Below are 72,089 nucleotides of genomic sequence, written 5' to 3' on the forward strand. Positions count from 1 at the left end.
TGCTCTCCAATTACTTTCCAAATTAAGGGTTTGTCACCTCTCTCCGCTGCAATATGAATAAAAGCTTTAAAAGGAAAAAGAACATAGCAGATTAGGAGACTTCAGGCAAATTCATACCACCAAAGAGAAATCATAACAAGGAAATTAGTAATATTTGTAGCTGGAGATGTAGGTAAAAGTCAGATCACAAGAAGTCAAAAGTCAGATCATGAAGAGATGTATCATGTAGGAAAGTTGGACATTATCCTATTGGTAATGATCCCCTTTAAGGAGCATTAAGCTGAAGAGCTACATGTTACATGTGGGTGATCCCAATGGCAGTGTGGAGAATAGATTGGTTTAAAGACCATCTCAAACCAGGTCAGAGGTGATGAGTGATAAGTGTTAAGAGTAATAAGAGATAAATAAGGTAGTGGTAGCTGGAATAGAGCATAGGGAACAAATTCAAGAAATATTTAGGAGAAAAAAATGGACAGGATTACATAATTGAATGTGAAAGATAAGAAAGGGAGAAGATAAAAATAAGGGTTTTAGCTTAGGTGACTACCTAGGTGATTGCCTCCAGGTGACATAGAGGATACAGAAAGTGGCCACAGATATAAGTTCAGTTCAGGAATACTGAAGTTTAAGTGACTTTTGGACAGGTAGGAGGATATATATACACGCAGCAATTAGATAGGCAAGTTTAAATTTCATTAGACATATTTGGGGTATAAGATATAAATTTGGCGATCAACAAAGTTTAGGAGGAAATTGCAATGGATTAGTCAGGAAGAATATGCAAAGTGGAAAGAGTCTCCACAACATTTCTGAGGGACTGTGGAGGAGGAAGAGAAGTCTGCAAAGAGTAGCTACATTATAAGGAGCACGTGGGATTTTACAAGCCAAGAGAGTAGTTTACAAGACAGTGTCAGTTGAAACAAAGGTGCAGAGTAACAAAACACCAAAAATACCACTTTAGTTTGGTAATTACTTGGTCATTGGTGACCTTATGAGAACAATTTCAATGGAGTGGCTGTGATGGAAACCAGATGCGAAAGAATACAAAGTAAATGGGAGGTCAGGAAATCAGGGCAGTGAGTAGAGACTTCTTTGAAAACTTTTATGCAATTCTACACCAAGTATTACAGATCAAGGAGATTAAGGAGACATGTAAAGAGTCTAATTAACCAACTTGTGTTATCTCCAAAGGGAAAACATTTTATTTGCCTGTGAATGGCCCTTGTACTGGCACTGCATAGAAAGGGAGATCAAAATGAAACCAAACCAAAAGCAGCATGTTTTGAACAATGAAAAACAAAACTCTGTTCTGAGCGATGGATATAAAGAGATGCAAGATGCACTTTGTGGTCCCCGAGGCTCATCATAATGTATAGGAATAACACCCAAAAAAATCAAGAATTAAGTGATCAGAGAGCAGCTGAGAGTCAGAGCTTAAACATGAATTAGGCACCAGTGAATGTTAACCACTTTGTTCATGCAACCTAACTATTCCCACTTATCTCTCTGTTGGAGGAGGTCATCAAGAGGGTGTGACACCGGTTGAACCTCGAACTGGACCTGAACGATCAAAGGCTCCTTACTCCTTCCCCTGTACTTAGAATGTACGACTGGCCCACTGTCCCCATGCTAGGAGCCACTTAAGGACGCAGCCTTGAGAGAATGATGTGTTGAGGCCACCTGAATTGGACAGTGACTGAACCCTGTTAATGGTCTCCATATAAACTATTACAGTTCTGGTGGGTAGGTGCAGAGATCTACTCACCTCATGATTGTCCCAGACAAGCCTCGAACTTCAGTTCCCTTGCTTATTAAAACTACCTCCTACCCATCTGGAGTGGCTTACCTCTTTCTTCAGTCTCTCTTGCCCTCCGTGTAGGGAGCCAGTGTCGGATTTCACCCAGGAAGCTCAGGTAGTGAGCCAACACTCTCCCCGTGAAAACCTGTCCCTCAACAACTAAACCTCCAGACACATTCCCTTTCAGTCCCTAAACTACCAGGTAGAGTCTATACCATAACCCCTGGCTCCAGGGCTTTGAGGTCTCCCAGCTAAAGCCACTTAGCACTCCTCCAAGACCAGCTCATTCCCATTGCTGGGAACGTAAAGAACCTGAGGACAATAGGATTGCAGGTAGGTGATGAGGCTGCTCACCTGCTCTGACCTTATGCTCACATTTCACTATGTTGATTTCTATCTCCAGTAGATTATTTTTATTAAAAGTAAACTTCTGGTGGCCTATATGGGAAAAGAATCTTAAAAAGAGTGGATATATGTATATGTATGGCTGATTCACTTTGCTGTACACCTGAAACTAACACATTATAAATCAACTATACCCCAATAAAAATTAATTTAAAAAAATAAACCTTTATTATATAGCAAGTATCTGTATGCAGAGTAGAAAGTTAAAGATAACAGATACCACAGTAAGAAGATTAGATGACTTTATTCCTACAGTCAGGGATAACCACTAATACCTTACTGTAAGTTCTTCCACATTTTTTTAATTCACAAATATAAATATATGCATGTTTACTGAGACAAGATCAAGCTGTAATGTTATTTTTCCCATAGATGATTAACTCTTTAAGAGACCAAATTTTACAATTCTATCGCGGGACTGTCTGGCTTGGTATCTGACTTAGAATAAGACCCACATGAAAGAAATTTAAAAGTGGGTTCTGTTTCTTGAAATTTACTGAAAAGATTTGCACCTCAAGAGCCATCTACGAAGTCCAAGACTCATGGGTCCCTCTTGACTAAAGAATTAATGCTCACTATGCAGACCTGTATCAAGATAATGTGATTGAGTTCAAACAAAAAAGAGAGATGGGTGATGGTCGAAGTTGGGAGCAGGAGTTGGAGTAGCCATGAGTGTGCTCTTGCATCCTTTCCTGTAGATAAAATGACCACACCAAGAATGTCCACAAGCATGGGGGCATGGGTGATATGGCCTAGCTGACCTTGAAGCCGATACCTAGCTTCAAGACCTTGCATATGTCAGAGATTCAAATTCTCTTCTGCTTCAAGAAGAATATGGAATTATATCTCTTTCCATAAATCAAAACAATATGCATTGTAATCGTTCCATAAATCAAGAGATCAGTAGTGTGCATCCTTACTTTCCTAATGCTCAGTGATCCTTATCCTTTCTGCAGAGATATCTGTGCCTAAAAAGGTCTTCAGAAGAAGAATCTATACATTATATGGAAAAGTAAAAGTACAAGAAAGTTTTAGATTCTATTACTGCTCAACATCACTAATTATTAAAGAAATGCAAATCAAAACTACAATGAGGGCTTCCCTGGTGGCGCAGTGGTTGAGAGTCTGCCTGCCGATGCAGGGGACACGGGTTTGTGCCCTGGTCCGGGAAGATCCCACATGCCGCGGAGTGGCTGGGCCCGTGAGCCATGGCCGCTGAGCCTGCACGTCCAGAGGATGTGCTCTGCAATGGGAGAGGTCACAACAGTGAGAGGCCCACGTACCGAAAAAAAAAAAAAAACCTACAATGAGATATCATCTCACACCAGTTCAATGGCCATCATCAAAAAGTCTGCAAATAATGAATACTAGAGAGGGTGTGGAGAAAAGGGAACTCTCCTACACCACTGGTGGGAATGTAAATTGGTGCAGCCACTATGGAGAACAGTATGGAGGTTCCTTAAAAAGCTAAAAATAGATTTATCATATGATCCAGCAATCCCACTCCTGGGCATATATCCAGAAAAAATGGAAACTCTAACTTGAAAAGATACATGCACCCCAATGTTCACAGCAGCACAATTTACGTAAATCCACTGTGGTCACAATGTTTCCATAATAAGGAAAACTCTCTTTAAATTAAGAAACTATCATAGCAACACTGTTTCCAATAGTCAAGACATGGAAGCAACCTAAATGTTTATTGACATATGAATGGAAAAGAAGATGTGGTATATATATATACAATGGACTATTACTCAGCCATTAAAAAAAATAATAATGCCATTTGCAGCAACATGGGTGGACCTAGAGATTATCATAGTAAGTGAAGTAAGTCAGACAGAGAAAGACAAATATCATATATCACTTATATGAGGTATCTTAAAAAATGATACAAATGAGATTATTTACAAAACAGAAATAGACTTGCAGACATTGAAAACAAACTTATGGTTACCAAAGGGGAAAGGAGGGGAGAGGGATAAATTAGGAGTTTGGGATTAACAAATGCACACTACTATATATAAAAGATAGATAATCAACAAGGACTTACTGTATAGCACAAGAACTGTATTCAATATCTTGTAATAACCTATAATGCAAAAGAATCTGAAAAAGAATATATAAATATATGTATAACTGAAAAAACGATAATATATTATTTAACTTCTCTGTGCCTCAGTTTTTTACCTAAAAAGCAGAAATAATAAAAGCACCTACCTCATAGAGTTGTGGTAAAAATTAGTTGAGCATATGAAATACTGAAATATGTTTCATGCACAAAGATATTTCTCTGAAGAAGATATACAAATGCCATCAAGCATATGAAAATATTCTCAACATCACTAATCATCAGAAAAATGCAAATCAAAATCACAATGAGATATCAGCTCATACCTGTCAGGATGACTATTATGAAAAAAGAAGGATTATAAATGGTGGCAATAATGTGGAGAAACTGGAACCCTTGTTCACTGTTGGTGGGAATGTCAAATGGTGCAGCCATTATGGAAAGTAATATGGAGGGTCCTAAAAAAATTAAAAATAGAATTACTGTATGATTCATCAATTTCACTTTGAGGTACATATCCAAAAGAATTGAAAACAGGATTTGCACACATACGGTTATTAAAGCATTATTCACAAAAAGCAAAAGGTAGAAGAACCTAAATGTCCATCAATGGATGAATGAAGAAAACATAGTGTATGCCTGCAATGGGTTATTATTCAACCTTAAAAAAGAAGGAAATCCTGTCATACGCTATGTGGACAAACCTGGAGGACATTATGCTAAGTGAAATAAGCCAGTCACAGAAGGACAAATACTGCATGATTCCACTTACATGAGGTATTTAAAGTAATCAAACTTGTAGAAACAGAAAGCAGAAGGTGTACCAGGGACTGGGGGGAGGGGGCAGATAAGGAGTAGCTGTGTGGTGGGTGTAGAGTTTCAGTCATGCAGGATGGTGGGCAGGGTGGCGCCCAGGGATCTGTTACACAACAATGTGCATATGGTTGACAGTATTGATCTGTACTCTTGGAAATTGTTGGAAAGGTGGATTTTATGCTTTTTTCAGCCACACTAAAAATAAATGGAAGAAATAAACTCTGTGGCAGAGATTGACACTTGATTATATCTAAATCCCCAGAGCCTAGCCTGAGATTTGGCAAAGAGTAAGGGTTTAAAAAATTGTTTCTCAGAGGAGGAAAGCCTGAATGAATGCAAGAGTGAACTTGAGATTAAATTTTTAAAGGCATTCAGCTACTGAATATTCACTGGGGACCCTTGCCTCTCTCACCCTTGGGCTTGGTGTCTGTAGTGGTGATTGGAAGATTAATGGTCACCAGGGAATATCCTTGAGATGGTCAAAAAGATTCAAAAGTGTCATTTTCACATAAGGAGCTCTTTGAGAAAAGTAGAGAATTCCAGGTTCACTGAATGCCCTTTTCTTCTAAGAAACTTTCTCTAAATTGTCCTACTTTCTGAGCCGTTATTGTCAGTAATTTTGCTTCTTCAATTCTTCATTTTTATTATCTTGGACTTCTGAAAAGTGATGTTTCCCTACACTAGGACAAGTTCCCCTCCTATTACATATTTAAGCTTAATTCTTAAGTTAAGAATTATAGGACTGGGAGATTGGGGTTGACATATATACACCAAATATGCATAAAATAGATAACTAATAAGAACCTGCTATATAAAAATAAAATAAAATTTTATAAAATATTTTTTAAAAAGAATTATAAAGTCTGCATATAGGTCACGCCTCTCATGTACTGCAGAAGCTAGAAGGATCTGAAGCAAAGGTGATCAGACGCTGAGTCATGCAAAGCTGGCCTCCTCAATGCAGGAAAACCTCCCCAGCAAGTTCACCCAGTGTTCCTGGACCAAGGGCTCAGGGGGCTGCCCTCTTTTAAACCCATTCTAAGGAGAGCAAAAGGCAAAATATATTCATTCATTCAAAGACCTCGGCATTAGGCACTCGAGTGCTAGGACAGGATTCTCGCCCTAAATCTATCTAAGGTCTGGTCAGAGAGACAGACAAGAAAATCAGTGATTAATCCCAGAGGGATAAGTACAGGAGGGTAGATACAGGCTCTGAGATAACAGGAGAATTACCACTGTCTTAGCTAAAGATGGCTGAGAATAGCTCAGTTAATTCTTTCAATAACAGAACTAATTTTTAAAAGATTAACAGGGTTAGCCACTGACAGGGCTGGAGGTTGGGTGGGGACCAGGGAAGGAAGCAAGTGTACTATAGAGGGAGGCAGCAGCTTGCTTATATCATTTATGCTCTAGGAGGATTGATACGGCTAGAGACAAGTGTCAAGATGGAGAGTGGCGGGAGATAGAAAGCAAGGGACTAATGCAAAACTCAGGTGCTCAAGTGCTTTCTGATATATTTGAACTTTATCTCGAAGATTAGTGGAAATGGAGTCGTGAAGAGATGGACTCTTCAGAAAGACAACTTAGTAAGAGTGTGCAGCATGGATTAGAGAGAAGGAGATAGAAATGGGGAGCCTAGTTACATGGCTATTGTTACTCTTCAGGAGAGACGTTATTAAATTCTGAACTCTGGAGGAGGTGGTAGGAATGAAAAAGATAGAAAAGATTCAGAAGTCTTTCATCAAGGAGATTGTAAAAGACATCATTTAAGATTATCCTGGTGAGATATTATCCTGTTAATATCTGGTGCAGGATTTTTATCATAATGGTTTATAGAAAAGTCAAGTCCCTGATATTATACATAAACTTGTGGATGTATTTAGGTAAATTTTTTGCTACGAAAAGTCTCTTTAATTTTCATCAGACTCTCAAACAGCCAATAGGTTAAAAGTTAAATTATTAAGCTAAGTACTGACAGTGGCCCACTGTACTACTAGGAAGAACCAAAGCTCTTAATTTCACAGCATATGTTGACAAGACATAGCCCACAAGGCCAGGCTAGAAAAGCAAGTTGGTTTTTTAATGACATTTATCACCTTGGATTTTATGCAAGGCTACTCTTGCACTTCAGAATTCTTTATTGCTCTGAACTACACAGAATTTTGTCAGGTAACAGGGCAACAATCTCTTACATTCTCAAAAATCTTTTTTAAAATTAAAATCCACGACTTTCCTGCAAAACTTGAGTGAAACTTAGTCCATCTAAGGAGCCCAGAAGGGGCAGCTCAGTTACATATGGCCGTACACCCACCTAGAGAATATTTGGGGCACCTTTTCTATAAGCGTTCACACATTTATCTATGTATCCTTGTAGTTTAAGAAATGGAAGCAAAGATGAATAAGATATAGTCTTTGTTACAAAATTATCAGTCACTTAATTTAATAAATGGACTCCATAATAGTCATCCAAAGCAGGCAGTAATAAACTTTGTTATGGGATCAAGGAGTGGGAATATGGCCAAAGAGAGATGCCAGAGCAGCATCTCAAATACAGTGTAGGAGTTTGCCAGGCTGCAGGAGCATACGAGGCCAACTGCAGGAGCGCTATCCCAAACTTAAGGTGTTACCTTTGGCTTTATTTTGACCACGTCATATAAGTTTGTGTCTTTTTAATTGTAGGTCATGAAATCACTTTAGGGGGAAATATGTGGATATGCCACAGTACGTTTATCCCTTCACATATTGGTGGACATTAGGATGGTGTCCACTTTTTGTCTATTACAGATAAAGCTGCTATGAATAGTTAGGTACAAGTTTTGAATGGTTGTATGAATTTCTCTCAGGTAAATGCATAGGTATGGAATGGCTGAGTGTATGTTTACTTTTAAAAAAACTGCCAACCTGTTTTCCAAAATGGTTGTATCATTTTGTATTCCCACCAACATTGTATGAGAGTTCAAGTTGTTCCGTATCCACCTCAACACTTGGTATTGTCAATCTTTTTAATTTTTAGATATTTTAATCAAAGTGTACTTATAATTCCTTATGGTTTTAATCTGCATTTCCCTAATGAGTAAAGTTGAGCATTTTTAAGTGTTTATTATATATATATATATATATACACATCTCAGAGAATTTATATATATACATATATATACTACAGAATAGATGTATATATTTATCATATATATAACATGTACACATATTCTATAGCAAAATGTTCAAATCTTTTTCTTTTTGTTTATCAAATCCTCCTGTTTATCAGGATGTTGATACTCATTAATAAGCAGTTATGTGTTCTTTGTATATTCTAAATAAGAGTCTTTGTTCCATTCTGTGGTTTACCTTTTTATTTTCTTAACAGTGTCTTTTGAGAAGAAAACGTTTTAAATGTTGATGAAATCTAATTTGTGTGTGTGTGTGTGTGTGTGCGCACGCGCGTGTGTGTGTGAGCGTATGTGTATGTAAGTGCGTAGGTTCTTTAGAGGTGAGTGGGAATGAGGCAGGTTAGATAATCCCTTCCCCAACTCAGGAGAGAAGGTTGCGAAATAGAAGGTAATAATGTATGATTCCATATAAGTATAAGGAAGAGAACTAAAAAAGCATGAATTATAGCCCAAATTGTCCCTGTGCAATAGTGTAATAGAATATGAAATTGTGCTGCTATATAGGGGAGAGGGACGTGGGACAAAATTATAGCTATCTTAAGAATAGTGATAATTGGCATTTATGTACATTTATATGTATATATATATACATATATATTCCCTTGAAACTACTCTTCTGAGAAAATCAATCATTTTCAACAAATTATGTCTGTATAAGTTGGCAAGTAGAAATACTACCAAAAGTGCAAATCAAGGAACCAGAAAAGTCTAGGTTAAAAATCTAGGCCTCCCTGTGACCTTGAGAATTTTATTTCATATCTGATTGATTACAAAATGGTGAACTGAGCAATTGAAATGGAGTCTATAACAAAAAGTATTTCTTAGAAGTTTTTTGTTTTATTGAGGTATAACTGACATATGACATTATATTAGTTTCAGGTGTACAATATAATGATCCGATGTTTGTATATATTGTGAAATAATCACCACAATAAGTCTAGTTAATATCTGTCACCATACATTAGGGCTTTTTTTAAAACATCTATGGATGCATACTTCCCCAGTCAAAATTCTGCAACGATTTTTTTTAGAAATTGAAAAGTTGATTCTAAAATTTACATAAAAATACAAAAGACTCGAAAAGCCAAACAACCTTAAAAAAATTTTGAGGGCTTCCCTGGTGGTGCAGTGGTTGAGAATCTGCCTGTTAATGCAGGAGACACGGGTTCGAGCCCTGGTCTGGGAACATCCCACATGCCGCAGAGCAATTAGGCCCGTGAGCCACAACTACTGAGCCTGCGCGTCTGGAGCCTGTACTCCGCAACAAGAGAGGCCAAGACAGTGAGAGGCCCACGCACCGCGACGAAGAGTGGTCCCCGCTTGCCACAACTAGAGAAAGCCCTTGCACAGAAACGAAGACCCAACACAGCCAAAAATAAAAATAAATAAATTAAAAGAAGGCTCAACATTAAAAAAACATTTTTGATGAACTTAATACTACTAGATTCTAAGACATACATATAAACCTACAGTAATCAAGTCAACGTTATATTTGAGTATAAAGACAGACAAATAAATCAATGGAACAGAATAGAGGGTTTAGAAATAGATTGATATGTAGAGAGTCAATTGTTTTTGGTAATGCAATTCAATGACAGTAGAACAATTGGGTAAACAAATGAAGAGAAAAATGATTTTCTGCCACTATCTCAAATAATGAAATTAACAATATAATAATTTGAGATGAATTGTAGATATAAATATAAAAGTTAAAACTTTAAAGCTTTAGGGACTTCCCTGGCGGTCCAGTGGTTAAGACTCTGCACTTCCAATGCAGGGGGGTACAGGTTCGGTCCCTGGTCAGGGAACTAAGATCCCACATGCCACACGGTGCTATTGTACAATACAATAGCCATTAACCACATGTGACCATATATAATTAAATTCAACTGCTTAAGATTAAGTGAAATTTAAAGTTTGATTTCTCAGCCACAGCAGCCATATTTCAAATGCTTAACAACCAAGGTAGCTAAAGGTTATGATATTGGAAAAGGCAAATAGAAGTTCTAATGGAAAGTGTTATTCTAGAAGACAATATAGGAGAATGTCTTCACAAGCAGGAAAAGATTTCTTAAATAGGGCACAGAAGTTGCCAACAAAAAAACTTAAACGTCGATAAATTGGACTTTCTCAAAACTTAATCACACATTCATTAAAAGACACTGTCAAGAAAATGAGTAGACAAAACACAGACTGGAAGTATTCACAACATATATATATGAAAAAGTGTTCTGTGGCTTCCCTGGTGGTGCAGTGGTTGAGAGTCCGCCTGTCAATGCAGGGGACACGGGTTCGTGCCCCAGTCCGGGAAGATCCCACATGCCGCGTAGCGGCTGGGCCCGTGAGGCATGGCCGCTGAGCCTGCGCGTCCGGAGACTGTGCTCCGCAACGGGAGAGGCCACAACAGTGAGAGGCCCGTGTACCGCAAAAAAAAAAAAAAAAAAGTGTTCTGTATGCAGGATATGTAAAGAACCCCTACAATTTTATTTTTAAAAGAGCAAACAAAAAGCCAATTAAATGGAGCAAAAAATTGAACAAAAATTGTAAATCAACAGACGACTCACAAAGGAAAGCATGCAGATGACCAATAAGTACTCAAAAAAGTACTCAATATCATTGGTCATCAGAAAAATGCAAATGAAAACCACAAAGACATCACTAGACACCTGTAATTGCGGCTAAATTTAAAAGGAATGGCACACTTGATACTGATGAGGATGTGAAGCATTCAGAAGCCTCAAATATTGCCATTGAGAATGTAACATAGTACAGTCATTTTGGAAAACTGTTTGGCAGTATCTTATGAAGTTAAACATGTAGTATAACATTTCTATGGCTTGGCAACTGCACTTGGGTGAAAGAGAAACCAAAGCACATTTCCACACAAATATCAGCACACAAATGCCACTTAGCAACTTTATTAATGTTAACCTCAAACTTGAAACAACCCAAATGTCCTTCATCAGAAGAGTAAATCATCAAATTTTGGTAGATCCATACAATGAAATACTACTCAGCAATTAAATGGGGCAAACTGCTCACACACAGAACAGCATAGATGAATCTCAAAACTTTTTGCTAAGATTAAAAAAAGGACTTCTAAAAAATAAACACTATATGAATTCACTTAGATGGAGTTCTAGAAGAGGTAAAACTAATCTATGCCTCTGGAAGGAGGTCATTTACTGGAAAGGAGCATGAGCGAATTTTCTGGAACAAGGGAAAAGTTGTATATCTTGTTTGAGGTGATGAGTTCATGGGTAGAGGCATTTGTCAAAAATCCCCGAACTACACTTATCATATGTGCCTATCACTGTATGTATATTATCCCTTGATTAAAAATAAAAAGTCTGGAGGGATTAAAGGAATTCTTGTATAAATGTGTAAATGTGTGTAGATGTGTATAAAGGTATATTCTAAATGTGCCTTTCCTCTCAGTATCTGCAGTGACTCCAGCTCTAGATATGAGTGCCCTCTGCTCACCCAAACCAAAGTGCCCTCAGAAGATATTCCTTATGGAATAGCCCATTATCAAGTACCAGTGCAGAAATAGAGCCTTTACCTCTTGTGGTCTCCAAAGCCTCAGGTAACAGAGCTCAGCCTCGTTCTTCATCCCTCTGCCTTTTGGTTTATTGATCATAACTCATCACAAAGAGTCTGACAAACTCAATATGTCATGGACAACCAGAGCTTTTCTTATTCCATCAGCAGCTGACTCAACTATTAGTCATCTCCGAGATCAAAAATCTATTTTCTCATTCTAGGCTTGTAAACCTGAGCCCAGACCTCTGCAGACATCTTAAAGCCTGCTGTCAATTGATTTTTTTTCTTTTATATTCTGTAAATCTAACAATACATAAATAATAATGTTCAAACATCCACTTTGCATTTGCTTTATTTATCACATTTTTAGGCACATCTTTTGGTTTTCAAGTGACCTGAATATGCTCAAACATATATTGACATCAAGTAGGTTGCCATGGGAACTGAATGCAGCTGCACAAAGAGGTTTACAGGCAGGTAATTTAAAAAGCCCTGGAGCAAAGAATGAGTGCTTGATAGTGTCCTAGAACACCCCAGGGCATATCAAAATTAAATAAAGCACTAAGTCTTGAAGTAAGGGGTGGTTATTATATAGTAAACAGTAGCTGAAAGAAAAAAGCATTTTCCCCTAAATATCTGGTTTTCAGAATATGCATTATGTTATTAACTTATTTGATGGGAAAAATCAGGTCTGGGTTCTCTATATTTACTCACTAGATCAAAAAACATAATAGTTTGAAAATCTTTGAATATATGCTTTATTGATAATATTAGTGTCCTCAAAAATGGATCAATAGTGAACATAGAGAGAGAACCACAGACTCAGAATTAAAAGAATTCTTAAAAGCAACTCACAGTTTAGGCTCCAGTGACCTCTTAATTCTGCGGAAGGGCCAAATCATGTATATTGTTAACAGCCCCAGTTTGGAGACCACTGATATTGTCATTCGCCCTAAAAAGCACAAGGCATCCATACCAAATCATGAAAAAGTGGTTTTCTGACCTCTTTATAAACACATGCCATTGGCGGCGTGAAGTTCACAGCCTCAAAAAGAATAGTTGTAAACTGTGACTTTTGTAAGAGACCTAAACATTGAGAGATTTGATCATCATTGTCATCTCTTCTGCAGATGAACAAAACTGAGGGAAAGTTGAATTTTATCCTCTCAACCTTCCTACCTACTTATCAGCATGGCCATTTTCATAGTATTAGCTTAAAACACCCTCATTGTCAAAGTCAAAATTCTTTATGATGGTGTAGCTTCTCATACTCTATGAAACGTTTCCTATAAGTTGTCCGATTTTCAAGCAAAATAGTGTTCAATTTTAAAATGTTCCATTAGAACCCTGGTTCTATGAAAAATTTAATACCTTCTACAAGTAAATCCATAATTGCATAGTATCTCAGAAAGAACACAGGATTTAGAGTAAAAAGAACTCACCTTTACTACTGAGTTGGTTATGTATCAACTGTGTGATATTAGACAAGACATTTAATTTCTCTAACTCTAAACTTCTTTCTTTGTAAAGTGATGATGATAATCATGCCGAGCTCCCAGAGTTGTTGGCTAGATTTTAAATGATAATGGTGTAAAAACATTTTAAAATCATAAAATAATAGACAATTACAATGTTCAATAATTTAAAGCTGAAAATTTGTCACATGTTCCCCCTCTTTCTTCACTAACAATGGACAGTTATCTTGGATAACATAACAGTTAGGTGGGATTATAGAAATAAGGATCGCTATTCAGTGATGAGAGAACATTGCACAGTTAACACAGCTCAAATGATAATAATGGCTATCATTTATTGAGTGCCAATCAAATGCCAAGAAATCAACATAGTATCATTTATCAACACTATGAGGTAGAATTTAGCTCCGTTTTGGAGATATTAAAACCAGGTGTCGTGAGCATATTGTTTTTATTCTAAAGCATCATGTCCTTGTAGGAACAACCAGTCCCCATTTCATGACACCTTAGTGAAACCTTCCATCACAGCTTCCTGACTTCCTCTGGCCATAGGAGTGAAAATATGTAAAATTGGACCAATAAGACATCTTTTTGTGGACTTCCACACGAACTTGGGGAAGAAATCCCTTTCTGAGTTGCTAAGAAAAGACTAGAGTCTGAAGCTGCTAGTGGTCACCTCGCCTACTCTGTGTGACCAACCTCCGTGCAGAATAAAGTGAAGCAGAGAGGACAGTACTAGGTAAGATGAAACCCCAGTAACATCATTGGAACCTGATCCAATCAAACCCAAGCCTGGATGGACCATTCTCTCACACCCAAGTTATAAGAGCAACGAATTCCTTTTTGATTACACTTATTTGAATTACTGTGAAAGGGTAACAGAAGGAAGTAGAATTTCCTGTGACAGAGTAACAGAGTTACTCATGCCTGAAGTTCTGCACAACTGATGAAGTAGTCACTGATCTCTGCTATCTAATACTTTACTGGCCTTTGCGATGTTCTATCATTCTGACGTCATCTTTGAAATGACACCAGGCAGCTAATTGCTGTAGTGAGTCAGTCTCCTGACAACACTTGATACAAGCGACAATTATATCATTCAATTTCACATTCCTTTGAGAGTGAAATGAAGGACCACTAAGTCCCCAAGTAGCTTGACATCTTTTGGGGACAAAAAGAGGAATGTATATGCAATGTGGGCTGAAGAAACCTTTAAAGAGCTCATTGAATATCAGAATAAGATGGGAAATACAATTATAAGAGGCTCAAACTGAATCCTGTGGCTGTTAAAATACATTTGAGTTTAAGATTGCTGGTGTAGAGCTTTAAAGTAAAGGATGCCTATTTTTGAGCTGAAGCATTACAATGTCAACTTACAGGCAGGTGTAGGCTCTGTGGCTTCAGAGAAATGAAGTATGGTCATAGTCATTCGTTTAATTCATACAACAAATATTTATTGAGCAAACATTATGTGCTAGGCTCTGTTCCAGGCAAATCTCAGACTTCATGAAGTTTACATTCTAGTGGGGAAGTCAGAACATAAACAAGATAAAGGTGCAAACTATATAGTATGTTAGATGCTGATACATACTAAGGAGAAAATTAAAGCAAGGAGAAAATAATTAAAGAAAATTAAAGCAAGGGAAGAGGTGGGAAAATCACCTCAATTTTAGAAACAATGACCAAGGAAGGTGTCACTAAAATGGTGACATTTAAATGAGATGTAGGTGAGAGAGTAAATTATGTGACTATTAGCAGGGAAAACACTTCAAACAAAGCAACAATTGCAAACATTCAGAGCCAAGAAAAGACCCTTTCAGGCAACTTTTAGAAAAATCTTATGACTAAGTATATCCACAAAGTAGCAAATAATCTCAAACAATTTTATACCGATACACACAGAATTCTGTATGTAATTTATTTGGAGAGGCTAAACAGTATTAATACCACCACCACCATCACCACACACACACACACACACACACACATAAATACTACTTGGAAATTGAACAAATGTATTTGGTTTTCATCCAGTAGGCAAGAAAAGCTCTATACGTATCAAATGGTAAAATTCATGGGTAAAAGGAGACCAAAGATTAATATATGACATGTGCTTCTGTCCTCATTATGGCACTTTGCAATTCAAAACATTATAAACTAAGATACATCTTCTGAGGATTTGTGAGTCTTCATTCAAACCCTGTACAGACATCCACATGGAAATTCCATTTTCAGCAAGATGTTCTAGATGTACAGAGTGACAATAGTATAGAACACCAAAAAATGCTGGATAACATGCTTTTTAAAAAAAATCTTTAAATCACAGTTGAGCTAGTAGTTCAGAAAAAAATTTGGGTTTAGAATGAGAAAGCAATTCTATAAGTATAAGCTAGTCCTGGAAACTGCATTTGCCCTGGGGACATTGGATAACTGGAGAAAGAAAAACAGCTGGAGGAATCAGGCTTCCGGACTTCAGACACTACAAAGCTACAGTAATCAAGACAATATGGTACTGGCACAGAAACAGAAATATAGATCAGTGGAACAGCATAGAAAGCCCAGAGATAAACCCACGCACACATGGTCACCTTAACTTTGATAAAGGAGGCAAGAATAGACAGTGGAGAAAAGAGAGCCTCTTCAATAAGTGGTGCTGGGAAAACTGGACAGCTACATATAAAAGAATGAAATTAGAACGCTCCTTAATACCATACACAAAAATAAACTCAAAATGGATTAAAGACCTAAATGTAAGGCCAGACACCATCAAACTCTTAGAGGAAAACATAGGCAGAACACTCTATGACATAAATCACAGCAAGATCCTTTTTGACCCACCTCCTAGAGAAATGGAAATAAAAACAAAAATAAACAAATGGGACCTAATTAAACTTAAAAGCTTTTGCACAGCAAAGGAAACCATAAACAAGACCAAAAGACAACCCTCAGAAGGGTAGAAAATATTTGCAAATGAAGCAACTGACAAAGGATTCATCTCCAAAATTTACAAGCAGCTCATGCAGCTCAATATCAAAAAAAGGCAAACAACCCAATCCAAAAATGGGCAGAAGACCTAAATAGACATTTCTCCAAAGAAGATATACAGATTGCCAACACACACATGAAAGAATGCTCAACATCATTAATCATTAGAGAAATGCAAATCAAAACTACAATGAGATATCATCTCACACGGGTCAGAATGACCATCATCAAAAAATCTAGAAACAATAAATGCTGGAGAGGGTGTGGAGAAAAGGGAACACTCTTGCACTGTTGGTGGGAATGTAAATTGATATAGCCACTATGGAGAACAGTATGGATGTTCCTTAAAAAACTAAAAATCGAACTGCCATATGACCAAACAATCCCACTACTGGGCATATGCCCTGAGAAAACCATAATTCAAAAAGAGTCATGTACCACAATGTTCATTGCAGCTCTATTTACAATAGCCAGGACATGGAATCAACCTAAGTGTCCATCAAACAGATGAATGGATAAAGATGTGGCACATATATACAATGGAATATTACTCAACCATAAAAAGAAATGAAATTGAGTTATTTGTAGTGAGGTGGATGGACCTAGAGTCTGTCATACAGAGTGAACTAAGTCAGAAAGAGAAAAGCAAATATCGTATGCTAACACATATATATGGAATCTAAAAAACAAACAAAAAAATGGTCTTGAAGAACCTAGGGGCAAGACGGGAATAAAGACATAGACCTACTAGAGAATGGACTTGAGGATACAGGGAGGGGGAAGGGTAAGCTGTTACAAAGTGAGAGAGTGGCATGGACATATATACACTACTAAATGTAAAATAGATAGCTAGTGAGAAGCAGCCGCATAGCACAGGGAGATCAGCTCGGTGCTTTGTGACCACCTAGAGGGGTGCGATAGGGAGGGTGGGAGGGAGGGAGACACAAGAGGGAAGAGATATGGGGATATATGTATATGTATAACTGATTCACTTTGTTATAAAGCAGAAACTAACACACCATTGTAAAGCAATTATCCTCCAATAAAGATGTTAAAAAGAAAAAAAGAAATGGAGTTTTAAAAATAGGAAATGTGGGACATAAAGTACAAAATATGATTTCTGACATTAATCCAAATATTTCAGTAATTCCATTAAATGAAAATAGATTAAATTTTCTCTTTCTAAAGATTATCAGGATTTTTAAACACAATCCAGTTATATGCCAATTAGAAGAGATATAGCTAAAACATAAGAATATAGAAAATTTGAAAGAAAAGGGATAGAAAAAAATTGAAAATAAAGCTGGTTTAGCTATATAGCTAGTAGAAATGGACTCTTTCAAAGAAGATTAAGATGCCTAATTCACAGGGAATATATAAGAATATAAATCTGTAAATTAACATCTAACCCTACAAAGCAAAAACTCAGAGAATGACAAGAAAGAAATAAATCCATCAAAATAGTGAAGATTTTAATCCAGCCCTGCCAGTATTTGATATACCATACAAACAAATAGCGGCAAAGATAATGAGGTTAAAAAACTGAAAAAAAAGTATGCTATATAAGCATACTTCATTTTATTGCACTTTACTTAATTGCACTTCGCAGATAATGCAGTTTTTACAAGTTGAAGGTTTGTGGCAACCCTGTGTCAAAGAATTATATCAGTACAATTTTTTCAACAGCATTACTTTTAATTAAGAGGTGTACATTTTTTTTAAGTATAATGCTATTCCACACTTAATAGACTACAGTATAGTGTAAACATAACTTTAATATGCACTAGGAACCCAAAATGTTCATGTGACTAGCTTTATTGCAGTGGTCTGGAACCAAACCCACAATGTATCTGAGGTATGCCTATATAAAATAATAGATTGGGTCATAGATTGCATACTATTTATACAACAAAATAATATATAGCCATGAAAAATTAATCATAACAATAATCTAAAGAAGAAAAAAGTATAATACATAATTTAAAGAAAGCAAATTCCAGGAGAATAGACATATTATGATGCAATGTATATAAAGTGTAAAAATGGACAAACTTATTTAGAAACATAAATACATGTGGTAAAATAAAAGAGAAAATGAATAACATGTTTAACACAACTTCAGGAGAATGGCTCATTCTGGATGGGACAGACATGTATTCAGAAGGGAAACTGAAGAGCCTCAAAGGAACTGGTAATTTCCTGTTTTAAAATAAATGTGTCCAGGGGCTTCCCTGGTGGCGCAGTGGTTGAGAGTCCGCCTGCCGATGCAGGGGACACGGGTTCGTGCCCCGGTCCAGGAAGATCCCACATGCCACGGAGCGCTGGGCCCGTGAGCCATGGCCGCTGAGCCTGCATGTCCGGAGCCTGTGCTCAGCAGTGGGAGAGGCCACAGCAGTGAGAGGCCTGCGAACCACAAAAAAATAAATAAATAAAAAAAAATAAATGTGTCCAAATATTCATTTTTTATTATTATTGCTGTTGCTGTTTAAACTGTGGTTTCATGTTATATATGTTCTTATGTCTAATATACAGCACATTAAGACATAGAAAAATATGTACATATAGAGTCTAATGGAAAAACTTTACTGAAAAGCATTAAGTGACTTTCTGGAAGCTACAAGCAAGTCTGTAGGACAGTTCTCACATCCAAATCAATGATTTTCTTGGCTGTGCACAAATCAGCCTTATCCTAGAGAAGATTACTCTTATCATGTCAGCCTTACATAAAATGAGGTCATTTTTGAAAGAGTTTGCTGATAAAATGACAGAATCAAAAACTCTAACGACTTTAAATGACTTTAAATTATTTCTCAAGTTTGAGACAGGTCATATTTCATGAATTTTATAAGCAGTTCTTACAACAGGCCATGCTTTATCCTTATGTGGCAACATGTACCTAGACAAAAAGACTAGAAATGGAAACCCCATTGGAAAACCAGATTATACAAATGTTGGCATCTTCAAGAATTCTAGAAAAGACTTTCTTAAAAAAGACAAATTGGGAGATGTTCAAAGAGCATTAGAACCATGGCTGATCTGAGTGACCAAGGGCAGAATCCATGAATAAACTTCAGAGCTTAAGCAGGAACTTGGTGGGGGAAGGGAGAGTAGGCAGTAATTATTAAAATACATAAGACTGTTCCAGTTTAAAAAACATTTTGATCCTCAAGTCTTCGCAAATCAGTGTAAATTTAGCCTTATTTTACAGAAGAGAAAATGTGTATTGAAATATATTGAAAAATTCTTAAAGCTGCTCAATAAAATATTTATCCTTCAATGTTTATCAGTACTAACATGGATAAGAGTCACTGAACTACAAACAGCTAGGTTTCAAGCATTAAACATTTACTATCCTATTTTTATGCACACAATTTTTGCCCTAATTTCTAGGTATAGTTGAGAAATTCATTTAAATTATCTCTGTTCTCCTTTCTGTTGTTCTCAGCCCCATGCTACTCTGTGGTGTGAAACTGATAATGAGCAGAAAGCTGATAAAACATGTGGGAGCAGAAGCTGAAGATGGTGAACTCAAGATGGTGAACTCTTTCTGCAGACAAAATAACAATATAAATTTTAGCAAATTTGGGTTTGTTTTATTTTTAAGATTTTTAAAAAATAAACTTCTGTTCATGTTAGAACCAAAACACAGAACCATAATGAGATAACAGTCAAAGCTGACTCCCATTGCAGTTCAATGGGAGTCAATAAATATGGCATCTTGCTGCCCCTACCTGGTTACCATGGCAGGTTGTGCCTAAAATTGCCTGGAAAGATGTGCTGTCTTACACAAATTTGAAACAAAATCTTCTAGACAACTTAACCCCCCAAATATAAGCATCATCTTTACGTCAAGTTCACGATTTCTCTTGGGCACATTTTTTTTCAGTTTTTGTTTAAGCCCAGACCCTAGAAATTGACGAAACTAAGGGCTGGATTCCACCCCTGAGGCATATGATAAAAAGCTCTCCTGGAAGAGGAGAAAGGGTTAACATGAATTATTCTGGGGGTCCTCCAGAGTCTGCCACAGTTCAACAATCCAGATATGTGTGTGGCAGGATCATTTTTTTTATATTAACATATCTTCCCAAGTATATTTTCCCTATTTGACTTTCAAACTATCCCACACACTCCACACACTTTCAAGCAGTTAGGTTACTTCCGTATGACGGTCTTAGTCCGTCCAGGCTACTATGATAGAATACCATAGACTGGGTGTCTTGTAAACAACAATCCAGTATTTCACAACTCTGGAGGCTGAGAAGTTCAAGATCAAGGCACCAGCAGATTTGGTGTCTTGGGAAGGCCTGCTTCCTGGCTTACAGGTGGTCATCTTCTCGCTGTGTGCTCAAAGAGCAGAAGAGATGAGGGAACGCTTTGGGGTCCCTTTAATAAGGGCACTAATGCTATTCGTGATGCCTCCATCTTCATGAGCTAATCACCTCCTAACAGCCCCACCTCTTAATACCATCACACTGGGGATTAGGATTTCAACATATGAACTTTGGAGGGAGATAAACATTCAGTCCATTGCAATGATTGTCTCAGAAGCAAAGTATGTCAAGGCAGAAAGTCTGAGCAAGTCTTCCTGGTTTTGATTTCCAAAAGGAAAATGGAGAGAACTTGGGACTTAGGCCAAACTTTTGAGAAAAATTGAAGATTAGAGACAGTGAAACTTACCTTTAAGTCTCCACAATATTCGCCCAGGCTAGGAAGGGAATTGGGAGAAAGCAACAGGAAGAGAGGTAATGGAAATAAATATATTAGAGAGACTGGAGGATGGAGAAATCACTAAAGCAAAGGACTACTCAGAAAGGCATATTCAAGCAACCAGGAGTTGTGCAGGACAAGTAAGTCATCATATCCATACCTTCAGTTGCTACATGACTGAGTGTGAATGTAACAGATAACTGACCTTCTCATCGGCCTTCTGATGGGAAGTCCCTCTGGTAACAGCCAGTATTTCACCAGCAGGAGCAACACCATCCATGCCTTGAGAGTCGCCCAGTTTCTATCCAACTTATTCTACATGAACTAAACACTAAATATGTGCTTTGGTATAGACCAGAACAGAGTAACTCAGAGAGAAAGGAGGGTGGTGTCCTAGATACATAATGATCTGGTGAAGGGACTGTTATAGAAAATACCATTAGATACTTGTCTGGTAGGAACAGGGTCTAGAAAGAATAAGCTCCATTCTCCATAGACTAGGATCCCTGACAACACTACTTGTCCTCTCAAACCATTCCTATCCCCTCTCCCCTCCCTGCCTTTGCTTACCTGTTGTGCAAGAAAAAATGTTATAACAACCAACATTTATTATGCTTTATATTACACAAAAGGCTGTCTCACATGTAACTTCATTCATCTTCAAACAATTCTGTGAGATTGGCAGGTCAATTCCCATTGTTATCCCCAATTTACTGATGAGTGAGACTGAGGCTCTGAGAGGTTATGTAAGTTACCCAAGAGCACACAGGAACTAGAAGGTGGCAATAGTCCCAGTCTGTTCATTATCTGTGGTTCTATTTGTTCCTTCACTACCATTTTGGCCCTGCTCCGAGGTAGAGCAAGCTGCTCCCTACAGTTTAAGGGGCCCTGAAGCCCTTCCCTCATGAAATGTTTCTTCCCGGACCTTCTTAAGTTCCAGAATACCCTGCCTTAGAGACATTACTCTAAGTTTAGGCAAGGTCTCCAGGAGGCCGTTGGTAAAATGAGACATTCAACCTGGGCTCCCTTAACTGAGATGTCTATGGGCCAGAACTACTGTTTAAGAAACTTAAATGAAAGAACAGCCAAGTGACTATCATGGAGTAAAGGCTCAATAAATAGTGGGTTTCTTTTTTCTAGTTAAAAAAATTGGGGGGAACTTTTTAACACCCATGACATAATTCCTCTGCTTTCCAAGTAAACAAATAAATAACATAGCCATGAATAATATAACTTCATGTAATTCCAATGGTAAAATAAAATCTCAGAAAGTTTTTTTTTAAATCTCAACGAATCTTTCTGAAAATAATGAGCCCCCAAAATCGTCACCCCGAAGGAAAATAGTTTGCTTACCTTAACTCTACTCTGAGTCGTAAAATACTCAAAATTATTTTCACAAAAATTACTGAATTTATCAGTTCCCCTAGCTCTGTGGCATACGATCATAAAGAATAATACACCCTGGGACTATGTAAAAGCCTAGATTAATATTGAATGAACAGCTAAGGATAAACAGGACTCTCTGCTCTGCTCTCACTGAAGACAAACACAAACAGTAAGCAGAGAATCAGGCACGGATCAAGCCCATGAACGCACGCATTGGTTACTGCAATACCAACAGGGCTTTTAAAATGTCAAAGGAAAAATATACTTTAATAAAAATACATGAAAACTGTGTTGAAAAATTAATGTAGCACACTGTGTGCGAATAAACCCCTACATGAATAGAAAGTTGAGATTATCTCCATGCATCAGTAAACCTCAGGTGAAAAATCACTGGTGACAATTTCTCCCCCCCTTTCAAATACGGTTAGGGGTCTTTGGGGGATTGTCGATGCATAACTGGGGTCAAAGATTTTAACTCAAACAACCTGGATATGCAGAGAAAATGTTTTGTTGTTGTTGTTTACGGTTTTCCACATGAGCACCCATCCTCTGGTTAGAGCTAAAATTTTTAAATGAATATCTAACCCAGTTTAGACCCAGACTGATTTGACAGCTTTATTGTATATTTATTTATATATAATATATATAAATATATTTATTTATATCCTTTCAGGCAATATTCTCCCTAGGAGTGGGGAGGGAAGTCGCTCAGATTTCTTCTGCCTCTCTCTACTCATCTCTGAAAGAAGGCAGTTGGGTGTATATGTGGGGAGAGAAGGAGAGGAGTGTGAAATGGGGAGATGAGTGACCTTGAGGGTGGTGTTCTGGTCTTCTAGTTGGTGTTGTCTTAATGCTGTCTTGGCATTCATGGCTGGAGTCTGTAACTGATCTCATTCTCCCAATTTGGTCATAACCCAGTTCATTCTCTGGCCAATTCGGTCTCAATTGGGCACCTCCTGGCTCCAAAACCCCGAGACTCCCTGCCAGCCTCCAAGGCCAACTCTGAGGTCAGCCCCCCATCTCCTTGGGAACTGATGGTCGTTCAGGAAAGCTAACCCTAGGAGGTTCTGTCTCCCCAACAACACCACACAACCAAAGGGATGGAGGTGTGTTCAGGGCTGGAAAAGTTAGAAAAGGTCTCTCTTCACAGAGCCCAAAAAGGGAGTCAGGGCCTATAGCCTTCTCCCTTCACCTCCTCGCAGCCCACACCCTGAATCTACCCTCACCGTCCGCCGAGGGGAAGCGGGGGCACACATCCAATCAATGTGCTCCGTCCTTCTCTTCCTCTCTGGCCTCTCCCCATCCTCTTCCTCCAGAGTTGGGAATGAGGTGGGCTTTGCACTTTCTTCTACATTCTGTATCCATTAGGCACAGGGCTTTGCTATCATGGATGGAGGGGGTACCTTCTCTGCGGGGGATCTTCCCGGTTTAGTACCTGATATGTTAGATATGTTAGACGGAAAAATAAAGAGATCTGGAAAAGGGTCTCTCAAGATCATAGTCTGGGTTATAATGCTTTTATTTCACTTTGTCCCTGTTTTTCATGTCAGAAGCTCTATATTATTCAATTTTCCTCTTCATCATTCTTTACAATAAATTCACTTCCGCTATCAGGCAGATGGTTGCTCAGATTGACTTGGGCAAAATCATGGACAACGTTAGTAATTTCTAAAATCTTACCACTCTCTCCCTTGTGCATATATATATGGTCTACTGTTCCTATACATTATATGTTTAAATCAGTGTAGATGAGTGTGCAAAGCTACCCCTTCACATAAACATTCTGTTACATGGCACTTAACAAAACACATTTATTTTTGTTATTTGTTTGTTTGTCTCTAACATAAAATATCTACTGGGGATTATTTCGATGACCATTATTTCTGTGGCATTACCACATAGAAAGATAAATTCCTAACTTTATGGCAAACGTGATAAATCCTGTGTTAACAAACATTTGTTTTACAGATAATTGGAGTAAATAGAATCATTTATCCTGATGTAGCAAATGTTGGGGCTGGAAGAATATATATGAGGGAACAACATAGCTGCTGCCTTCAGATACATAGTGGTTTAGAAGTGGAAACCAAGTCTGATCCATGTGACTCCAAGGGGCAAAATTAAGATTATGGAAAGAGTTAATGGGAAAGGAAATTTGGTTTAGCTTTCTAATAATCAAAGCTGTCTAAATATGGAGTGGGCTGACAGCTCGAGATTCAATGATTATATCCTAACTGGGTTTATTCAAGCTGGCCCACATGACCACTTAATAAGGATGTCATGTTGATTATTTAAAGGTGTTAAGCATGCTGAGTTTCTATACTTCTTAAAGTCTTTAAGCTGAAGGTTTCAGATATTCAAGTACCTGATGAAAGATAAAGAACCATAGTAACATAGTAGTGCTGGCAGGAAAATCGTCCATGGCCATTTTTTGATGTTAATCACTGAGCTATTAAATAGGAAAAATTCAAATTACCTATCTGTGATATAATCAGAGTTAGCACAGTTTATGACAAAACTGGTGAAAATAAGGCCATAGGAGGGAGACCAGAAAGTTCTGGCAAAGGATGCTTCAAAGAATTAGAGGGAAATAAAGACCACTCTGGTTTGGTTAAGTAAGAGAGAAAAGCATCATTACAGTGATTCTATAAATAGGAGAAAAAAAGATATAAGGTATAAATGCTGAACTGGTGGTGGTGGTGGTGTTAAACTTAAGATGATGACATTTTTGAAGATTTAAATTATTTAGTGAGTCCCAAGCAACCTCAGATTATATCTTTATTGATTCTTTCCTTCTCTTCTTTAGCATTTTGCCAAGAGTGGTAACAGGAGACAGTATGGCTGGGTACTGATTAACTGTTAACAGGCAATTAATAACAGGTATAGGAAAGAAAGGAGGAAGCAGAGAACACTTAGAAGGATGCGGATAGGGGCTGCATCACTGGTCATCCTTGTCATAATGTCATGACACACAAACCCATATTCATTAAGGAGATGGCAGGGAAAGGGATAGAGTCAAACTAGACAAAAGGGGGTCTGCAGTGCCTGGAAAGTCAGTGCAGGATGAAGCAGACATGTCTCTGGGAGTGGAAGTCAGAAGAAAGGAGGTATATAGGCATTAAATGTGTACTAGGTGCCAGCCACTGCCATACGCACTTCATATCCTGTTAACTCATTCATTCTTCACTTCTACCCTCATAGGAAAGTATTCATAATCTCTTTTCACATTTAATGAAAATGAAAATGAGACTCAAATAGATTGCATACCCCAGGTCACACAGCCAGTTACGGGTTGCTGGGATTTAAAATCCCAAAGCTTATGGTCTTTCCACTACATCACACTAGCAAAATGTGCTCAGGCATGAGCAGATAAAGATAAGTGACAAGTGATGCCAGAGACTGGAGCCCGGTGGCAAAAATAAATCAAGCAGGAATGGATACATCAAGCAGATGGGGGGAGGGGCTTGGGGAATGCATGGGGAAGGCTGAGGGTGTCTAAGATTCACAGCCAGACTGTCCATTTGAATAAGCCAGAAATCCAGGAGCTAGAAAGATATCAAACACAGAAGAGGACAAGGGCATTCTCAAGAAAACACCCCAGACAAAATGCTCCAAAACTTTTGGGTACTCTTACTACAATCTTGTCTTTTATTCTTCTTTCTTCTTTATTAGGGTTTTCCATCTCCTGAACAGAGGGGAAGAGGGAACTTTTGCTTTCCTCATTTCATTCTTCATTCTCACTTCACCAACACTATAACCTGTGATTATGAGCCAGCCAAGGTAAAGTTGCATCAAGAGGTAAAGACTGAACTGAAAAGACTCAAGAGAGATTTTAGAAAGAAGTCACCACTCTGTTTCTTGTTGTCAAATTTGGGGGGATTCATTTTTCCATAGAATCCATGAATCTCCTTACCGTGTGTGATCCACGAGTCATCAGTATCATCAGAACAAGTATAAAGGGAGAAAGAAGACAAAGTGAGCAAGGGGAAGAAGCCTGCCACTTTACAGACTGCAGCTTGCATGGTCAGATTTAGCAATTTTTAATTAACTGAAAGCCCATTTTGCATTTGGACAAAAGCCCTATTTTGTAATTTTCCAAGTGAAAGCATGAAAAAAAATGTCTTGCAACTAAACAAGTGAAAGGATATACTATGTAAGACACTCTCAAAGAATACAGTAATTACCACAAATATAATGTATAGAAATATAATTGTGTCTCAGAAATAGATCTATTCAAAGAAGGCTTTCATATGTGTGATTATGCATGAGAGCCTAATGAAGCAGACATTAGCAAGGTTTGTCAATATGCAAATACTATTTCTACCAGTCCATTCTGATATGGTTTATCAAATGGCATTAAATATCTCAAAAGAAATGGACTTCTCGGGACTTCCCTGGTGGCGCAGTGGTTGCGAGTCCGCCTGCCGATGCAGGGAACACGGGTTCGTGCCCCGGTCTGGGAAGATCCCACATGCCACGGAGCAGCTGGGCCCATGAGCCATGGCTGCTGAGCCTGCGTGTCCAGAGCCTGTGCTCCGCAACGGGAGAGGCCACAACAGTGAGAGGCCTGCATATCGGAAAAAAAAACAGAAAGACACAGACTTCTTTTATTTCCCTAACACATAGCAAACACCTCTTTTTCCATACATGTGAAGTAGTCTCTTCATCTATTGTAACACATTGCTCCCAATAATTAGACTTATGTTCTTTGGATTCTGTTAAGGGTGAAATTTTTCACAGTTACTGTACCTTATTATAATCTAGGTAAAACTCATTTAAATGATTTGTGTTACTGAGAGAATAATAACACCCATTAGAAACTGTTTTGCTTGCCCAGGGAGTTAAAATACAATATAGTCTCAGACGTGCAATCAACATGCTCCTTGCCTTTTTAAGGCCACACTAACTCCTGAAATGAAAACATCTAGGTAAATGTGTATGTGCAAATACACACATACATCCACACCCACACATTTTCTCTCTCAGGAAATCCAGAGCATCTTTTACTAGGTTTCATTATAACTGAATGGCATATGATTGAAATATAAAGTGACCATTGCAAAGACCTCTCACAGACATCCTTCTAAGCTCCAGGATAAGGGTCTTGTGGCATATTTGTGCAGATCTACTCTGCTGGCTTTTCACAAATGGCTCTGTCAAAGCATAACATGTGACTTCTATAATTGAATGTTATTTACATCAGAATGAAAAGAGACTGCATAACTATTAGTGTGAGGTTCATGATTTTGGCGCTACAGATTGGAGAAATATCTTCTGTTTCCAGGAAAATCGTTTCCTAATTTGTCCTACATTTGGTTAGTAATCTTACTCAGAGGCAGAGAGAGTCAGAGAGCCTTCGCTGCGCCCAGGCACGTTCAGCACTTAGCAAGCCTGGGAAGAAAAAAGACTGGGGCTTGGGCCTTGGCGACTTCAGCATCCCACTCTCAACATGGAGGGGCAGGGACCGCACTGAGAGAGCTCTCAAGGTGAGACCCCTACACAGGGCCAGGAATAGGAGAATAGGATCTTTGAAGTAGCATGGCGTCATATAGTGACTGCTTGTCAATGGGCACAAAAGAAAATTTCATCTGGAGGCTGTAGACTCCCACCTCCCAGATTTCCAGACTCAACTTGAGCACACAGGGCCAACACAAGAGGAAATCTCATTTAAAAAAGAAAGAAAGAAAGAAAACCAACCTGAAGAATCTTAAAGGAACAACTCCCTCAAGTTCACAGGGGACCTCAAGATCTTCTAGGGGAAGCTCAAGTTGCCCAGAATTTGGAATATTACTCAAAGACAGGAACTGCAGCTTCTTAGTAGTCGTTAGTATGCTGCAGCAAATTAGAAAGTGTGTGTTTGTTTCAGAACCTCACTGGAGCATCCTCCTTTGCATTATCCACTATACCTCTCTCTGTCTGCCTCCCAGTTTAACTCAACAAGTGTTTGTGAAACACCTACTATGTTCATGTCTCTGTGCTTGTTATTACAAGAACATGCCAGATTAAAAAAAAAAATCTAGTCTCTGGCTTCGAAGAGTAGGTGGCCTGGTAAGAGAGACAGTCCTGCAAAGAACCTGTCTATCCAGTCTAGTAAAGGAGAGAGAGATTGTACATCTACTTATAGTAGAATAAGAAGCAGCTTGACTGACAGGCAATAGACAATGGAAATAGACTCAGATTCCTGGCTCCATCACTGATGTGTTATTAGGGAAAATCACTAATATTTCTGGATTGTTTCTTTTTCTCTGAAATAGGAATGATCACACCTACCTTCCCCTTCCCAGTGTTGCCTTTGGAATCAAATGAAATGTATGGACAGAGTCTTTAGCGACTGGATGGTGATTCGTAGGTCTAACAGCTAGTAAGAGCTAATATTAATTAAATAGTCTGTGCCAAACACTGTGTTAAGTCATTTAAATATTTTCTTTTTTAATCCTCATAACAACCCTGGAAGGTTAGGGGACATGCCTGAGATCACAGACTGACTCCTCACTACACTGTCATACTGTTAATTCTCTGCCACTTACAAGCTCAGTGACTTTGGACAATTCCTTTAATCCCTTTTGATCCTCCATGTTTTCATCAGTAAAATTAAGGTGGTCTCAATGAAATTTGTTTTAATTGTGGTAACATACAACACGAGATCTATTCCCTTGACACAATTTTAAGTGCAAGATACAGAATTGTTCACTAAAGACACAATGTGGTACAGCAGGTCTCTAGAACTTTTTCATCTGCCCGTTGATCATCAACTCCCCATTGTCCCCTCTCTGCAGCCCCTGGCCGCCATCATTCCACTCTGATTCTATGAATTTGACTATTTTAGAGACCTCATATAAGTGGAATCATGCAGTATTTGTCCTTCTGTGACTGGTTAACTTCACTTAGCATAAGGTTCACTCTTGTTATGCATAGGGCAGGATTTCCTTTCTTAAGCCTGAATAATATTCCATTGTGTATATATAGCACATTTTCAATGAAATGTCTTGGACCAAACAGTCCAAAATGCTATAACAGAAGTATGAACACTTTCGAGAGCACAGAGGAGAAGTCATTAATCCCTATTAGTCAGGAATTTATTGATGTGGAATAAGCCCCAACACATTACCCAACTTCCGGTGTGCCTACTTCATCAGGTCAACTTTTTGTATTTTTATTCATACAAACCCTTAGTCCTACTGGCAACTGAGGCTTATTCATTTTTATCATCTTTCTGAGACCCTTACAAATGTTTGTAGAAATGACTGGATGGATGAGTGGATGGACGGCTCTTATCTGATAAGCTGGGCCAATTTTGGTCTTCATTATCTTCCATCTTCTGATCACTTTCTTAGGTCCCCAAACTTCTGGACCAGGTCAAATCTCAATCCTATGTATCCCCATAACTTCCTCTACATTATTGTGATTGCCTGTGGATGTCTGCCTTCCCCATCAGGTTTTCAGTTTACTGCAATGAACACTATTTGTCTTGTTCACCACTGTGCCTCCAATTCCTAGCTCATAGCAGGTGACCATTAAATATTTAAAGAACGGTGAATGACTGAATGAGTTTACTAAAGCCTCTGTTTGTCAATGACCTAGTTTTGGACCATCCAAAGATAAATTCTGCTCCTGAGAAACCTTACTGACCTGGCATTGCTGCTCTATTTAAGTTAAAACACTCAGTATATTTGATTCAATAGTTGTAAATAGCAAAACACTACGTATGTATTATCCTTTTAATATATATTCATAAGATAACAGACAAGCATACACATGCGCACACACACAGCCTGATAAAAGGATGGTTTTTAAAAACTGCCTCAAAGCTGCCTCCAGAATAGAAATCATATTTAGTTATTCCATCTATAAATTCCGTTTTAATATCAAGGTCCTAGATACCCTGAGAAATACTACAAGAATCTAAAGCATCAAAAAGAGTAAACAAATTTAGTCTTACTAATGTAGGAGAAGAGAAAGAGATATTTCAGAAAGATTTCTAAAGATTTGAGTGTTTTCTGGTTACCCTTGAGTTAGGCAGAATGAATCTGAACTTACTTCAGTATTCATCAAGATTTATGCTTTGACTAAAGAAACCCAAGTAGCATTAAATATTTGAATCATACAACCAATTTCCCTTTATCTCATTCCCTGCCTGCTCTAGCATTCAAGATTCATCCAGGAAAACAGAAGACAGTACAAAGTACTTCATGGAGAAAATTGGTTATACAGATGTTGATGAGGAAAATACAGGGATTAGCAACATCAGGAAGCTACAAACACCATTGGGCTAGAAGGACAAGGGGAAGAGGGAGTGTTACTGGAGCCTACGCGTCCAGCGCACTTGATGGAGAACTAGGCAGGAGACTCAGCCACCACCAAAGAAGTCACCTAAGGCAGAGATGGATGAGAAAACATACATCACATTTCTTTCCTTCTGTCCTCAAATCTGAGGAGCACAGATGACAGGAATTAGCGCCCTTGTGATACAGAGAAAATGAAGGGAAGGCAAGGAACCGATGTGAAGTATGAGAGCACACAGGCCCAGCATCAGTATACCTACCTACCAGCCTACTGATCTGCCTACCCACGTAGCTTCAGGGTCACTGAAGCAAGTATCTGACTGTTTCGAAAGAGTCACAGATGTAGAAAACAAACTTATGGTAACCAGGGGGGAGTAAAGGGAGGGGAGGGATAAATTGGGAGATTGGGATTGACATATGCACACTACTATATATAAAATAGATAACTAATAAGGACCTACTGCATATATAGCACAGGGAACTCTACTCAATACTCTGTAGTGACCTATATGGGAAAAGAATCTAAAAAAGAGTAGTTATATGTGTATGTATAACTGACTCACTTTGCTGTACACCTGAAACTAACACAATATTGTAAATCAACTCTACTCCAATAAAAATATTTTTAAAAGTATCTGTTTTGAAAGCTTATTTCTTATTGGATGTTAATAAATTGATGTTCTGATTTAAAATATTTTATTGTTTTAAAAAACCTCTTATAAAGTTGCTGTTCTTAGGTTCTACTATTTTATATTCATTTCACATTTAAAGTTTCTGTTTCAAAAGATAACGCTAACCAGTATGTTATTATTATGTAAAAGACATGTTATAAAAAAAATAAATACTCAGTGTTAAGGATTATTCAAAATAATAGTTAACAGCCAAGGAATTAGTGTTGCTTGTCATTTTGCTTCTTCAAAGTGGGAAATGTGGGCAAAACTAAGATCTAAGGGAAGAATAAACAAAGGAGATGCATAATAAGACTCAAATGGTAGAATGCTAAAAAATTTTCAGATGAATCTCTGATGTCAAATAAGAATCCTTTTGGAAAACAATTTTTTTAAAAGCATGCCTAAAATCACTGTTGTCAGAAAAGTCTTACAGGAATTTAAATCACTTGATTTTTCAGAAAATATATCTTGGAATATACAACATGCACAGAACCTGCCCAGCTCTCATGAAATATTCATTTTCATTGACCAACTCAGTCACTCCACTACAAAGCCCTGACTTGCCCACGGCGTTATTTCTTTGGTCCGTGACCTCATCAGATGGTGCAGGCCAAATAACCTCCAGATGTGACCATTATTGTTTGGATGGAGCCTTTTCTACCTGTGGTAAATAATGGTATAGGAATTTGATACTACAGTAGGTGTGAGACAAACAGATGTGGTTTTCATGCTTTGTCCTTCCCCACTACAGCTGATCCTTCCAACATCAGGGGTCATTTTCTTTTCAAAACATCAGACAGCCTATGTTGTCATTAAAATCACCAAGAAGCCCTCTTAGGCATGCCTGGTACTGACTCTCTGTTGAGACAAGCCCAGTCTTGTGAGACATGTGAAATTCAGAGTTCTAACCGCTAGTGCCCATTAAGGATCCTCCAGCAATTTTCATATGATTAGTAACAGCCAAAGTGTAATGGGGAAAAGTACATTCCTACAGCCTCCACACCCCCTGAAGTTTTAAATACATTCGATCTCTCCTGCTTTTTCTGCTTTAAAAAGGTAAATTAAGTAGTGCAGTTGGGCACTACTAACCAGCTACCGTGTTCCTTCCCAGGAGAGCAGACTTGAGGGGGAAGAGTCTCATTAATACAGCACAATCTTTACACATGAATTGTCCCTAAACTAACCCAACAAACCAAGGAACAATGTTTACCTCCTTAGGAATATTTAACTCATTCTCCAGAAATTTTGAATACATAGATGAGGTCAGGGACAAATCAATTTTTCTCTAAGGTGTCTTATAATGCCTCTCACAGTTTTGCTACTTAGTATATTTTTAAACAGAAGAAGTGAGAAATGGATACTGTGGGATGGAAAGTACTCAAGTATAATAAAATTTCAACCTTGAGACTAATTTTAAAATGCCAACCCGGGCAGATGAGGAAGAGAAAATAGAATTGGAAGGAAGAATGAAATACTTTATTCTAGAAGTAAATATAGATGTGCCTATCACATGTCTTTATCTCTACTAGTTTCTGAATAATCCCTAAAATTTTCCACAAAACTGCTCCCATTTTTCTACTTTGGAAAAAAAAAAGACTTAAAATTTGTACTTATTTCATGGTTACAAATGATATCTCATTTGTGGTATCAAACAACATTAAATTGCTTGAAACTAAGGTAGTTTCAAAAGAGCCAAAACTCAGGGTATAAAATGGAGAAACCCTCAGATCTCATACATTTTTAGTTCTTATGCTACCTGAAATGTCATTGACCAACAATTCTTTGCCCTAAATTCTCGATTAGAAATGTCCCAAATTGCATCATCGTACATTTTTCTCTATTTTAAATGTCAATTCTAACATTTCCTGACTTAGCTGTATACATTTATAACTATGTCCTTAGACAAATAAACATTTTTTAAATATTACATTGATGCCATCCTTTGTATAAACCAAGCCATAGCACAATACAGACTTATTTTTAATTGTTTAAAATCTAAATGTACATTTATTAAAGGTTCCACTTCTCCTTAGGATGTAGAAAACCACAAGACAGCATCACTCCTGACCTAAAACATACAAAAGCTGAATAATCTACAAGATTATAACTTTTCCTAAACCCATCAGGTGGTTGAGGTTGAAAGGCAAATATAGTAAATTTATTCGATGGACTACATTAATAATTACAAAGAGGGGGAAAACACTGATATACATAACATGGAAAAATCTGAAAATCATTATGCTGAGTGAAAAAAGTCAGACATAGAAGAATACATGCAGTATTTTTTTTTTTTACATTTACATAACCTTCTAGAAAGTTGTGGACTAATCTAGAGAGACAAAAATAGATCAGTGTTTGCCTGGGGTCTGTGTGAAGGGAAAGACGGACTGCCAAGGGGCACAGAAATCTAGAGTGATGGAAATGTTCTGTGTCATAATTGCAACAATTACCTCACATGTATGTACATCTGTAAAAGCTCATCAAATTATAAATTTTAAATGGATTTATTTTACATAAATTGTACCTCAATAAAAATGACTTTTATGAAACCTAATTTTCATGGGAGGCTTAAGTCAATGCAATTAACTCAAAGTCTCCCAAGAAGTTTCTGAGCTTTCATTCTAATCAGATTTATCTTTCCTCAGTAGGGAGGACATCACAGGATCAACACCCCAAAAGCTAATAATCCAACTGCTATTTACATAAAGGATTCACTAACAAAGAGCAATAGCTCTTAATGAAAGCAATAGTCACTTCTGCTGGAGCAGGAGAACAAAAGCAGCAGGAAAGTCTAGTAGCATATCTTCTGACGGTCCTGACAGGGCAGCAACCCTCAAGAACTCCCAGGAGCACCTGAAATTGTCCCTGAGTCCCTCAGGTCAGCATTGCTACTATATATATATATATATATATATATATACACACACACACATATATATATTCTTCTTCAGATTCTCTTCCCTTGTAAGGTTATTGCAAAATATTGAGTATAATTCCCTACTGTGCTATACAATAGGTCCTTATTGGTTATCTATTTTATATATAGATGTGTGTATATGTTAATCCCAAGCTCCTAATTTATCCCTCCCCCCACTCTTTTTTGATACAGGACTATCTCTCAAACATACAAACAGGCCAGCCTAGAATTGCAGTATACTGCATCATTTCACTTTGGAATGGTTTAAATAGAAGAACTGGAAAAAGTCCAAAATTTATCTTCTAAAATACCCACCAAGTCAATTTCTAGATATTTTCTTGGGCCTCACAGATTCACCATACTTATATTCAAATTAACTAATCTCTTTTTAGATGAAAAATCACAAAAGAAAATTTAGTGCAGAGGTATCCTCAAAGTTTTCTTTTTCACTGAAATTAGGATGACATTTTTTAAAAAACAGCTTTTTTTTAATTTATTTTTTTAAATCATTTCATGTTTTATTTTTTTAATGAAACTGTTGGATTATATTGAAGTCTGTGTGTGTGTTGGGGGGTGTGGATGTATGTGGAGAGGGTGGTATTTAAGTACACTGTTGTTTTATGGCTACCCATTTGTGATATAGTGTTCTGATAGACTATAAAAAAGACCAAAAGAAATTCAACCTCACCTTGAAAACAGTGCATGCTTCTTTTTTCTAGAGAGTTTATGTTAATATTATTTTGCTGTATCTGTTTGTCATTTAAAACATGAGATTCATGTAAAGTTTTATTGCTAGTGGCCTACTGTCAGCTCTCACAAAACTGGATGTACTATGCTATTGCAAGCCTTGTATAGGTGAGAACTTTACAAAAATAATTAACAAAGCACATTGAGTAAAATAATCAATGCTAACAACAGTCATGTAAATAAAATTACTTGCATAAACAAAATATGCTAATTAGTATGAATTCTTTCTTGATGAAGCATGAGAACTATAGATGATAACCTTTTCAATATCTTTAATTCTCTGAAGCACTTCTAGTTCTGGTAATAGTTTCAGAAATGTCATAGCAACTACTTTGGGAGATTAACATCTCTAATGCCTTCTTTGTACTGGTAATATTAAGTTTTCAATAACCATCTTTTGGATGGTTGCCACTTAACTCTATACTGCATGTAAATTTTTGTCAGTGTCTTTTAGATTGCTAATTCATTCAAAAAATATGAATGCATACTATATGTATCTACACATCAGAGATATAGCAGTGTTTTCTTTTGTTTTTCTTACTGTGCATAGTTTATTTTTATATATGCATTAGCAATATTTTAAAAACTGCTTTTAAAAGTGAACTGCCTACCTTTGGAGAAGAAACTATGAAATTTAGCTTTTTTGTCTTCATGGTCTTTACAGAACCAAAACACCCTGATAGGGAATGAAGGAATTAGTTATTCAACTACTGACACAAAACTTCTAAAATTTTTTCCAAATATCCCAAATTCTGTTATCCTAAAAGAGGAAGAATCTTTTAAATGATTTGTTTTCACTTTAAGAAAACAGTGATTTATTTTCCCTTTAAAAGCAGCTTTAGGATATTAGGGATATCATCATGGAGCAGGGTATGGCCTTAGTGAAATGCTCCATGTTTTAGAGCTTCTTCCTCCAGGATGTAACCTACAGTGTGGTTGGTTTTTCTAATTGCTCTGTCTGTCATAGTGATAACTCTCTCCTTCACTGCTTCCAAATGTGACCACCAGCGTGGCTGAAATAACAATGGGTTTGAAACAGTCTATTGTATGCAGGAGCCCATGTTGAAAATTTCATAATTCGTCTAAATTTTAGGTTAAATAAAAATGATTTCAGGGCTTCCCTGGTGGCGCAGTGATTGAGAATCAGCCTGCCAACGCAGGGGACACGGGTTTGAGCCCTGGTCTAGGAAGCTCCCACATGTTGCCGAGCAACGAAGCCCGTGCACTACAACTACTGAGCCTGCGCTCTAGAGTCCGTGAGCCACAACTACTGAGCCTGTGAGCCACAACTACTGAAGCCTGAGCGCCTAGAGCCTGTGCTCCACAACAAGAGAAGCCACCACAATGAGAGAAGCCCACACACAGCAAAGAAGAGTAGCCCCTGCTCACCACAACTAGGGAAAGCCCACGCGCAGCAACAAAGACCCAACGCAGCCAAAAATAAATAAATAAATAAAATTGATTCTTAAAAAAAAAAAACAAATGACTTAAACCTTGAAATGGTTTTCTTCATAACTGTTTGAGGCTCAAACTCTAATAGACTATAAAATAATTAAGGGAAAAAATGCTAAAGGAAGCACACATTTTCTAAGAGGGAGAAAGGTGGAGAGATTGGATTGTACACACCAACAGGATCAAGGAAGGATGCTAAGTGATGGTAATGAATCTGCGTGCCTTATTCCTGCTTCCAAAGAAATTAAGTGTAAAAGGAAAGGGTTTCAATTAGAAATTCACATGACATCACCTAAGGAGACTTAAGACAAGGTATCCTTATCATACCAAAAAAATGGAAAAACGAATATAAAAGTCTATTAAATGAAAATGTTTTGACAGACAGAGAGCAAGAAATGGTGCTTTTGCAATTCCAGAATGTTTGAATTATTCATCTTCTCCTTGAAAATGTGTCAATTGTAATAAAGTTTGCCAGAGCTTTCCACACGAAAATAATTTATGGGGCATTACACTGAGAACAAAAAGCAAAATAATATCCTTTATACAAAAGTATTTTTCCTTTAAATTGCTTTAAAAAACCAAAAATTATGCTTTTTAAATTAATAATTCTAACTTCTTTAACAACTTAGGTGCCAATATAGCTAAGAATAATCACTCTATCAGCAGTTTTTTAATAAAACATGGAAGTGAACATGCTGTCTAATAACAATCTGATAAGAATCTAAGTGGAAAAGCATCAACTAGACTGCAAATGAATAGCATAAATCTAAACATGTCCCCCTGAAAAATTCAGAAACTGGCAAAACATCTGTTGGGCTGGCTGGCAGTCATCCTAAGTGATGATGCATGCCTTTTACTTCCTGGAGAAATAATTAAGCAGTAAGTTTAACAGTTTCTGCCAGCTCCTTCAAGAATTGGAAGTGCCAAGGACTCAGAAGTTTATTATCAAAAAAGTTTTAACCTGGGATCTTGGGTATCCAGGCTGCTCAGACCAAAGCAAAGCAGAAATGTGGGCGTGGTATAGAGCCCTGCTCAGTGAGTTAGGGCTCCCGTTTTGGTGTTTTGGTTATCACAAAGCCGCCCTGAGTCCTGCAAAGATGACCCAGCATGCCAGGCTTCTCTCCAGCCTCTCAACTTCTCTCCTCCAAAGGGACCTGGAGGAAGCAGAGACCTGGATGGACCAGTCCTGACTCTGTGAGGTCCAGTTCCCTCTATGAATACATGTATTCTTCTATGAATACAAAACATGTATTCAAACTACATGAGCTGAAGGAGTAAGAAGAGAACATTTGTCTCTTTTGCTTAGATTGCCCTAATTGACAAGACAAAACACACCTAAATAGCTCTAGTTCATGAGGAAGGCAAAGGAAAGGAATGGCACTTTTCTATGGTACCAAATCAAGTTTTTTAGTGGATAAATAGATAAAGTATCCTATCTCTGCTAGGCGCTAATATATTGGGCAGGGGGACACTCCATTAATGCACAATGTAAAAACAGAATTAAACCTATTAGGTGAAGGATTTATTCTACATTATCATTTAATTACCAACATGTCTCTATATTCAATTATAGTACTATGGTTTCATTAGGCACTTTCACTGAGATTTTCTAATTAAAACCCTCCCAGGTAACTGATGCTCAGTAGATTTGATTAGCATTTTTATCTTTCTTTTTCTCATTGAAAGTAAAATAATCTATCTTTGCACTTACGTCAAAAATCGCAGCCTCCTCCCTAGGTCTCCTTTGCACAGACACTAGTCACAATTTCCTGCCAGATGCCTCAGGGGAGAATTTCACCTTGCACAATTCTACTGGAAGATGCTATGGCTTCCTATTGAACAGAATATTGAGTCTCCCTGCACTGATACAGTTTAGGAATTAAAAGACTTTGGAGTCATTAAACTGGTTTCAAACTTCGGCTCCTCTACTAACTAGTTGCACCTCTGGCAAATTACTTGACCTCTGTGACTATTTCGCATTCGCAAAACGGGGACTGTTATGAGGCATAAATGACAAAATGAGTGAAGTGTTTAGCACAGCATCTGGCACGTAGTAAGTGGTAATTGTTACTGTCACTATTGTCATCTTTGCTGTTGCTGTTACAGGGTGTGGATAAGGAAAATATTTAATTAAGGTATGTGTTCCCAGGCAACTTAGTTACTGGAGGCTCTGTCATAAGCATCGTGCTCCAGAGACTGGTCGGCATCCATCATTTAATATTAAGGTTTGAGCACGTTTCTTATTCTGTTTATTCTCTGATTGTACTGTCCATTCTGTTCTCTGCCCTTCCAAGTTCAGTTTTGTGTCACGACGGACTGTCCCACACAGACTATCATCTGTGCTCTCCTGTTCTCTGGCTTCTGGTTGGACTTAGCCAATGGGAGGCATCACCAGGAAATCTGAGCATGAGAAAAGACAGGTCAGGAATATCTCCCTCACTACCACTTACTTTGGGGCCATAATTCTGGCAGTGGTCAGATGTCTCTGCAGCTACCCTGGAAGTCCCTTCACACCTCCAGCTTTCACTGGACTCTGTTAACAAGTCTATTTTCTCCGCTCATCCCTTCAGGCCTAGGAGTGGCATTAGCTTCTTTTGCTGGTAGCTAGAGCCTGAACATCCTTCATTGGTTTGCTTAACCATACTTTGTAAATAGTCCCTTCTCTAACTACTCATCAGAATTTCATCTAAGTGCATCTCTGTTTCCCATTGGGACCATGAGTAATGTACCCCTTCAGATCAATATGTTTCCCTGTAGCCACCTGGGTTAATGTTTGTTTTACAATTTTTATTGAGTCCTTACTATGCACTAAACACTGGACTAAGTGCAAAGTGCAAGGGAAAAAAATTATATATATATATATGTATTTAAATACGTATACATGCCCTTCTCTTCAAAGATGTCAGTCTTTCAGTGTGACCTCAAATAAGAGGAGAAATTTAAGAGGCAGAAATGTAAGGAAGTGGCATTTCAAGCATAGAAGAGAATGTTTAAAAGTCATGATGACCTGAAGATACACAATATATTTAGTGAACAGCAAAGTCATTCGGGGTAAGGAGAACATAACGCTAAGATTAGAATGGTGATGAGATGGGAGGATGCCATCATGAGGTATCGTTAAGTGGCTGGAGATTGGCCAGGTTTGGAAGGACATTACTGGAACTTGTGTAAAAGGGTTCATGCTGTGGAATGATTTTATACTAACTCAATTTTGACAGGTATTTATGGCAGCAACAATATTTGGGTGACCAGTTCAATGGATTGCAAGAATACAGAAGAAATACAAAAACAGTTGTTATTGGAGTTGAAAGCAGGGGACATACTCAACAAATATTTCACAGAGAATTATCAAGACTTCAAGACTTTTGAATATAGGAGTTGGAGGAGTATTAGCTATGGGTTCAATCTGAGGTGTCTGTTTAGACTACATCATAAATGGTGACTCTGTTAACTGAAACAGGAAATAGAGGGAAGGGAGCAGATCGGGTAGGGGTAGATGAATTCCTTTTTGAAAAAAAAATCTGACCTGTTGGTGTTACAATAATTGGCTTAAAAAAGAGACCTGATCATCATTTTGAGAAAAGAGGAAATAATCCCACGATTAGAAAAAAATAAAAGTCATGCTAGAACAGCACCAGATGATTAAATTAGTAAGGCCCCTTAAATGTAAGAAATTTCAAAAGTAAATGCTTCAGAAGTTTCAAGTTGGACATTCGTATCTACTTTGGTGTCCTCCCTATATCACCAAGCACAGTTAGTGTCTGCCTATACTGCATTTCCACAGCATCACCTCTCTATAGTCTTGTTCATTACCTGTCTCTGTCTCCCTAACTTACTTCGACATATATCCATAATGACCTATGCAGTGCTTGGCATGTGATAAGTGTACTTAATAATCAGTTTTTAGTACCATAAAGTGGTGAAATGCCAAAATTATGAGACCACTTCTCTGCTTCAATATTCGATTCCAAAATAACAGGAGATGTGTTACTTTTTTTCTCATCAACTGTTTTAGTCATTGTTTTTTTAACCTGCAAGGATGCTTCCTCTCACTCATCACAAAAATAATGCAGATATCAGACAGATACTGTACTCAAGTACAATCAAGCTTTTATTTTTTACATCTTTATTGTAGTATAATTGCTTTACAATGGTGTGTTAGTTTCTGCTTTACAACAAAGTGAATCAGCTATACATATACATATATCCCCATAGCTCCCCCTTCTTGCGTCTCCCTCCCTATCCCACCACTCTAGGTGGTCACAAAGGACCGAGCTGAACTCCCTGTGCTATGTGGCTGCTTCCCACTAGCTATCTATTTTACACTTGGTAGTGTATATATGTCCATGCCACTCTCTCACTTCGTCCCAGCTTACCCTTCCCCCTCCTCGTGTCCTCAAGCCCATTCATTTTCTACATCTGCATCTTTATTCCTGTCCTGCCCCTAGGTTCTTCAGAACCTTTTTTTTTTTTTAGATTCCAGATATATGTGTTAGTGTATGGTATTTGTTTTTCTCTTTCTGACTTACTTCACTCTGTATGACAGACTCTAGGTCCATCCACCTTACTACAAATAATGCAATTTCGTTTCTTTTTATGACTGAGTAATATTCCATTGTATATATGTGCCACATCTTTATCCATTCATCTGTCAATGGACACTTAGGTTGCTTCCATGTCCTGGTTATTGTAAATAGTGCTGCAATGAACATTGTGTTACATGACTCTTTTTGAATTATGGTTTTCTCAGGGTATATGCCCAGTAGGGGATTGCTGGGTTGTATGGTAGTTCTATTTTTAGTTTTCTGAGGAACCTTCATACTGTTCTCTTTAGTGGCTGTATCAATTTACATTCCCACCAACAGTGCAAGAGGGCTCCCTTTACTCTTCACCCTCTCCTCCATTTATTGTTTGTAGATTTTCTGGTGATGCCCCTTCTGACTGGTGTGAGGTGATACCTCATTGTAGTTTTGATTTGCATTTCTCTAATGATTAGTGACGTTGAGCATCCTTTCATGTGTTTGTTGGCAATCTGTATATCTTCCTTGGAGAAATGTCAATTTAGGTCTTCTGCCCATTTTTGGATTGGGTTGTTTGTTTTTTTGATATGGAGCTGCAAGGGCTGCTTGTGTATTTTGGAGATTAATCCTTTGTCAGTTGCTTCATTTGCAAATATTTTCTACCCTTCTGAGGGTTGTCTTTTGGTCTTGTTTATGGTTTCCTTTGCTATGCAAAAGCATTTAAGTTTCCTTAGGTCCCATTTGTTTATTTTTATTTTTATTTCCACTTCTCTAGGAGGTGGGTCAAAAAGGATCTTGCTGTGATTTATGTCATAGAATGTTCTGCCTATGTTTTCCTCTAAGAGTTTTATAGTGTCTGGTCTTACATTTAGGTCTTTAATCCATTTTGAGTTTATTTTTGTGTATGGTGTTAGGGAGTGTTCTAATTTCATTCTTTTATATGTAGCTGTCCAGTTTTCCCAGCACCACTTATTGAAGAGGCTGCCTTTTCTCGATTGTATATTCTTGCCTCCTTTATCAAAGTTAAGGTTACCATATGTGCGTGGGTTTATTTCTGGGCTTTCTATCCATTGATCTATATTTCTGTTTTTGTGCCAGTACCATACTGTCTTGATTACTGTAGCTTTGTAGTGTCTGAAGTCCAGAAGCCTGATTCTTCCAGCTCCGTTTTTCTTTCTCAAGATTGCTTTGGCTATTCAGGGTCTTTTGTGTTTCCATACAAATTGTGAAATTTTTTGTTCTAGTTCTGTGAAAAATGCCAGTGGTAGCTTGATAGGGATTGCATTGAATCTGTAGATTGCTTTGGGTAGTACAGTCATTTTCACAATGTTGATTCTTCCACTCCAAGAACATGGTATATCTCTCCATCTGTTTGTATCATCTTTAATTACTTTCAACAGTGTCTTATAGTTTTCTTCATACACGTCTTTTGTCTCCTTAGGTAGGTTTATTCCTAGGTATTTTATTCTTTTTTTTTTGCAATGGTAAATGGGAGTGGTTCTTTAATTTCTATTCCAGATTTCTTATCTTTAGTGTATAGGAATGCAAGAGATTTCTATGCATCAATTTTGTATCCTGCTACTTTACCAAATTCATTGATTAGTTCTAGTAGTTTTCTGGGAGCATCTTTAGGATTCTCTATGTATATTATCATGTCATCTGCAAACAGTGACAGATTTACTTCTTCTTTTCTGAGTTGGATTCCTTTTATTTCTTTTTCTTCTCTGGTTGATGTGGCTAAAACTTCCAAAACTATGTAGAGTAACACTGGTGAGAATGGACAACCTTGTCTTCTACCTGATCTTAGAGGAAATGGTTTCAGTCTTTCACCATTGAGAACAATGTTGGCTGTGGGTTTGTCATATATGGCCTTTATTATGTTGAGGTAAGTTCCCTCTGTGCCTACTTTCTGGAGAGTTTTTTTCGTAAATAGGTGTTGAATTTTATTGAAAGCTTTTTCTGCATCTATTGAGATGATCATATGGTTTTTATCCTTCAGTGTGTTAATATGGTTTATCACATTGATTGATTTGCATATATTAAAGAATCCTTGCATTCCTGGGATAAACCCCACTGATCATGGTGTATGAACCTTTTAATGTGCTGTTGGATTCTGTTTGTTAGTATCTTGTTGAGGATTTTTGCATCTATGTTCATCAGTGATATTGGCCTGTAGTTTTCTTTCTTTGTGACATCTTTGTCTGGTTTTGGTATCAGGGTGATGGTGGCCTCGTAGAATGAGTTTTGGAGTGTTCCTCCCTCTGCTATATTTTGGAAGAGTTTGAGAAGGATAGGTGTTAACTCTTCTCTAAATATTTGATAGAATTCACCTGTGACCCATCTGGTCCTGGGCTTTTGTTTGTTGGAAGATTTTTTTTTTTTTTACATCTTTATTGGGGTATAATTGCTTTACAATGGTGTGTTAGTTTCTGCTTTATAACAAAGTGAATCAGTCATACATAAACATATGTTCCCATATGTCTTCCCTGTTGCGTCTCCCTCCCTCCCACCCTCCCCATCCCATGTTGGAAGATTTTTAATCACAGTTTCAATTTCAGTGCTTGTGATTGGTCTGTATATATTTTCTATTTTTACCTTGTTCAATCTCAGACGGTTGTGCTTTTCTAAGAATTTGTCCATTTCTTCCAGGTTGTCCATTTTATTGGCATAGAGTTTCTTCTAGTAATCTCTCATGATCCTTTGTATTTCTGCAGTATCAGCTTTTACTTCTCCTTTTCAATTTCTAATTCTCTTGATTTGCATCTTCTCCCTTTTTTTCTTAATGAGTCTGGCTAGTGGTTTATCAATTTTGTTTATCTTCTCAAAGAACCAGCTATTAGTCTTATTGATCTTTGCTTTTGTTTCCTTCATTTCTTTTTCATTTATTTCTGATCTGATCTTTATGATTTCTTTCCTTCTGCTAACTTTGGGGTTTTTTTTGTTCTTCTTTCTCTAATTGCTTTAGATGTAAGGTTAGGTTGTTTATTTGAGAGGTTTCTTGTTTCTTGAGGTAGGATCGTATTGCTATAAACTTCCCTCTTAGAACTGCTTTTGCTGCATCCAATAGGTTTTGGGTCATCGTGTTTTCATTGTCATTTGTTTCCAGGTATTTTTTGATTTTCTCTTTGATTTCTTCAGTGATCACTTCGTTATTAAGTAGTGTATTGTTTAGCCTCCATGTGTTTGTATTTTTTACAGATTTTTTCCTCCAATTGATATCTAGTCTCATAGCACTGTTGTCGGAAAAGATACTTGATACAATTTCAATTTTCTTAAATTTCTTCAGGCTTGATTTGTGACCCAAGATATGATCTATCCTGGAGAATGTTCCTTGAGCACTTGAGAAGAAAGTGTATTCTCTTGTTTGGGGATGGAATGTCCTATAAATAACAATTAAGTCCATCTTGTTTAAAGCATTTAAACCTTGTGTTTCCTTGTTTGTTTTCATTTTGGATGATCTATCTATTGGTGCAAATGGGGTTTAAAGTCCTCTACTATGATTGTGTTACTGTGAATTTCCCCTTTTATAAGTGTTAACATTTGTGTTATGTATTGAGGTGCTCCTATGTTGAGTGCATAAATATTTACAATTGTTATATCTTCTTCTTAGATTGATCCCTTGGTCATTATGTAGTGTCCTTCTCTGTCTCTTATAATAGTCTTTATTTTAAAGCCTATTTTGTCTGATATGAGAATTGCTACTCCAGCTTTCTTCTGATATCCATTTGCATGGAATATATTTTTCTATCCCATCACTTTCAGTCTGTATATGTACATAGGTCTGAAGTGGGTCTCTTGTAGACAGCATATATACAGGTCTTGTTTTTGTATCCATTTAGCCAGTCTATGTCTTCTGGTTGGAGCATTTAATCCATTTACATTTAAGGTAGTTATCGATAGCATTTAATACATTTACATTTAAGGTAGTTATCAATAGCATTTAATCCATTTACATTTAAGGTAGTTATCGATATCGAACATATCGATATCGATATGTTCCTTTTACCATTTTCTTAATTGTTTTGGGTTTGTTTTTGTAGGTCTTTTCCTTCTCTTGTGTTTTTCCTACTTAGAGAAGTTCCTTTAGCACTTGTAAAGCTGGTTTGGTGGTGCTGAATTGTCTTAGCTTTTGCTTGTCTGTAAAGTTTTAATTTCTCCGTCAAATCTGAATGAGATCCTTGCTGGGTAGAGTAATCTTGGTTTTAGGTTTTTCCCCTTCATCACTTTAAATATGTCCTGCCACTCCCTTCTGGCCTGCAGAGTTTCTGCTGAAAGATCAGCTGTTAACCTTATGGGGATTCCCTTGTATGTTATTTGTTGTTTTTCCCTTGCAGCTTTTAATATTTTTTCTTTGTATTTAATTTTTGATAGTTTGATTAATATGTGTCTTGGCATGTTTCTCCTTGGATTTATCTTGTATGGGACTCTCTGTGCTTCATGGAGTTGATTAACTATTTCCTTTCTCATATTAGGGAAGTTTTCAACTATAATCTCTTCAAATATTTTCTCCATCCCTTTCTTTTTCTCTTCTTCTTCTGGGACCCCTATTATTCGAATGTTGGTGCATTTAATGTTGTCCCAGAGGTCTCTGAGACTGCCCTCAACTATTTTCATTCTTTTTTCTTTATTCTGCTCTGTGGTAATTATTTCCACTATTTATCTTCCAGGTCACTTACCCGTCCTTCTGCCTCAGTTATTCTGCTATTTATTCCTTCTAGAGAATTTTTAATTTCATTTATTGTGTTGTTCATCATTGTTTGTTTGCTCTTTAGTTCTTCTAGGTCCTTTTTAAACATTTCTTGTATTTTCTCCATTCTATATCCAAGATTATTTTGGATCATCTTTTCTATCATTCTTTTTCAGGTAGACTGCCTATTTCTTCTTCATTTGTTTGGTCTGGTGGGCTTTTACCTTGCTCCTTCCTCTGCTGTTTTTTCAGCAGCTTGCAGTTCTGCTTGTTGTGTTTGCCCTGCAGGACCAGCTTCTCAAAGTACACATAGGCCATCGGCACTGTCACAGGCTTCAAAACACACTCCTGGGACAAGTTCTGCATCTCTCATTTTCAACTCCTAATCTTGCTCAGCATCAGCTTGATGTGCGGGAACTTCTCCCAGAAGGTCTCCTTCATGTCCTTCTTGAGGTGGGAGAGCTTCACATACTCTATCACTGTGGTCATGTAGGATGCGAAGATGAGGATGTACTTGTGCTTGCCGCAGGGTCACTGAGGGTCAGCCAGGAGGTTGGGATTGTACAACAGGGAATCCCCCACATCGGCCCCTAGTTCTGAGCCAGCTAGTGCCACCCTGGGCAGGACAGGTTTGCATCTGGACCCCAGCAGAGCACAGGGCACTCTGAGTCAGGGCTGAGGCAGTGGGCCAGCTTGAGAGTGACCAGGGTGTTGGTGGGGTACAGGATCTTGGTAAGACACAACCTTTCCATCCGCCCCCAGCTCAATGTCTTCCAACTGGAAGACCATCTCAGATGATATGGAAACATCACCGGATGCATGTCTCTGCTTCTGGCTGTCCACCCTCAGGTCACTGACGCACAGGCCTTCTCCACAGGGCAAGACAGAGAAGGCCGCACACATGGACTGCTTGGCTCAGATGAGCATGATCCTGCTGTTCCTGGAGTTGTACTGCCTCATATTATTGATGAAGTGAGTCTTCTTCGGGCCTTTGTGTCTTGGGGATCCAGATGTATGTTTGGTTCTTTGAAGGGAGGCACATCCCACCGTGTCTTCCAGAAACTCGAAGGAAGCCCATCCAGGGAGATGTTGTTGAGGAAGAAGAGCACGGCCTGGTGGCGCCGCGAGTCCCCTCACCTCTGCAGTGGCTGCGATGCAGCCCAGACAGCAGGGCCAGGGGACTGGCCCAGAGATCCACCCGCCGTGGCCGCGGCCATCCTCTGACTGAGCCCAACGACCACCCGCCACCCACAATCAAGCTTTTAAAAACAGGATCACTTATGACAAAAATGCTCAACCTGAAAACCCAACATTTTGCTCAAATAGTTCCTTAGTAAAATTCTTTGCAGCTACAACTGTCAGAAGTTAGGATCTCCACACATTGTAATTATTGTTTTCTCCCCTCAGATTACCATGTTAAGAAATATCTTTGAATTTTTGAGACTGACAACATGAACGTTAAACCTCACTGTATTCTAGTGAATAGTGGTGAAGAATGTGTACACACACACACACACACACACACACACACAGATACACACACTCTCCAATATATTCCAACATAGCAACCACATCACCATGCTTTGGATCTTACACAGCTATCCAGGGCTTTACTGCCAGGTGTCAGAAGGGTGTTATCACTAATAAATCTTAATTCTTCTAGTGTTTTCAAACACAATCAGACCTAATCAAGGGATCTACACGATGGAAATTTTGATTGCTAAATCAGGATAATACATCACTTCTCTAAGGGGATCTATAGAAGACAAAAAAAGCTAAGTGGACTCAGTAGGCTTGGTTCTTCTTAGTCTTTTAATTAAAACAAATACCAAAAACAAAATTATTCTTGACCCATTTTTGCCATCAAATTCCTTCACAGGTTTACTTTCTTATTTTCCTATTTAAAAGAGTCTAAACATTCTGTTTTTGTGACATCTTACTGAAGGAATTGAATTTGGTGTTCAAAGACCTACATTCACTTGAAAAAGAAGAGCAACAGTGAGGCAAGGGGATTGCTGGCCCAATTAGATATATAAGCATATCCTAAGGTCTCTATAATCAACACAGTGTGATGTTGGCATATGAGTAGCCAGGCAGGTCCATAAGAAAGAATAGAGAATCCAGAAATATATGCAATTGCTGGTAGTATTCAACAAAGGTGAAGTCACAAATCAAGTGGGAAATATGGGCACTTTAATAAATGGTGCTGGGATAACTGGATAAGTACATGAAAATAATAGAAATTGAATTCATTTCTGACACCAGAAATCAGTGAAAATTCTAAAGGAATTAGAAATTTAAATATAAAAAATGAAATTACACAAGTACAAACATTTCTGAATATCCTTATAACTGAGAGGCAAGGAAAATTCTCTTCCTGCTCAAAATATTGAAGCAGTAGGGAAAATCATTAGTAAATTTGACTACATAAAGATTAAACATGCATGGCAGGGACTTCCCTGGTGGTCCAGTGGTTAGGACTCTGCACTTCCACTGTGGGAGGCAAGGGTTCGACCCCTGGTAGAGGAACTAAGATCCCACATGCTGCATGGTGGCACAGCCAAAGAAAAAAAAGCATGGCAAATACAACTTCATAAGCAAAATTAAAATAAAAACAATGCTATTTAAAAAACAGGCCAGACAGGACATGGAAGCAACCTAAGTGTCCATCAGCAGATGAATGGATAAAGAAGATGTGGCACATATATACAATGGGATATTACTCAGCCATAAAAAGAAATGAAATTGAGTTATCTGTAGTGAGGTGGATGGACCTAGAATCTGTCATACAGAGTGAAGTCAGAAAGAGAAAAACAAATACCATACGCTAACACGTATATATGGAATCTAAAAAAAGAAGGTTCTGAAGAACCTAAGGGCAGGATAGGAATAAAGATGCAGATGTAGAGAATGGACTTGAGGACACAGAGAGGGAGAAGGGTAAGCTGGGACGAAGTGAGAGAGTGGCATGGACATATATACACTACCAAATGTAAAATAGATAGCTAGTGGGAAGCAGCCGCATAGCACAGGGAGATCAGCTCAGTGCTTTGTGACCACCTAGAGGGGTGGGATAGGGAGGGAGACGCAAGAAGGGGGAGATATGGGGATATATGTATATGTATAGCTGATTCACTTTGTTATAAAGCAGAAACTAACACACCATTGTAAAGCAATTATACTCCAATAAAGATGTTAAAAAAAAAAAAAGAAAAACAGGCTAGAGACGTGAGTAGAAAAGGCAATACAGGCAATGCAGTTTCTCATACGTTTAGGACTCTATATGTCTCATAATTTAAAAAATAGTTCATAATAAGAGAAATACAAATTAATATTACACAGATATATCTTATTTATCACACTGACAAAAAATCAAGAGTGTGATCACAGATTTAGTTGGTAAGACTAAGAGGAAACAGGCACATATGTGTTTCTAAAAAGAATGCAAAATGTTATGAACCCAATGGAGGGCAATTTGGCATTATTTAATGATTTTACATATGTTTTTATGTTTTGCCCTTCTCTAGGAATCTAGCTAAAAGATAAACATGAAAATATGCATACATATGGATATTTACTGCATGATTTAAAAAGGTAAAAACCAGAAACAACCTAAATGTCCATTAATACATGATGAATTGAATTAATTTTGAGATACTTACTATGGAGCACCATACAGCTGGTTAAAAAAAAAAAAAAAAGAGTGCTTTCTAATATGTGATCTCCAGGATATATTGTTAAATGAAAACAACAAGTAGTATAAGCAACATGTATACTATATATCGTATTACCATTTATCTGAAAAAGGGAGTCTGTATACGTGTGTGTGTATATATGCACATACAATGGGAGATTAAGCTATATTTAAATAAAATTATTACTTATATGTGATGAGAGGTAACATGTAAAGGAGACAGATATAAAAGTCAGGGGCAGGCAATTTACAAGATGAATCTTAGTATTTTGTCATTCCAGAAAACAAGGAAGTTATCAAAAATTATTGGAATAGTGTCAAAAGGACTCATGAAACATCTTAAAGTGGCTCCCACTGCACAAAGATGAGTCATCCTCAGCACCAATAAGAGTAAAAACATCAGTGGGTTGAAATCAATAAAATACGTAAAAAATCCAGGAATTCCAATGATCATGTTTTAAAAAAAGATCACCTTTGGAGGATGCTAGGAAACCAACTCCTTGTTCTAAAAACTGATAAATAAAGGGAAAGAATCATACAGATTACTTGTTTTTATAGTAAAAACTATACCTCAGGGTATTCAAAAGTTGATGAGAAAAAATTCTGTCTATGGAGGTATTCCAACTAACATATAAAGATGTAATTACATAATCGGAATATAACCATTTTGCAAACCCCAAAGTAAACTCTGGACCTGGGAAATTATCCTCAGCGGCACCTAACGCCACAGCAGTAGATAACTGGACATTATGCCTCTCGATGGAAGTTTAGAACACCATTTATGAAGTAGTCTTGCCAAAAATGTAACCTAAATATGGATCCAGCCTCTTGATCTAACCACCAGTACAGGAAATACACGGGGAATAGAGGAAGAGGTTTTCTTTAAAAAATGAGAGTACAATCAGCGATATCCAGAAAGCAGGAAAGGTCACAAGACAAATTACTCAATTTTTTTCAACAGATCAATCTCAAAATTTTTTTAGTGTAAGTTAAGGTAGCCTATGAAATTAAAATATCCATGAGACGTACTAACAGAATGCAGTGGTGCACCCTGTTGGAATCCCAATTAGAACAAACCAGCAACATAACGTCTATAAACAAACAAAAATGAAATAAAACATGCATGAGAAAATACTGACTAGATATTTGATGATGTAAGACATAACTAGGTTTTCTTATGTATGAAAAGGGCGCCATGACTGGGTTCATTAACAAGAGTTTTTTTCTTTCAGAGACACATACTCAAATATTTATGCATGAAATATTAGGTATGGGATTTGCTTCAAAACAATTCGGTAGGCAGAGATGTAAAGGAAGTTTGATTAAATGCAAGTGTGGCTGTGAGCTAACGAGTGTTGGGGCTGAATAATGGGTCATGCAGATGCACTGTACTTTTCTGTCTACAATGAGTGCTTAAAATTACCCACAATATACTACTGGTGGGAATGTAAAATGATGCAGCTGCTATGGAAAATAGTATGAAGTTTCCTCAAAAAAATTTAAAAATAAAACTACCATATGATCCAGCAATCCCATTTCTGGGATTTAACCAAAATAATTAAAATCAAGATCTCAAAGATATATATGTGCTCCCATGTTCATTGCAGCATTATTCATAATAGCCAAAATGTGGAAATAACCTAAAGGTCTATCTATGGATAAACGGATAAAGAAAATGTGGCATATACATACAATGGAATATTATTCAACCTTAAAGGAGAAGGAAATCCTGCTATATGCAGCAATATGGATGAAACTGGATGACATCATGCTAATTGAAACAAGCTAGTCACAGAAGGACATGCATGATCCCCCTCATATGAGGTCTCTAAAATTGTCAAATTCCTGGAATCAAAGTGGAATGGTGGTGACCAGGGACTGCAGAGAGGGGGCAGTGGGGAATTGATCATCAACAGGCATAAAATTTCAGTTAAGCAAGATAGAAAATTCTAGATACCTGCTGTACAACATTGTGCCCATAGTTAACAATACTGTATTATGCACTTAAAAATTTGTTAACAGGGTAGATCTCATGTTAAGTGTTTATAACACAACCTTTTAAAAAAGAAAAGCAAAACTATATATATATATATATATATATATATATATATATATATATATATATAATAAAAAGGTTAAAAAAGACCCACATACAAATTCTGGATCCATTTGTTTGCTTAATACCAAGCAAGTCACTTAACACATTTTAAGCCCCCATTTTCTCATACGTGAAAGGGATATAATAATAACAATTTTATAGGTTGGTTTGCCATCTCTATTTTTGGACCCTGATAATGGTTAGTTGAAAAGAGAAAGAGGTTTTGGAATTATTCTTACCAACAGTGTATATGTATAATTATGTATAATTTTAAACACACATGGCAGAGAGAAAAGTACAATGCACCTGTTTGTACTCGTTATTTAGCCTCAACTCCCTTTTAAATACCTGGCTTAATTTTATGATACTAGGCAAGTACTTAACTTTTCTAGGTTCATTTTCTTTCATGTAAAATGGGGATCATACCATTGTTATGTGGACTACGTAAAGTTGGAACTTTATAAACAACACTTTCCTCCGTGAAGCCATTTTGATTCCTAGTTGGAAATAGTCACTCTTCTGTTAGATTTACTTTGATTACTATTATACTAATAATCTCCCTTGAATTATTATTTAATTTTTTTAATGAAAAGACTCTGGGTCCTTTGAAAACAGATTATTCATATCCTCTACCTCATGGAAGGCGTATGGCACATAGTTGGAGATCAATAAATTTTGATGAATTAAATCCCTCCAAAACTGATTAATCTTCTGCAACTACTGACACTGAATGCTCTGGCCATATATTACTTAAATCTTTTAAAATGCACGTAAGATCCCTGGGAAAATGTCAGATTGTTTCCTGGACAAACAGTAAATGAGTTTGTCATATGTCAAGAAATCACCCAGTTCATTGTGTTGATAAACCTGGCCTGCAAATCTGACTCTGCTTTTTACTTATCACATTTATGGTTTGTCCAGGTTTGTTCCTACAAACATGTCACAGATTCTTCAATAGAAAATTGTTTCTAGCATAAGGTTTCAGCTTTATTCCAAAAAGTGTGTCCCTATGAAGAACCACCTAGCACATATCCATGATGCTCCAAAGATAAGCAGTGATAATGGAAGGGTAGATTTCCATATATTGCCATTCCCCTTAAATCAGGTCAAAAACTAGCAGGAAAAATGAATGGAGTCTCCAAAAGACAGTGGTTCCGGAAAACTATTTGAAGCGACAAACAAACCAACCTTAAATGTAGTTCAAAATTTTTCCACTTGAGATAAAACTCAGTTTCAGCATTCTGAACATGGTGACAGCATAGGTTTTATTTCTGAGTATTGTAAGGCCCTTTTCTCATAAAACCTGGAGAAAGCCAAAAGCAGTTCAATTAAAGTGTCTAAATGTGGTCATCTTTTATCTATAGCTCAGTGGGACAGCTCAGCTAGAGCCTATAGAGTTCAGCTATGCACTCTTCCCAGAATATTCCCTAATGCTTCTCTGAAGCTATTCATTGTACAGGTCACTGTAGTAAAACTCACACCTCAGCACTCTCCCTGGACGCCAACAAGCAAACACTAGAGTGCAGTGCAGAGTAAAGAAAGGGTTTGCCTCTGAGTAAAAGGAAGATCATGATCTGTAATTTCAAAGTCCATCAAACAGAGTCCTATAAGAAAACATATGAGTTATTCATGAAGTTATAGGATCTATATCCAAAAATAAAGAGAGACAAAAAGTTAAGTCAAGCTCCTTCCAAAGTAAGACATTTGAAAGGAGATCATTGCAACATCATAAGTTCACCGTAAAGTGATGCATTCATATTTTACAAGACAAGAACTGTACTAAAATCTTTAAAGTCTCTACACAATTGTGTTTGTCAAAACATATTTGGTGCCATAACTCACAAGTTTATTGACATTCTTAGTTTACATCAAATATTTTACTTATTGTGATACTGGAATTTTATTTCACTTCTTAGAAAATTTTATGCTTAAAAAGGGAGCAATCATAATATATTCCATAGAGTTTTCTCCAATTTACATCATCATATTCTAAAGTAAACTGAAATAAGCCAAGGCTTTATGTAACTAAATCTTTCTATTATTTTCATGGCTCAGAATGAGAAGGGGAATGAAGAATAAATCTGTAAGAGAACAAAACATAAATTCATTGTGCTCACAATGTTGCATTAATCAGGAAAACTCTCTGTAAAATTGATTAAGAGGGAATCTGAACAAATGGCTGCATGCATTCAAAAGAGGCTGCACTCACTAAAATAAGCTAGAGTTTCATTTCTCCTTTAAAAAATATCTATTAAAAGTCTAGATCAGGTTCTTCATCTGTGAAACAGATATCATAATTAATTCCTACCATATCTATCATAGAAAAATTGTGTGAGGTTTAAAAATGAGCTAATGTATGGTGGGGGGGAGCTTTGTAAAAAACAAAGGAGCTTAAAAATGTGAGTGATAATCAAGATGATTATTACCTGCTTATAGATAAAAATAGATAGCATTACACCCAGCATGCAACAAAGCACTTAGCACATACTGTTTACTATATGTTAACTAAAATATTAATAGGTATTAGACAGTCACATTGTCAAAAGTACTGATTTAAGCAAAATTAAACACAAAATAAACCCAGAGCATCTTGTAATGCCAGAAAGTAAGGAAGTACTGTACTCAAACAAACAAACAAAACACAATGATGAGGGAATGTCAAAGGAACAAAGGACCCAAATGAAAGAACTCCCAGGGGCCAAAAATGGAAAAATCTAAGCATCAAGATCAATGAAATAGAATTGGCTTAAAACCCATAGTACAGAATAAATAGCTATAAGTCCACAGTGAAATTATTTAATTAATCAATTTGAGAATCAGTGGGGGAGGGGCTTCCCTGGTGGCGCAGTGGTTAAGAATCTGCCTGCCAATGCAGGGGACACGGGTTTGAGCCCCGGTCTGGGAAGATCTCGCATGCCACAGAACAACTAAACCGGTGTGCAACAACTACTGAGCCTGCGCTCTAGAGCCCACGATCTACAACTACTGAGCCCACGTGCCGCAACTACTGAAGCCCGTGCACCTGGAGCCTGTGCTCCGCAACAAGAGAAGCCACTGCAACGGAGAGTAGCCCCCGCTCACCGCAACTAGAGAAATCCTGCGCACAGCAACGAAGACCCAACGCAGCCAAAAAAAAATCAGTGGGGGAGAATAAACAAATTTCCTCTGTAGAAGGATTCCAAATAATTTATGTAGCTATTTCATCCTCAAGAAGGATGCTGTGCACGGCAACTTCATTTCGAGGAGTACAAGCAGGAAAGCAATAGGAGGAACTTTACAGTGGAGAAATCTGACAACAATAACTCAGCCAGGTGATCAAGGTCAACAGCAACAGCAATAAGTCATGTTGATAGTGTAGATCCTTGATATGATGTGATAAGAATGGCATTTTACCTCTGCGGTTTTCCTCTGCAAAATCCATAGCCCCAGTCTAATTATGAGAAAATTACCGGACAAATCCCAATTAAGGGATATAATGCAAAATATCTAAACAGTACTCGACAAAATTGCCAAAGTCATTGGAAACAAAGAAAATATGAGAAACTACCACAATCAAGAGAAGCCTGAGGAGATATAACAATGAAATGTAATGTGTTATACTGATCCTGAAACAGAAAAAGGACATTAGGTTAATACTAAGGAAATTTGAATAAATGATGGATGTTAGTTAATAATAATGTATCGAGATTGGTTCGTTAACTGTAGCAAGTGTACCACACTAATGCAAGTCATTAATAACAAGGAGAACAAGAGGTGGGGATGGAGGGGCAGGGAGTATTGGGGAATCCTCTGTTCTATCTGCTCATGTTTTCTGTAAATCTAAAATTTAAATTGAAAAAGAAAGAGGCTTACCAAATATGCCATTTCTTTTTTTCTTTATAGGTAGTGCAAGGTACAGCAACTTGTCCTCCACCTTCGAGGATATGTCTCAACACACTCCTGCCCATTGGGTTTCTAAATCTTCACTAAGATGGCAGTCTTCTGAAATTCTGTGGGGCTTATCTCCCACCCTCTGGTTCACATAGGTCTTACTCAGGCATGAAAAATACCCACTACTCTGTGCATATTATATTCAGTCAGCATAATGTCCTCAATGTAGTGGATTATTATAACATTTTGTCAAATATCAGTGCAGTCATGGCCTCTGGAGACCCTACTGTGGCAGAGAAAGCAGGAGGGTTGACACAGGCAGGCAACTTGGTGATGGTATATTGTTGTCTCTGCCAGGTAAAAGCAAACAGCTTCTGGTGGTCCTTAAGATACAGAGAAAAAAGTCTTGACCAGGTCATAACTGTATATCAAGTGCCAGGAGATATGCTAATTTTCTTCAGTAAAAATACTACATACTGCAGATCTCCACCTGGTAAGGTTTACAAGGATCCACAGCCATTCTCCAAAATCCACTGAACCTCTGCATAGGACAAGCAGGCAAGTTAAGGAATGATATAATATGATATATATCACCACCTCTCATTTTTTAAGTCTTTGATAGTGTCACTAATATCTGAAAATCCTCCTAGAGATGTGGCATTGCTACTGGTTTACTATCTTGGTAAGGAGCAGAAAAATTCAGAAGTTTCCATTTGCCCCTCCCACCATAATGGCTCTTACCCCATGGCCCCAAGGCAAGTGTGGGGATTCTTCCAGGTGCCAAGTATTTCTAATCCAATTATACATCGAGATACTAGAGAAACAACACAGTGTGCCTATGAACTAACTGGGTACTCTGTGAGTCACATCTGTGTTGTGAGGTACATCCATGTATATCACCTGACCACAGCCACCATGGTATTTTGGGTTTTCGGAATTAGCAACAATCCAGAAGCAGTATTTAATAATTCCCAAAGGTCTGGGTATTTTTCCCTAGTGCACTTTTACTCTGCTAAATTTATGCAGGCTTGAAGATAGATTCACAGTATATACTTATGACAATACTGCAGGGTTCTTCCTCAGGTGAACTTGACCTTCCCTTCAAGGATACCTGACCTTCCCTTTTCCTTCAATAAACCCAAGATACTCTGGGACTATGAACATGCTTAGTTTCAAGCAGTGTTCTTACAGACTTCCCATCTATTTTATTCCTAGGGACACTGTGATCAATTAGCTACAGTCAGTGGTCCCTATGGACCAAAGTGTTCGGATTACTATTATGTCCCTACTGGTCTTTCTAGGAAATGTGCCTACTCTGTCCTTGTCAGTTGGCCACTTGGCCTCTGATACTCTGGCATCCCATTATCTCTGTTAAAATCAGGGAACTCATATAAAGAGTGGTGCTAGCCACAGTCATACCTGGCTACAAAGGAGAGCAACCCCAGACCTTTTCAAGGATGCAGGTGGTCCCCTCAGTGTATGCATCAATATCTTCTCCAGTGAAGGGATTGAATTCTGAGCCTTTTAATTCTTTCTCCACATCATGCCACACAAGCACTGGATCTCAGCCTCATTAAAATAGGTCATTACTGACTTCAAGGTTTGGTTAACCAACCAAATAACTTGTTAGAGTCACCACCAACTCCATGAGCTAGCACATTAAATCCAGAATGTTCAGTAACTGCACCCATATCAATGCATTTGGCCCAACTTTTCTAGTGTTATTCCCATGCTCCTTGGTCTAACTCCCTTAGAATCCATTTCCACATGCATTATGGATAATATATATCAGCAAATTTTGCAATTCTATTTCCTCTTGAGTCATTCTCCATACCTGATTCCTGAAGTATACTGAGATTTGGCCCTAAGAAGATCGACCGAACTTCAGAGGTATGTGTCTTCATTTCAAAAGGTATGAAACCCAGACCTATGGACTTTCTGGATTCTGTTACTTTTCTCAGAAAAAAAATAGAATAAAATAAAATTAAAATAATAATAATGGTTTGTTGGTTGGTTTATTTGTTTTAGCAGATAGCTTAATTGGACTAAAACCCCCAAATTTGTCTTTCCTTTAAAGGGTGGAAGCTGAAATATTTGTTTAGGTTTTTTAGCCTTAGCTGGGCTGCTTGGCAGCCACATGCATAGTTCAGAGGTGAGCCAGAGATCAGAAAAGGGTTCATATGCAGAATGTAGGTCTTTAGCTCTCCAGCTCTCCTCCTTTTGGGGTTGAAATCCCCACTCTATCTGCTGTGGTCAATACAAATTCTATCCTCTGGTTTTTCAAGCCAGTAAGACCACATATTTCTATCAGAGTGTCAGTCATCCTGCATGGTGATAACAGGAGTCTGCACTCAGGCAAAGGGCCAACCAGTATCATTCCCTTCTTGAAATGGTTGTGTTTTTTTTACTTTTAACTATTTAACTTTTATAACTGTTACCTGTAGGAAGGTTGGGGCAATAGGAATTGCTTTGTCATTCCTGGATATAAAACTTTTTCCAAACTGAGATTTTAAAAGGCTCAGCAAAAAATAGTATATGTCAAATCTATTTTTCATAGCACTTATGTGACAGATTGTGTTTTCCTAAGTGACCACAACAACATCACCCCCATCCCTTTTGGTTCTTTCCAAATTGGCTTTAGCACTTCTCCATCAAGAGTTGTCATTTATGTTTCTTATCCTCTTGAGTCTAGGTGAGGCTTGTGCCCTCTCTGACTAATAAAGTGCAGTGGATGCGATGTCATATGACTTCAAGGCTAGGTCAACAAGAGGATATGCATCCACAAGGCTTCTCTTCTTGGATGGTAGCTCTTGGAGACTGAGCCAGCCAAAAACCAGCACCTACCACCAAACAAGTGGGTGAAACAGCATTTTGATGATACCAGATTCCAGGCTTCAAGTCTTCCAGCTGAGACCTCAGACATCATGCAGCAAAGACAAGCTGGTCTCATTGTGCCTTCTCCAAATTACTGACACATAGAACCTATGGTTGGCTTTTGCTACTGAGCTTTGGGGTAATTTGTTAAACAACAATAAATGGCCACAACAAGTTAGATGTTAGGATTATCCAGCTATGACATTTGTAACAATAATGGTTTCTAGTTTATTTGGGTTGATATAGATGCTTAAAGAGATGCTCCCTTTCTCTTTCACAATTCCCTCCTAAAGTGACAAGTTAAAAAAGGAAGTCAAATTCCCCATATAGAAGAGGACAGTTAAATGTGTTCCCTCATTAGGACCTCGTGTCCCCTGGAAATTTGAAGAGACTAGTAGTTATTTAAACCTGAATTCTTTGTTTCCAAGAATCAATAATTTAATTTTTATTTGTAGTATTTATGAGTTAATTATATTGCTTCCTGGAGTCACATATATGTAAGGTCAACTCTTCACTATACAAGCCAGCATTTCTTGAATTTTAAACAGGAGACTAATGCTCTTAGTACAGATTCAATAAAGGGAGAGTTAAGCAAATTCTGTCCACCTTTTTCAAATAATAAATAAAGCATGTATTAGGTAAACAGCTGCAAATAATAATAAAGGATAAGTGCACAGCTCCATACCCAGGAGTGGGAGGAGGGAGGGGAAGCTAAGTTATAGCTATAAACTTCCTTCTGAAGAAGACAATTTGAGAAGGGATTCAACATCAAGGGGAATTACATAGGACCTGTTATATAAAGGTAGACATGTATTTAAAGATAAAACTTCCATGCTATATTTCTTTTGAGTTGTTTGTATTTTCTTCAAAAGTCATTGATACACATGAGCTTTTCAAAGACAAATATGGTCTAAAATCTATCACTTATGATTACAGAAGAAAACAAGAGAGGTAGATAAAGATAATGGCAAATTAATGCCTGTGTAGTTAAGGTCAAACTCATTCATCACTAATGGCAATATAAATTGGTACAACGCTTTTGGAGAGCTACTTGGCAATGCCTATCAAGAGAAATAAAAATGTTCATATCCGATCACTCAGTGATCCCATTGTTGGGAATTTTTCCTAAGAATTACATTAAAAGCATAAAAGAGCTATAAGTATGAAGGTTTTTATTTCATAAATTTTTTAGACTCACTAAAAAACTGGAAACAATCTAAAGGATGAACAATTAGAGAATGGTTTTGAAAAGCCAGTGAACTTTTATGTAGTTATTAAAAATAATAATTTTAAAGACTATGTAACATCCAGAAAAATATGCTAGTTTTGTGATATAATATTAAATGATAATAGAACAATACAAATAGAAAATGTTACTATACTAAGTAAAAAAATAAATATAAAATGTGTGCAAGTACTGGATGGGAACACATAAAAATGTGTCATTTTTAGGAGTTGTGAGCATCTTCAATTAATTTTACCTTTTTAACTGTTGATATCCTTTAATTTGTAAACAATGCTGATTGTACAAAAAATGATAATAGACCCATAATCCTTAAGACATTGTTGCTATTTATTTAGATGTCTGTCATCTCTTAGCGCATTAGTAAAAATTTACACTAGCCATTCTAACAGGTGTGAGGTGATATCTCATTATGGTTTTAATTTCCATTTCCCTGATGATTAGTGATATTGAGCATATTTTCATGTACCTGCTGGCCATTTGTATGTCTTCTTTGGAAAAACATCTATTCAGTTCCTTTGCCCCATTTTTAACTGGATTGTTTGGGGGTAGGACAGGGGTTGTCAATGAGTTCTTTATATATTTTGGATATTAACCCATTATCAGATATGATTTGCAAACATTTCTCCCATTCTGTAACTTAACTTCTCATTCTGTTTATTGTTTCTTTTGCCGTGCAGAGGCTTTTTAGTTCCATGTAGTCTCTGTTAGAATAGCTATCATCAAAAAGATAAAGGATAACAAGTGTTGGTGAAGATGTGGAGAATAGGAAACCCTTGTGCACCATCGGTGGGAATGTAAATTAGTAAAGCCACTATGGAAAACAGTATGGAGCTTCCTCAAAAAATTAAAAGTACAACTGCCATATCATCCAGCAATCCCACCTCGGGGTATATATCCAAAGGATATCGAAAAGGTGTTTGCATTCCCATGTTTTTTGCAACAATATTCACAATAACTGAGATTTGGAAAAAAACTAAGCATCTGTCAATGGATAAATGGATAAAGAAGATGTGGTATACATACACAGTGAAATATTTAACTGGGCTGGGGTAGCTGGGGAAATGTTGGTCAAAGGGACAAACTTCCAATTAGAAAATGAATATGTTTTGGGAAACTTGTATATAAAATTTAAATAGATAGGTCTGGCTCTTCTTCCCAAATAGTCCTCATCTGGTCAAAAAAGGGGAAAAATATATACATAGGACTCCATAATATTCCTTTTTGTTTAACTTCATTCTTTCATCCCAAATGCAGACACACACATACACATACACGTAAACATTTTAAGAGAGAAAGGTATCCAATTGGCTGTTACATTTGCAAAATGTTCTATATGACTGACTAAACACATACCAAAATTATCTATGGAAAATAGTGGGAGTTTACCTGGTAAGTCCCGGGGGCTGTTATGTTACTCCCCAGATCTCTCTGTCCTAGGTTATCAGGATTCGCAGCTGGATCAGAGTGAAGTCAGCAGCACCGTCACCTGCCCTTCATCTTGCTCTCTCACCTCCTCTGATCATGCTTTTCCAGTCAATTGGCTTTTTGATATCTCAAATTTTATATGTCTTAAAAGTAAGGCTTCCGGGGAATTCCCTGGTGGTCCAGTGGTTAGGACTCCACGCTTTCACTGCTGAGGGTCCAGGTTGGGGAAATAACCCCACAAGCCACACTGCAGGGCCAAAAAATAAATAAGACTTCAGAAAGAAAAAAACTGAGGGTTGACAGTTCTGACTAAAAAAAAAAACAACTTAGTCAAAGTAATCTATTTTTAAAATTTCATAATTACCAAGCAAAACCAACCAAACTAACTTAGGGAAGCCTTGGAGACTTATGTTTTTCCTGGTCCCCCATTCTCTCCATGGGTCTTTTATGTTGGAAACTGAATATTCTCATTCCTAAAGAAAATTTTAGAAAACTCAAAACACATAATGCGTTTAGCTTTGAAGAAATATAAAAAGGTTGGTGTCACTTTATCAGACAATGGGGAGCTACGTGCACCTTGAAACTTAAAATAGGAAAATTTTGAAAGATCAATAAAACATTGATTCAAACATATTTTATAACATTGAGAGTCATAAAGGAGACATCATTACATTTTTTGTAGATTCTGAGTTAAATGAGCTCATCAGCACAACCCTGCAATGAAGTTAAACTAGTTCAAAACATTCTTTTTTCTGTCTCAGTAAAAATATCAGTCTGGCCAAAGTTGTCCCAAAACTGCTAAATATGTGTTGCAGATGATACTCATAATGGCAGTGGAGTGTGGTATACATTTGGAGTAAAAAAAGTATTTGGCCATTTAAATTATAACCTTCCACATTCCTAAGGTGTCACTTGGAGAATCAAAGAAATAGATTAAGGATTGGGAAGTATAGAGAATAATTACTTTTGCTGACTCTCGGTAACAAATTTCAAGAGACTCTCTGTGTTTGGATCTTTATTTGGAAAACATTTAGAAAAAAATTTTAAAGCATGAAAATGGAGTCACCAGCAAAGAATTTTCCATCCCGAATTCCTCACAAATATTTCTGGCATTGGTGTGACAACTCTAGAGTATATTATAAATTCTAGTCAAGAAAAAGACTTGAAAAGTTAAATGCATTTTTAACATTAGAGTTATATAAAATTACCTCAATTATTTTTAACATCGTTATTGGAGTATAATTTCTTTACAATGGTGTGTTAGTTTCTGCTTTATAACAAAGTGAATCAGTTATACATATACATATGTTCCCATATCTCTTCCCTCTTGCATCTCCCTCCCTCCCACCCTCCCTATCCCACCCCTCTAGGTGGTCACAAAGCACTGAGCTGATCTCCCTGTGCTATGAGGCTGCTTTCCACTAGCTAGCTATTTTAAGTTTGGTAGTGTATGTATGTCCATGCCACTCTCTCACTTTGTCGCAGCTTACCCTTCTGCTTCCCCATATCCTCAAGTCCATTCTCTAGTAGGTCTGTGTCTTTATTCCTGTCTTACACCTAGGTTCTTCATGACATTTTTTTTCTTAGATTCTATATATATGTGTTAGCATACAGTTTGTCTTTCTCTTTCTGACTTACTTCACTCTGTATGACAGACTGTAGGTCCATCCACCTCACTACAAATAACTCAATTTTGTTTCTTTTTATGGCTGAGTAATATTCCATTGTATATATGTGCCACATCTTCTTTATCCATTCATCTGATGATGGACACTTAGGTTGCTTCCATCTCCTGGCTATTGTAAATAGAGCTGCAATGAACATTTTGGTACATGACTCTTTTTGAATTATGGTTTTCTCAGGGTATATGCCCAGTAGTGGGATTGCTGGGTCATATGGTAGGTCTATTTGCAGTTTTTTAAGGAACCTCCCTAGTGTTCTCCATAGTGGCTGTACCAATTCACATTCCCACCAGCAGTGCAAGAGTGTTCCCTTTTCTCCACACCCTCTCCAGCATTTATTGTTTCTAGATTTTTTGATGATGGCCATTCTGACTGGTGTGAGATGATATCTCATTGTAGTTTTGATTTGCATTTCTCTAATGATTAATGATGTTGAGCATTCTTTCATGTGTTTGTTGGCAATCTGTATATCTTCTTTGGAGAAATGTCTATGTAGGTCTTCTGCCCATTTTTGGATTGGGTTGTTTGTTTTTCTGTTATTGAGCTGCATGAGCTGCTTATAAATTTTGGAGATTAATCCTTTGTCTGTTGCTTCATTTGCAAATATTTTCTCCCTTTCTGAGGGTTGTCTTTTGGTCTTGTTTATGGTTTCCTTTGCTGTGCAAAAGCTTTTAAGTTTCATTAGGTCCCATTTGTTTATTTTTGTTTTTATTTCCATTTCTCTAGGAGGTGGATCAAAAAGGATCTTGCTGTGATTTATGTCATAGAGTGTTGAGTGCCATGCAGATGTCTGTAATTAGCAAAGTTGTAAAATATTCTGAAAGCCAACAAGAGGTTGAGCGCATGAATGAAAGTTCTGTGTCCTTCCTGACTTATGACAACATGGCTATCCTGAAAATGCAAACTTTGGCTGTTACACTTCCAAAGACATCTGGAACTAAACTGTGAAGACATAGGCAAACATGTTCAAATTGGAATAGGCTGACCAAATGTTAACTATACTATCAGGTTTGCCAGGTATGCTTTCACCTTTTTATAAGAAATAAGTTTTCTTTTAAGCTAATGGAACTAACTTCTCAACTGCACCTACCCAAATACACCCCAATTCTCAGAATTTCTTATAGCTGAATAATTCTTCTGGTCTTCTTCATAGTCACTGTTTTGCAATCAATGTGTTGGGACATTTAATTAAAAAGCAGACCTCAGTATGTTCTAAATGGAGAACAAAGGAATGGCATGTGTGTATACAGAGGGTTACATCTAAAGAGCAGGACAAATGAGTTAAAGTCTTATCAGCTAGTTTGTGTATTTCACAAGAATAGCCCTTCTAACTTAACCTTGTTTAAATTACTTAATTTCTTTGTGCCTCAAGTTCTTTATGAATAAAATGCAGATATATCTTGTAAGGTTTCTGTGAGGATTTAATCAGCTAATATATGCACAAAACTTAGCCCAGGGTCTAGCTCTCAGCAAGCTCTCAATAAATATTAGATACTGGGCTACCCTGGTGGCACAGTGGTTGAGAGTCCACCTGCCGATGCAGGCGACATGGGTTCATGCCCCGGTCCGGGATGATCCCACATGCCGCGGAGCGGCAGGGCCCGTGCGCCATGGCCGCTGAGCCTGCGCGTCCCAGAGCCTGTGCTCCGCAACGGGAGAGGCCACAACAGTGAGAGGCACGCGTACCGCAAAATAAGTAAATAAATATTAGTTACTAATTTCAACACTTTAACTAGATCTACCTAGATTGCAAGTATTTAGGTCCCATGGGACTACTCTGGTTTAACTAAACATTAACCATTAGAAAGAACTTCAACCTACAATAAAATATTAGCCAAATATTAAAAATTCTTTAACAGAACTATAAAATAAGTAGGGGAAATAATGTGAATAAATGTATGAGTTCATGGATGGATGGTATGGAGGGGAAAATGTTTCAAATTAATATAGTTTCCAGATTAGAATTCTGGGTTAGACAATTAGGATCTCTGTCTGCATGGGGGTTTTGTTTGCTTGTTTTAACCTCCAAAAGCTTTCTGAACCAAAAAGCTTGTAAAGGCATATGTATATTAATTATGTTTAATCCTCCAAACAATTGTCTGATGCTTTGAGTGATTATATAAATTCGACCTTATATAAATCCTTTCTTTACAATTTTCCAGCATCTCAAGATATTAAAATAAAAATTAGAAGGCAATTTAAGAACATAAAGCATCCCACTTACAAAGATTCAGATGCTACCTTTAGCAGTAAGTACTAGTAGAGTAATTTATAAATCTGCTTTCTCAATGTACTAGTATCATTCTGAGTGATGGTTGTATAACTATGTCTTTTTGAGCCCCAGGGTTCCTTGGGGATAACTCAAGGGCAACATCAGGGGTGAGGAGAGTGGGCAGGTTTCTGCGTCTCCCAAAATGCCTCCCTTTCCCACTCCCATTCAACCACAGTTCCAGTTTTATCGATTTTATGTGTGACAATAATTTTCATTAAGAGAAAAAATGGTTTTACTCCTATTAAATATTTGAAAGTTCTAAATATTACCATGAAATTCATCTACAACAGCTAGAATTCAAAAGATGTCATTAAAGCCTTCAACTAAAATAGCAAAAGCATAAATATATATCATTGTACAGAAGAGTACTAAGAATGAAAAATTAGCTAAAATAAGGTGGTGGAGGAAAGGATAAAAGAAAAGAAATACACTAGTTTTATGACTGTTTATAGCAAGAAAGTAAAAGATAATGTCTAATGTATTAAATAATTAAGAAAATTATATAACCTAATAGTTCTAAAATAGCCACTGGAACACAAAGGCAAGCCTTCTTAAATACCACATTATTTAGGAATTGTACAGTAGAAGTAAAGTTAAAAATATGAACTAAATGTGATTTTTGAAAACAGCAAAAACATAAAGTATAATTAATTTCAAAGAACAAGATTCAAATATACCTGTCAGAAAAATATAAATGGGTTAAGCTTATATCTTTAGGTAAGGAAAGAAAGTAAAAACATGAACAGAGGTATACAAGGCAAATACAGAAAGAAAAGGAAGTCAGGGGAAAGGGGAGGGAGAAAGGAGGAAGGTAAAGGAGGAGAGAAGAAGGAGAATGAAGGAAGGGAGGGGGAAAGGGAGAAAAGAAGGAAGAAAGAAGAAAGAAGGGAGGAAAAGAAAAGGTTGTAACCTGAATATCAGGCCATGTTGAATTCATGTTATAAAACATTAAATGAGACAAAAGGTCACTATATAATGTTAAAAGTAGATATTCACAGTAAAGATTTTTTTTAAAAGTCAAGATTGACAATGCACCAAAAGATATAACATCAATATTCACAAGGCAAAAACTATAGGAATTATAAAGAAAAACACAAAGCAGTAGAATTTTACTCACCTCTCTTAGTCTTTGACAGATCAAGAAGGAAAAAAGTAAGAAATAATAAAGAAGACTTAAATGACATAATAAAGTAGTAGTAATTAATATAGATCAAGTTCTGTTCCCTGAAATAAAAACTATAACTTATTTTTATATAGAACCATCATAAAAATGGCCATTATATTAGGCTATAATGAAAATCATAACTAAATCCAAACTATTAAAGGAATACAGGCAACATTATCTGATCACAATGCAATAAAACTAGAAATTAATAATAAAACTGAAAATAAAAATACACTTATTGATTGGGTGACTTTGTACAAGTTGTCTACCTTTTTTATTGCATCAACTGCAAAGTTAAAATAATACTTAAATCACAGGCTCATTGTGAAAATTTTATAAACTTTGAAACATTACACAAGTGTAAAATGCTATCCAAAAAGAATTATCTTCCTCCTCACACATGAGAAGTGATTTAATTTGGAAGCTCCAAAGATTTGAACTTAGTCTATACTGTTTACAAGTGGCTATTTAAATTAACTAAATTAAATTAAATTAAATTAAAAATTTAGTTCTTCAACACTAGCCTTATTTAAAGTACCCACTAGTTACATGTGGCTAGTGGCTACCATCTTGGACATCAGAATATTTCCATCATTACAAACATTCCATTATTCTATTGGATAGTCCTAGCTCTTGTTGGGGAAATCAACCAAATATCTAGAGGTTCATGAGAATTATTTAAGTTTTACTTCAGCAAATTAACAGGGTCCTTCTAGTGAGAGTCTCAGATGATTTTTTTTCCCACTTCACTTCCTAATTATACTAAAAGATCATCCTCTCACTTAATATAATCCAAATACATTAAGGTGCTAATTGAATATGATGAGTAAGCTGTGCATACTAATTGTCACTAATAAGTTTAATGCTGATTGCTTAAGCCTATAATAGCTACTCACCTACAGAGTGGTTCAAGTCAACTTGATGTCCCTCATTCTTCATTAGGAAAATGTGTTTATTAAGTTGACATTATTATATGTGAGCCCAGAGGATTTTCCCCGTGGGTAGTCATTTTAATGTTGAAAAGTATACCATATGTGAACCCTGAACAAATTGCTCGTGCAGCTGAAGGTGACTCTGACAGCCACCCATTTTTCAGTGATGCTTAGAGCATTCCATTTTGGTAAGCCTGAATCAATAATAAGTATCTCTACGTCTACTACGTTTCTTCATTCATTTAGTATATTTTTAAATTCCTAGTCTCACTTACTAGTCTTGTGATCCTGGGCAGCTCACTTATCTTCTCTGGGCTTCAGAGTCTCCTTCCTTGAGTTGGGGAGTGGGAGGGGATGAGAAATGGCAGCCTAATCACAAGTTTATTTCCCCTTTTCCCTCCCAGTTGAGGAAACTCTACTTAAAATATACTACAGCCTAGATCTAAATTGTCCTCACCACAAAAAGATATAATAATTATATGAAATGACAGAAGTGTAAGCTAACACTACAGCAGTAATCATATTGCAATACATAAATGTAACAAATTAATAGGTACACCTTCAACTTATACAATGTTATATGTCAATTACATCTCAATTAAAAAAAATTAGGGCTTACTTGGGGAACTTGGAGAGGTCACAGATATACCTAAGAATTGATTTTTTTAAAATATCAAACCAATTAGCACTGACCAAGACATTTAGTATAAAAATAAGGGGGTAAAACCTTAATTCATGGCTCAAAAATTATAACCAAGGGTAAACAAAGTCAAAATAACCTATATTTTTAAAAATCATAATATTTTATCAAAGGATAGAGTGTAAAACATGAGTAAATAAGGCAAAATAAAAACAATAATTCTTCCCAAAATAACATATAAATTTAATGCAATTATAAGCAAAAATCCCATTAATTTTTTTTAACTAGATGAAATATATCTAACATTTGTATGGAAAAATAAAGGTATGAAGTCTGTCAAGAAATTATCAATAATGAAGATAGTGACTGGGTGTATATATTACTATCAAAACTTACTATGAAGCTATAGTGTGATAAAAGCACAGGAATAGACAAATACATCAGTAGAACAAATTCAAAAGCCAAGAAACAAATACAAGTGTATGAAAAAACCTCATTTATGATAAAGGTAGCAAGTCAATTCATTGGGAGAAAAATAAATTATTCAACAAACAGTGCTGGAAAAATTGGCTCTCCAACTATTTACAATAGCCAGGACATGGAAGCAACCTAAATGTCTATCAACAGAGGAATGGATAAAGATGCGGTACATATATGCAACGGAATACTACTCAGTCATAAAAAAGAACAAAATAATGCCATTTGCAGCAACATGGCTGGACCTAGAGATTGTCACAGTGAGTGAAGTAAGTCAGACACAGAAAGACAAATATCATATGACATCGCTTATATGTGTAATCTAAAAAAGGGTACAAATAAACATTTAAAAAACAGAAGTTGAGTCACAGATGTAGAAAACAAACATAGTTACCAGGGGATGGGGTGGGGGATGGATAAATTGGGAGATTGGGATTGACATATACACACTACTATATATAAAATAGATAACTAATAACAGCCTGGTGTATAGCACAGCAATAATCTGTAATGACCTACATGGGAAATGAATCTTACAAAAAAGAGTGTTTATATGTATATGTATAACTGATTCTCTTTGTTGTTCACCTGAAACTAACACAACATTGTAAGTCAACTATACTACAATGAAATTTTTTTAAAAATTATTTATCCATATGGAAGAAAATAATCATATAAAACACCATAAATAATCCTCAACTTCTGTTCAAATATATAAATGTAAAAGTAAAATAAAATATTAGAAGAAAATATTGGAGAATAATTTTATAATATTATGACAAAGATGACCATCCAAAACAACATATGAAATGCATAGGTATAAAGAAAAAATTGACAGATTTGATTATATAAATATTTTTAAAACTTCAGTATTGAAGGGAAAAAACCTGAACAAATCCAAAAGATAACAATTTTAGTTATGATGGGGTAAGATCCTATATGTTGTTAAGAAAAGAACAATCAACCTAATTTTTAAAAGGATAAATTATATAAATAAGCAATTCACCAAAGAGAAAATATGAAAAACTATACATTAAAAAAGATGTTCTCGGTCACTAAAAATCAGAGACTAGTAGCATAACATTTTCAGCCATCATTTGGCAAAATTTAAAATAACTGATAACATCCAGAATATTAAGAACATAATTTAAAGAGTATTTGCTTACATTGTTGATAAAAGTAATCTGGTTAAAGAAATCAATATTTTAATGTATATACCATTTGACCCAACAATCCTACATTTATGAATGTATACTACTGAAATAAAAGCATTAATACATAATGCAACATTGATTGGTGACATCAACAACTTAAATGTTAGTCATCCAGGTGATGCATTTTATATTATATAATATGTTATATTTTATAAATGTTTATATATGTTTGTATTCAAATACATGTAATATGACATTCTGTATGGCTCCTGCATCAATTCCTTTCCCAAGCAGCTCTAGTCTACTTACACTGTCTCCATCTCCAAAGAAGGGAGAGTCAGGAGCAGATCCACCTTTCCACGTTTAGAGCTTATAGAATTTTGGAGGCTCCAGTTACAGAAAAAAAACAAAACAAAAATTCCAAATACAAATTTAGATATTGATATTACTTTGTCAACAAATATGCATAGGAGTTTTGTCACTGGAACACTTGTTCCTTTAGGCCATTTTGCTGAGTGTGGTTTCATCTAGAACTGCCAGGCTTCATCTGGAAAAGATACATGAATACATTTAAGACTCAGTCCAATGCATCAGGATGCACGAAACATGCAACTTTATACACTGTGGTCATACAAGTTTGTGCCTTAGAAACAAGAATTCCGGTAGATTCTACTTCACATGATTCCTGTCAAAGAAAGGAGAGAAATAAAAGATACTTATACAGATAAAATTGCTGACGAGTGGGTTTCCGTTTTTCCTAGGCATATCTGAGCACTGAATCTTCCACCTCTAATTGTATACATCTGATGATCAGAAGACATTTTTCTAGACTAACTTCTAGCCCCATATATTTCAAACCTTATTTCTCCTCTAAACATCCCATTCCCAGACACAGTAGGGAATGCATCACATATCACAGATCGTGATGCAACTTCCAGTCCCACAATTTCTGATGATCCAGGTGAATTGGCCCAAAAGGTCCTGGGAGTACTCCTGGAAGTTGCACCAAACCAGAAAACTTACTGATAACTGTTACATGTGGAGAAGAATGAAAACCACCAAAATAATCCCACTAAACTCAAATCTATGCCCCACTAAATTTCTCAATAGATCCCCAAAATGCTTTGGCCATTCTATTTCCACCCATCATAAGGGGAGGCAGGCCTGAAGGGAAGTTTAGTGGAACTGGACAGCAGCTCTCTTTGTGACTAGAATAGAATACTTTTGCAAATGAAGAAAGAACATACAATTACACACCACATTGCTAGGACTCCTCCCAGGATCTTGGAAACAAGTGAGGGTCTTAGAGACTGAGCTTAGTAAGCTTCACAGTGAATCCAACCCTGGGGAGAAGATAATATATTTTCACATTGTCAAATTTGTCCATTCATAAAATCTGCTTATTATCCACTCTTTATCCTTAGATTCATGTCCCATTATTAACAGCTCAAATGCCCAATTACCAACTAGCAATTTGTTGATATATCAACTAAGAGTTTCATGCTCTCTGAAAGGAAGCCAAAGTCTTTAGAGTTTGATTTCGTTTTTATTCCACACAGTATTTCTAAGAGGCAAGAGATCATTCAAAAAAAACAAGGATCCAGACCTAGACGGAGCTAAGGGCAGGGTCTTCTGGTTTGAGGCTTGTTGGAAGGAGGGAGGACAGTGTCCCCAAGGGGGTCAGATGAGTGGGGACAAGGACAAAGGGACGGGTGATGGCAACAGGTCACAGTGGGCAGGAAAGGATAAAAGCAGACACGTAAGGTGGTTTAGGCAGAGTTGGAGGTTCTGGAGAGAGATAAGCAGTTTCAGGTTTGCAGCTGGCTGCTCGCCCTGTGAGATCAGAATGCAGAAACAGTAGTGAGCAGGTGTGTGCATCCCCCAGCGGAGGGCAGTCTCCAGCCCACCCCGTCTCACACCCTGGACACACCACTTCTGGGTCCAGGCAACCAGAGTGTCCCTGGCACAAAAAGCTGAGTGGTTTGTAATTGGGGTCCCCCAACCTGTCTTTAGTCGCTCTGGGTCACCTCTCCCTCCTGGGGGCTCCTGAGGCAGAAAGAGGACCTGCGGAAAGACCACATTCCACACCTGCCGGCCCAGAGCAATGGAGATGCCCTGCAAGCCGTTTTAAAAGGTGTAGAGGAGCCTCAGGGGTTGTCTTGATAAGAGCCATGAACAGCACGGGGCATGATTATCTCCATGGGGAAACCGTGACCACCCTACGAGGGAGAGTATGCTATATTCAAGTAGCACCAAGGTCTGAGAGCAACTTTATCCAGATCAGCGAAAGAGAAGTGAGCAATGTGCACCACCGAGTGTGAATGGTGACTATGGCTGTCACAGGCACCTGCCCTGCCTCCCGTTCCCAGAAGTCACCCTACTGGTCTACCAGCTGTGAGCTGGGAAAGTGCACCCAGGGAAAGCCTGCAAGCCTGAGAAGACCCTAGGAAGGCCCAGGCTGCTTCTCTGGAAGTCTGTAAAGACAGCCATTCGTGGCCGTGAAAAACGGCTCCGCCTCAAGCTTGTCACTGGCTTCTTTTTTACCTTTGGCGGTTCATCCCTTTAGAGGCAAGAGATCTTTTCATTTATTGAAAACAAAACTTGTTTACCTCCTGAGCCCAGCAATGGCAGTACACCAATACCCAGGCCATCCCATCTGGGGACATAGTGGACATACCTGTGTTTGAGGCAGAGGCACCTAGCAGTTATCTCAAAAACTGGAGAGGAGATCATCTAAGACTGGTTCAGAGTCTTCCAAGAGCCCCAGAAGACCCTCAAAGCCCATTTAACCACATTATCCCCAGGTTCTGAAAATAGGAAACTCAGGGGATTGGCTTTTTATTAAAAAACATCAGAGCTGCCATACTGTATATGAGTCAGAGGTGGACATGATGTCTAAGACTGTGGAAGCAGCATAGAGGTCACATGCAG

The 72,089-nt window shown here is 37.3% G+C and overlaps 1 pseudogene; it reads right to left on the minus strand.

The window, feature by feature from the left end:
* Positions 1 to 12,651: 12,651 nt before the first annotated feature.
* LOC132507937 (CDK5 and ABL1 enzyme substrate 2-like) lies at positions 12,652 to 54,842 on the minus strand (annotated as a pseudogene).
* Between the last annotated feature and the right edge of the window lie 17,247 nt (positions 54,843 to 72,089).

Source organism: Lagenorhynchus albirostris, chromosome 17, assembly GCF_949774975.1.
Source record: "Lagenorhynchus albirostris chromosome 17, mLagAlb1.1, whole genome shotgun sequence".
In the NCBI taxonomy this organism is placed as follows: domain Eukaryota; kingdom Metazoa; phylum Chordata; class Mammalia; order Artiodactyla; family Delphinidae; genus Lagenorhynchus; species Lagenorhynchus albirostris.